The 71,889-nt window shown below is 38.9% G+C and overlaps 3 protein-coding genes and 1 pseudogene across 12 annotated transcripts; 1 reads left to right on the plus strand and 3 right to left on the minus strand.

Annotated features, from left to right (window-relative positions):
• Positions 1-25,287: 25,287 nt before the first annotated feature.
• SLC22A10 (solute carrier family 22 member 10) lies at positions 25,288-57,200 on the minus strand. Of its 10 annotated transcripts, none has more exons than XM_038564204.1 (11): positions 56,879-57,033; positions 55,937-56,757; positions 54,411-54,514; positions 36,760-36,914; positions 36,492-36,660; positions 35,191-35,314; positions 33,599-33,714; positions 29,851-30,065; positions 28,183-28,291; positions 27,273-27,363; positions 25,710-25,796 (listed from the first exon to the last, which is right to left on the minus strand). In XM_038564204.1, exons 2-10 carry the CDS (start codon positions 56,336-56,338, stop codon positions 27,321-27,323), a joined length of 1,437 nt encoding a protein of 478 aa, XP_038420132.1. In that variant the 5' UTR covers positions 56,339-56,757; positions 56,879-57,033; the 3' UTR covers positions 25,710-25,796; positions 27,273-27,320. The 10 variants fall into 10 exon arrangements, 8 of the variants coding, with proteins under 8 accessions (XP_038420131.1, XP_038420137.1, XP_038420132.1 ...); XM_038564202.1 differs by having other exon boundaries at positions 27,273-27,476; positions 56,879-57,031; XM_038564203.1 differs by lacking the exon at positions 27,273-27,363 and having other exon boundaries at positions 25,288-25,796.
• LOC119877250 (nucleolar protein of 40 kDa-like) lies at positions 30,093-32,237 on the minus strand. Its single transcript, XM_038564211.1, has one exon. It carries the CDS (start codon positions 32,205-32,207, stop codon positions 31,503-31,505), a length of 705 nt encoding a protein of 234 aa, XP_038420139.1. The 5' UTR covers positions 32,208-32,237; the 3' UTR covers positions 30,093-31,502.
• On the minus strand, positions 40,637-41,465 carry LOC102156685 (annotated as a pseudogene).
• Positions 57,201-68,722: 11,522 nt separating the features above from the next.
• On the plus strand, positions 68,723-71,771 carry LOC106559979 (solute carrier family 22 member 9-like). The gene is made up of 3 exons (XM_038564500.1): positions 68,723-68,756; positions 70,406-70,812; positions 71,664-71,771. The coding sequence occupies exons 1-3, from the start codon at positions 68,723-68,725 to the stop codon at positions 71,769-71,771; spliced, it is 549 nt and encodes a 182-aa protein (XP_038420428.1).
• The last annotated feature ends 118 nt before the right edge of the window (positions 71,772-71,889 follow it).

Raw genomic sequence — 71,889 nt, forward strand, 5'->3', positions numbered from 1 at the left:
ATTCATTCAACACAGAGAGAGAGAGAGAGAACAAGCAGGGGGAGTGGCAGGCAGAGGCAGAAGGAGAGGGAGAAGCAGGCTTCTTAATAAGCAAGGAGCCCAAAGCAGAGCTTTATCTTAAGACCCTGAGAGCAGCACCACAGCAGAAACCCAGAGTCAGTGGTTTAATGGACTGAGCCACTCAAGTGCCCCTGGGTTCATTTCTTTTTAAGTGTTTGGTGGAATTCCCCGCAGTCAAGCTCCATGGGCCTCAGCTTTTCTTTGTGAAAAGTTTTTAAATTACTATTTCAACACTTCTCCTTTTTTTTTTTTTTAAGATTTTATTTATTTATTCATGAGAGATACACAGAGAGACAGAGCCACAGGCAGAGAGAGAAGCAGGCTCCATGCAGGGAGCCCAATGCAGGACCCAATCCTGGGACCCTAGGATCTTGCCCTGGGCTGAAGGCAGATGTCCAACTGCTGCCCAGGAGTCCCAATGTCTTTTGTTTATAGGCTTATTGAAATTTTCTATTTCTTCTCTATGTCAGTTTTAGTAGATCTTCTCTTTCTAGGAATTTGCCCATTTCATCAGTGATCTTATTGCTTGGCATCCAGTTGTTCAGAGCATTTCCTCTCTCCTTACTTTTATTTATGATTTTAGATATTTGAGTCTTTTCTTGTTTTCCCTTCTATTTTATTCATCTTTTCAAAGACCTACTATGGTTTCATTGACTTTTCTCTATTGTTTCTCTATTTTGTCTTTTTTATTTTTGTATCAATATTTTTTATTTTGTTTTGTTTTTTATATGTATATTTTTTTATTGGAGTTCAATTTGCCAACAAATATTTATGTATTCTAATATTTTCTGTGCACTTTCTGTAGGACATAAAACTATATAGAGATAATAAGTGAAGAGTTTATGACCTATGCCTTAAGCTGTTTAGAATCAAGTGTGAAGGGGTGCCTGGGTGGCTCAGCAGTTGAGCATCTGCCTTCAGCTCAGCGTGTGATCCCAGTCCGGGATTGATTCCCTCATCGGGCTTCCTGCGAGGAGCTTGCTTCTCCCTGTGTCTGTGTCTCTTCCTCTCTTTGTGTGTCTGTCATGAATAAATGGATAAAATCTTGGGATTTTTTTGGTTTTTTTTTGTATATTTTTTATTGGAGTTCGATTTGCCAACATACAGCATAACACCCAGTGCTCATCCCGTCAAGTGCCCCCCTCAGTGCCCGTCACCCAGTCACACCATCCCCTTACCTACCTCCCCTTCCCCCACGCCTTGTTCGTTTCCCAGAGTCGGGAATCTCTCATGTTTTGTCACCCTCTCTGATTTTTCCCACTCGTTTTCTCTCCTTTACCCTGTAATGACTTTCACTATTTTTATTATCTTCTTTCTGGTTGCTTTGGGTTGCACTTTCTCTTTTGTTTTTTTAATTTCAAAGATTGAAGGTTAAGTTATTGATTTGCACTTTTTATTCAGCATAGTCATTCATTGCTATATATTTTCTCTGAGCACAGTTTTAGTGCATTTCATAAGTTTTAGTATGTTGTGCTCTCATTTTCATTAATTTCAAAGAATTTTCGAATTTCCTTGTTATTTCCCCTCTAGCTAATGGGTAAGCACATTTCTTAGTCTCCACGTATCTGTGAATCTCTCAAAATTTATTTTCTAATTTAATTCTGGTGGATTTCTAATTTAATTCTGTTGCAGTCAGAGAACATACTTTGTGTTATTTCAGTCCTTTACTATGTATAAAGGCTTCTTTAAATGGCTAATCTATAATCTATTCCAGAGAATGCTTCATGTGTTTTTGAGAATATTGTGATGTATCAGGGAAAGTGTTGTTATATTTGTTAGGTCTAGTGGGTTTATGGGATTAAGTTTTTTCTGTGCCCTTGCTGATATTTAGCCTAAGTGTCCTCTCTGTTACAGAAAGTGGGTTATGGAAGCTTCCAGCTATTATTGTTGCATTTTCTATTTCTCCCTTTCCATGTTGTTGATTTTTCTTCGTGTGTTTTAGGGTTCTTCATGCCTTTTAGTCTCTGATTAGTAATTATTATATCTTCCTAATGAATTGACCTGTTTATCATTCTAAAATGTCCCTCCTTTGCTTTATTTGTTGTCTTGAAGTCTATTTTTATAATATTTGTACAGTCATATCACCTTTCTTGTAGCTGCTGTTTGAATGGTATGTCGTTTTTACATCTTGTTAATTCCCATCAATCTGTATCTTTCAATCAAAAGCATATTTTCTGTAAGACAGCATGTAGCTGGGTATTGTTTTTATCCATTTTGATTAAGTTACAAATGTTATTGATATGGTTGGAATCACATCAATTACTGTCCTTTTCTTTTCTTTTTTTTTTTATGTCTCCTGACTCTTCTGTTCCTCTGATTCCTCTTTCTAAATCACCTTTTGTTTTGAGCAAATATTTCTAGTGTATCAATAAATTAATTTAAGGAGTTTGAACCATTTTTTTTTCTCAGTGGTTTCTCAGAAGTAGCTCTAGAGCTTACAGTACTTGTCATAAGCTATCAGAAATGATTTTGTGTTTCTTCCCATTGGATTCCAATATGACATAGAAACTTCACTCTGCTGTAACTCTATTTCTTCCCTTAACCATATTTATGCTATTGCTATTATTAGACATACTAATATGGTTTTTTAATGATTTTATTTGTTTGTTTATTTGAAGGGGAGGGGCAGTGAGAGAGAGAGAGAGAATCTCAAGCAGACTCCCCACTAAGCATGGATCCCAACCTGGAGCTCAATCTCACAACTCTGAGATCATGACCTGAGTTGAAATCAAGACTTGGATGCCTAACCGACTGAGCCACCCAGATGCCCCGGGGCATACTAATATATTAATAGAATACACTTTTCACAGTCTAAAATTGTTACTCTGTGCCTTCTTTCCTATTTTCAAGATACATTCAATTAAAGAGACTGGATGCAGTCCATCTCCCTCAGGATCAGAACCCTCTTCCTTTCTTAAGGAAAGCCCTGTACCAACACCCCAGCAAACTAGCAGTATCTGTAGGTGGTGTACCTATGAATGCCTTTTTAAAACTGTTTTCTCTCAGGATGCCTAGGTAGCTTAGAGGTTAAGCACCTAGCTTTTGCCCAGGTGTGATCCTAGGATTGAGTTCCACATCAGGCTCCCTGCATGAAGTCTGCTACTCTCTCTGCCTATGTCTCTGCGTCTCTCTCTGTGTGTGTCTCATGAATAAGTAAATAAAATCTAAGAAAATAAAAAAAATATTTTCTGTCAATAAATAAGTTCCATAATTTAAAATGTTTAAATATAAAGAATGGAACAGGAGGGAGAATAAGAAGCAGAGTAACTCATTGAGTTTTGCAACAAAATAGAGAAAGGTGATGAAGGGGGAGAAATTAACAGGTACTCCTGAGGGTCCAGTATTTGAATAGACGGGAGGAAGTGACACCTTTTGTGAAAATGAAGGGGTTGGCTTTGGGCAGGAGAAGATCATGCTGTGCAATAGGAAAAAAGACAGGGTTTGAGGATAAAGATAAAAGTAAGAAGTGAGGTTCTCCTCTGCTACTTTCCCCTCATTGATGTAAGTAACTGGGTTTCCGGCAGTGAGTACACACACAGAAGAGGCAGTGTTATAAGTTTGCGGAGAGAGGACTGGGTATGGAAACTGGTCCTCCTCTAAATTCAGAGTGTACCTTTATCTGGAAGGATAGTAAGATTGCCAGTGATTTTCAAGGGTTCACTTGGTATTTCTAGTTTCACATCTACTGAGAAAATGAGCAACTACATTCACAGACTTGAGTCCAAAATACAAAATGAAGAAAAGTTACTTCAAACAGCATAGCCAAGTCCCCAGAGTTGTATTAGGTGGGACATGGCAGTTTCAAAAGGCATGGATGAGGGATCCCTGGGTGGCGCAGTGGTTTGGCGCCTGCCTTTGGCCCAGGGTGCGATCCTGGAGACCCGGGATCGAATCCCACATCGGGCTTCCGGTGCATGGAGCCTGCTTCTCCCTCTGCCTATGTCTCTGCCTCTCTCTCTTTCTCTCTCTGTGACTATCATAAATAAATAAAAATTAAAAAAAAAAAAGGCATGGATGAGACAGGATTGGCGTCCTGCTCAGTGTCCTCCCTGACTCCGTGGAATTTCCAGTCTCACAGAGAAGAGCTCATACAAGTGAGGCCAGTCTATTCAGAATTTTTTTTTTTTCATTGTGGAGGGTGAGATTCAAGGAGCCTTTGAGTGATCCCTAGCCTTAGTTTTGGTATCCCCAGAGGGATACCTTGGTAGGTATGACAGCTTGATTCAAGGAGGGTTTAATGAAGGCCTGAGGCAAGATGGATCAGGGCTAGGGGTGCTCCACAAGCTGAAGTGAGAAGCCATTGGTAGGAATGGGCACCTAGCCAGTTTGGCGGGATCTCCCTATATGCTGGGGTTTGGGGGTCCCAGCTTCAGCTTTATGGAGGTGGGTAAAGTGGTAAAATGGAGGCTTTTCTAAGTCCCACAGCCCAAAGCCCCTGCCATGGGAAACTACGTCTTTCCCAAAGGTCAAGGGCATTTGCAAATACATACAAATAATCCACCCCCCCACACACACACACAGATAAATAGGGTTTTTATTTCCTTTCACTATAGAATTAAATGTTCTATACAGGAAACTTTTAAAGTATAAAAGTGTACTTCATTAAGAGCCCTCAGCAATGTAACACACGTAGATACTAATGTTATTTTGGTTAAATATCTAGACCTTTATTTTTCCCCATAAGAATAGTGTCCTATTAGTTTTGTCTTATTAGTGTCCATTTTAGTTTTGTCTTGCTTTCCTAACTTATGTTGTTTTCTCCCTCCTCTTCAATGCATACTGTCATGTTTATCCTTTCTCTTGGTAGAAGTGGAAGCAGGCTTAGTGGATATAGCCTAACTTACTCAACCTGAAAACTAAGGTAGTTTCCAGTTTTTCTGAAACTATTTTTAATGGACAGCCTAATATATGCATCTTATTGCCTTTCATTATTTATTTCTTAAAGATCAAGTTCTTTCAGGTCAGTTTCTTTTTTTAAATTTATTTTGTGTGTGTATATATATATTTATATATTTTTATTGTAGTTTTATTTGCCAACAAATAGTATAACACCCAATGCTCATCTCATCATGTGCCCTCCTCAGTGCCCATCACTCAGTAACCCCATCCCCCCATCCACCTCCCCTTCTGCAGCCCTTTGTTTGTTTGTTTCCCAGAGTTAAAAGTCTCTCATGATTTGTCTTTCTTTCTAACTTTTCCCCACTCAGTTTCCCCACTCTTCCCTTATGGTACCTTTCTCTATTTCTTATATTCCACATATGAGTGAAACCATATAATTGTCTTTCTGTGATTGACTTATTTCACTCAGTGTACTACCCTCCAGTTCCATTCACATCGATGTAAATAGTAGGTATTCATCCTTTCTGATGGCTGAGTAATATTCCATTGTGTATATATATGTACAATATATACATATATATACACATAATACATAATATATACAATATATACAAGGACATCATGGTTCCTTCTACAGTTTGGCTATTGTGGACATTGCTGCTATGAACATTGGGGAACAGATGTCCCATCATTTCACTAAATCTGTATCTTTGGGGTAAATACCCAGTGGTGTAGTTGCTGGGTCATAGGATAGCTCTATTTTTAACTTCTTGAAGAACCTCTACAATATTTTCCAGAGTGGATGCATCAGCTTGCATTCCCACCAACAGTGCAAGAGAGTTCCCCTTTTTCCATATTCCAGGTCAGTTCCTAAAGTAGAGATTATGACCACTGAATTTGTTAAATTGTTTCATGAAGATTGTGCCTGTTGATGGCACAAGAAGCTCCAGAAAGATTGTTTTTCCACATCCTCTATAATACTGCTACACTTTTGTTTACTGAACCTGTTAAGTTTTAAGCGACAAAGTTTTTAAATTTTTAATTTTTTTCTTTTTAATTTGAACATATTTTCATATTTATTGGTGTCTTGTATTTTTCTCAGTAATTGTGCAGCCATGTTCCTTGTGCACTTTCTTTAATCCAGTGTGTTATTCTTGTTGCCTTGAAAGAGCTCATGATATTGGAACATTAGTAATAGTTTCTTACAAATGTTACAAGTAGCTTTCTCATCAATTGTTGGCTTTTAATTGTTAACACTTTTATTTCACAAAATATGTGTGTTTTAAAAAGTCACACAATTAAGAAAAATTGTTCAAGGAATGTTAAAAAAAATTACCCAAATATCCATGACACATAAATTAAAACTGGTATTTTTAAATAGTTTTATTTTAAGTTTTTATTTAAATTCCAGTGACTTAACATATAGCATAATAGTTTCAGGTGTACAGAGTAGTGATTCAACACTTTCACACATCCAGTTCCAGACATCACAAGTGTCTTTCACACTTTCCACCACCTGTTTCACCCATCCTCATAGCCCCTCCCCTCTGGCAGCCATCACATTTTTCTCTGTAATCAAGAGTCTGTTTCTCAGTTTGCCTCTATCTCCTCTTTTTTGTCCCTTTGCTCATTTGTTTTGTTTCTTAAATTCCCCATATGAGTGAAATCATATGGTATTTGTCTGTTTATTCTTCCTAATTAATTTCTAAATAAGTATTTCCTCTTCAAAAATATTTAAATCTTAATGTGAGCAATTTATCTTTACATTGTTGATCACTTAAACTGCATTTATGATATGAAAACACTTCACATTCTAAAGATGTGATATTTATCTGTATTTTTATATAGTATTTTTATTACTTGCTCTTCTTTAAAATTTTAGCTCTTAAATTAATTAGAATTTATTCTGATGTAATATAAAGCTGTATTTCCTCAAAAGACTTAAATATTTTTTCTAGAACTATACTTTCCTTCTTTCTAATTTCACCAATATCATATTCATAAATTCTTCTATATATACCAGGGTTTTTTCTGAACAAAATTATTCCATTAGATTTCTTAGAAACTATTTTGATTCTGAGATTTATAGAGACTCCACTGAGTATTCAGCAAAGGGTCCCTCACAAGTACTCAGTTAAGTATTTGTGCATGTGAGAAAAATATCTAAGGATGGAGAGAGATCCACCCTAGATGATTAGAGGTAAAATTCCCTGGATTTCATACCAAGGTGGGAATAATGCCTGATCCCATCATCCAGAGTAAAAATACCTTATAGTTCACATGGAATTTTGGTAGCATTCTCAGGGTTTGATTCAGAAGTGGAAAAAATTAACCCTAAGCTAAATGCTCTTCTGGTGTCACCTAAAGATGTTTAAAAGCAAGACCCAACAAGATCAGTATTTTAAAGTAACTTAAGTATCTTTCATACAGTTCAATAATATTTTTCGGAATATAAAAATATCCAGCACCCAGCAAGATAAAGTCAGAGTGCTTGGCTTCCAATAAAGAATTACCAGGCAAGCAAAGAAATAAGAAAATAGGATCCATGGTAAGGGGGAAAAAAAAATCACTCAAAAAGAAATAAATAAATTGAATAGTCCTATATCTAGCACAAGAAATAAGTTTATAGTTTAACATTGTCCTACAAATAAAACTACAGATATCTTCACTGAAATTTTCTACCAAATATTTAGTGAAATCTTACCATTTACATCGATGTGGATGGAACTGGAGGGTATTATGCTGAGCAAAATAAGTCAATTAAAGAAAGACATATGGTTTCACTCATTCATGGAATTTAAGAAACAAAACAGAGGATCAAAGAGGAAGGGAGGGAAAAATAAAATAAGACTAAATTAAAGAGGGTGAAAAGCCATAAGAGACTCTTAACTGTAGGAAACAAACTGAGGGTTACTGGAGGGGAAATGGGGTGGAGGTGGGGTAGCTGACTGATGGACATTAAAGAGGGCACATGATGTAATGAGCACTGAGTGTTATATGAAACTGATGAATTTTTGAACTTTACATCTGAAACTAATGATACACTATATGTTAACTAAACAAATTTAAATAAGATAAGTAAAAAAAGAAAGAAAGAAAGAAAGAAAGAAAGAAAGAAAGAAAGAAAGAGAAAGAAAGAAAGAAAGAAAGAAAGAGAAAGAAAGAAAGAAAGAAAGAAAGAAAGAAAGAAAGAAGAAAGAAGAAAGAAAAGAAAGAAAAAAGGAAGAGAAAGAAAGAAAGAAAGAAAGAAAGAAAGAAAGAAAGAAAGAAAGAAAGAAAGAAAGAAAGAAAGATGGCATAATTCTAATTGTAACCAAACTCCAGGGTAGAAGAGGAGAGAATATTCCCCAACATTCTATGTAGCCAGAATTATTCCGATAGCCAAAGTTGGTGAAGATAGAAGAATAAAGCACAGACCAATAACTCTTTTTAAGATGGATACAAACTTCTCACTAACATCTTAGCAAATCAAATAAAATAGTACATTTTTCTTTAAGTTTACTACATCCTGACCAAGTAGGTTTATCTTAGTGATTAGCTTAAGATTTAAAAATGTATCAGTGTAATTCCCCACTTGAGACTAAGCAAGAAAATCCATATGTTCATCTCAATATCTTGTCTCAAAATCTACTTGGAAAGGTAAAGAGTTATAAAACTGCAAAGTGAAGCTAGACAAAGGGTGCTTTTCTGGAGACCTAGGAATCTTTTTGAACAAACGAGTGAAAATTACTGACACCTCCTCTTTGTTCTCTGGCCTATAATTTTGGAGTTATATAGGGATGCTAGAATCTTGATACCTTAGATGGAGAGGTTTTGAAGTAACCTTCAAATCACTCTGGAATCCTGCCAACTTAAAGAGCGCTAAGCCTCCAAGTTAAACTCACACATACCTGTAGAACATCATAATATAACATCCCAATTACATTTTGGACTCCCTGATATTTCTGGTTTTATGTTTTTTGTCTCATTGAATTTCTGTATCCACAGGAACAAGCCAAGTCCTTTGTAAGTTGTACATGCTCAACAAGCATTTGCTGAACTAAAAATTGAATAAAATTCTTAATATAATGCTGTTTTTAGCAGCTTTGTAGCATGTTTGTTTTGTTATTATAGCATGCTTTCACCTTTATGAATGCTCATTGCAGCATGCCCTCACTCGCAATGAGAATTATTAGCATTTTAAAATCTGCTGTCATGAAAATGAAAGCTTATATCCAAAGTGTATTTGTCTTAAATTACTATTACATTTGGACAACTTTCCATACGAGCATTTACGTCATTTGGAATATAATTTTTAATTTATAGTGATTTTATTAAATATATATTTTTTGAAAATTGCTTATCCTATTATTTACCCTTCAATTTTGATATTTTTATAATATCAAAATATCTAAACTGGCATATGGTAATTATTTAAGCTATGAAAAAGAAAAATTATAAAGAAAAAGTAATAATCACTTAAAATTCCACCATTAAAAGATCACCATGGTTTTCATTTTGATGATTGTTTTTCCAAAGGGCACAAAATCTTTCTATTTGCAGGGTTTTATGATGTCAAAAGTATCAAGACAAACACAAGTTGTCAACTCAACCCTAAATAATTTAAATGAGCTTATGTCAGAAGTAACACCAGTTTCTACTCCATAACAACAAGTATCAGGTATTAAATGCATATATATTGGTATCTGTTTCTGAATATCTTCTGATTTATGGTTGTAGATACTACATTGTTCTAATTGTTGTAGATTTATGATGGAGTTTACCCTATGCTGCTCCATATACTTTAGCCACCTACATCTTTTTTTAACTTCTTTTTTTATTAATCTCCAAAGATATAATAGCTATAGGTAATTGAATCAACAAACTTTTTTCACCTATTTCACCCATCCTCCCAACTCGCTTCCCCTCCGGTAACCATTTGTTTGTCCTCTATAGTTAAGAGTCTGTTTCCTGGTTTTTCTCTCTCTTTTTTCTTTCGCTCATTTGTTTTGTTTCTTAAATTTCACATATGAGTGAAATCATATGGTATTTGTCTTTCTCTGTATGACTTAATTCACTTAGCATTATACTCTCCAGCTCCATCTATGTTGTTGCAAATGGCAAGATTCCATTCTTTTTAGGACTGAATAATATTCCATTGTGTGTACATATATTTTTTCTAATATAAATATATATTAGATAGATACAGAGATGATAGATAATAGATGATAGATAGATAGATAGATAGATAGATAGATAGATAGATAGATATCACAGTTTCGTTATCCATTCATCTATCCATGGACACTTGGGCCGCTTCCCTAATTTGGCTATTACAAATAATGCTGCAATAAACATAAAGGAACACGTAACCCTTTGAATTAGTGTTTTTGAATTTGAGGGATAAATACCCAGTAGTGTGATTGCTGAATCATAGAACCACTGTTCTTTTTTTTAGAAAGAGAAAGAGAGAGTGTATGGTGGAGGGGGGGGAGAGAAAGAGAGAATCTTAAGCAGGCTCCATACCCAGCATGGAGTGCAATGAGGAGCTTGATCTCACAACCCTGAGATCATGGCCTAAGCCAAAATCAAGAGTCAGATGCTTCTCATCATGTATTCCACATATGAGTGAAACCATATGATAATTGTCTTTCTCCAATTGCCTTATTTCACTCAGCATAATACCCTCCATGAGCACTGGGGGTTATACTGTATGTTCGCAAATTGAATTTAAATTAAAAAATTTTTAAAGAGTCAGACGCTTAACCAACTAAGCCACCCAGGGGCTCCTCTATTTTTAATTTTTTGAGGAACTTACATACTGTTTTCCAGAGTGGCTGCACCAGTTTGCATTCCCACCAATAGTGCAAGAAGGTTCCCATTTCTCCACATCTGCACCAACACTTTTTTGTGTGTTTTTTTATTTCAGCCATTCTGACATGTGTGAGGTGTTATCTCATTGTAGTTTTGATTTGTCTTTCCCTGATGATGAATGATGCTGAGCATCTTTTTATGTGTTTATTGGACATCTGGATGTCTTCTTTGGAGAATTGTCTATTTGTCCCTTCGATAGCTCAGCTGGTAGAGCGGAGGACTGTAGCTGACCTCCTGGAGAATTGTCTATTCATGTCTTCTGCCCATTCTTTGATTAGATTATTTGGTTTTTTTGGGTGCTAACATATCACTTCTCTATGTATTTTGGATAGTAACCCTTTGTCAAATATATCAGTTGTAAATATCCTCTCACATGTAGTAGTCTTTTAGTTTTGTCTATTGTTTTCTTTGCTGTGTAGAGGCCTTTTACTTTGATGTTATTTCAATCGTTTATTTTTGTTGTTATTTCCCCTGCCTCAGGAGACATATCTAGAAAAATATTGCTGCAACTGAGGCCAGAGAAATTACTGCCTCTTCAAGGTTTTTATAGCTTCAGGTCTCATATTTAGATCCTTAATCCATTTTCACTTTATTCTTATGTATGGTGAAAGAGAATGGTCCAGTTTCATTCTTTTACATGTAATTATCCAGTCTTCCCAACATCATTTTTGAAGAAAATATCTTTTTCCCATTACATGTTCTTGCCTCCTTTGTCAAAGATTAATGAACTGTATAATTATGGGTTTACTTCTGCGTTTTCTATTGTATTCCATGGATCTACGTGTCTAGTTTTAATGCCAGTACCATAATGTTTTAATACTACTGCTTTGTAGTATAACTTGATGTCTGGAATTGTGATGTCTCCAGCTTTGTTTTTCTTTTTCAAGATTACTTTGGCTAATCAGGGCCTTTTGTGCTCCCATACAAATTTTAGGATTGTTTGTTCTAGTTCTGTGAAGAATACTATTGGTATTTTGATAGACAGTTCATTATGTCTGTAGATTGCTTTGGGTATTATGGACATTTTAATATTTGTTCTTCCAACCAATGAACATGGAATATCTTTCCATTTCTTTATGTCATCTTGAATTTCTTTCATCAGTGTTTTACAGTTTTCAGAGTACAGGTCTTTCACCTCCTTAGTTAAGTTTATTCTTCAATATTTTATTTTTGTGGGTACAATTGTAAATGGGATGGTTTTCTTAATTTTACTTCATTATTAGTGTATGCAACATATGTATGTTGTACATATGTATGTACATTGATTTTGTATCCTGTGACTTTACTAAATTCATTTATCAGTTCTAGTAGTTTTTTAGTGGAGTTTTTGGGTTTTATATATATAGAGTCATGTCATCCACAAATAGTGAGAATTTTACTCCTTCCTTGCTAATTTGGGTATCTTTTATTTCTTTTTGTTGTCTAATTGCCGTGGCGAGAACTTCAGGACTATATTGAATAAAAGTGGTGAGAGTGGACATCCTTGTCTTGTTCAGACCCTGGGAGAAAAGCTCTCAATTTTTCACCATTGAAAAATTTTCACCATTGAGTATGATGTTGGCCATAGGTTTTTCACATAAGGCCTTTATTATGTTGAGGTATGTTCCCTTTAGACCTGCTTTGCAGAGGATTTTTATATAAATGGATGTTGTACTCTGTCAAATCCTTTTTCTGCATCTTTTGAAATGATCGTATGGTTTTCATTACTTTTCTTATTGATATGGTGTATCATGTTGATTGTTTTGCAAATATTGAGCCACTTTTGCATTCTGGGAATAAATTCCACTTGATTGTGTTGTATAATTTTTAACATATTGTCAAAATTGATTTACTAATATTTTGTTCAGAATTTTTGCATCTATATTCATCAGATTAAATCTCTGGCTGTGATCTCTTCCTCTTCTTTCTTTTGGGGTGAATTCCTCCATCTTCTCATTTTGCCTAGGTCACTGAGTGTGTGTATATTAGGATAGCCTATTATATTCCTGCTCCTAGAGTAATAGCTATATTAAGAGGTTCTGTATTGTCTTAAGCCTGGTGCTTCAGTATCCAAGGGATCCTCAGACCATGCTGTCCGCTCCCAGGCCTCCGCCCTCCTTCCCCAATGGAGCACCACTAAGCCTGCCAGGCAGGATCATGGCAGTAATGTGGACTTCTAAAACTTCAGACTTTGAGCTCTGCTGCTTTTGAAGACTTCCAGTAGTCAGCTCCTTTCCTTTTTCCCATCAATGGCTTTGGGGAAGAAATTTTCTTGTACAATCCCCTGTGCATGCTCTCTCTCTCTCTCTCTCTCTCTCTCTCTCCTCATACTCCTCTCCATGATGAGGGCTCCTTCCCTCAGAGCACCCACAGTTCTTTTCCCTTCAAATCAATTCTCCAGGGCTCCTACTTCCATGATTTGGCCCTTTTTCTCTTTCTAGCTAGGCAGTTGGTTCTCTCAGTCTTCAGATTGATCTCTTGGGACATTCAGAATGATTTGGTATTTATTTGGCTGTGTTTGAGGCATGAGGCAAGCACAAGATCCCCTTTCTACTCTGGCATCTTAACTTGAAACCCAAACCTATATTCATCAGAGATATTGGCTTGTATTCCAATCTCTCTCTCTCTCTCTCTCTCTCTCTCTCCATCTCTCTCTCTGTCTCTCTGTCTCTCCCCGTTCCCCCACCCCCGTCTCCTTATCCATTTTTTAGTATCAAGGTGATACTGGCTTCACAGAATGAATTTGGAAGTTTCCCTCCCTCTTCTATTTTTTGAAATAGTTTGAGAATGGTATTAACTATTCTTTAAATGTTTGGTAGAATTCACCTGTGAAGCCATCTGGTCCTGGACTTTTGGTTTAGGGGGAGTTTTTTTTAATGACTGCTTCAATTTTATTATTGGTCATCTCTGTTCACATTTTCTATTTCTTCCTGCTTTCATTTTGGTAGATTATTTGCTTCTAGGAATTTGTCTATTTCTTCTAAATTGTTGAATTTCTTGGCATATAGGTTTTCATAATATTCTGTTAAAATTTTTTGTATTTTCATGATGTTGGTTATTTCTCCTCTTTCATTAGTGATTTTGTTTATTTGGGTCCTCTCTCTCTCTCTTTTTTTGATGAGTCTATGAGTCTGGCTAGAGGTTTATCAATTTTGTTGATCTTTTCAAGCAACCAGCTCCTGGCTTCCTTGATTTGTTCTATTGGGTTTTTTTAGTTTCTGTATCATTTGTTTTTCCTCTGATCTTTATTATTTCTTCCTTTTTCTGGGTTTTGGTTTTGTTTGTCCTTTTTCTAACTCCTTTAGGTGTAAGGTTAGGCTGTTTACTTGAGATTTTTCTTGCTTCTTGAGATAAGCTTGTATTGCTATAAATCTCTCTCTTAGAATCACTTTTGCTGCATTCCAAAGATTTTGGACCATTCTGTTTTCATTTTAGTTCTCATGTAATTTTTTATTTCTTCTTCAATTTCTTTTTTTCTTATGATTTAACATTTTTTATAAATTAATTTTTATTGGTGTTCAATTTACCAACATACAGAATAACACCCAGTGCTCATCCCGTCAAGTGCCCCCCTCAGTGCCCGTCACCCATTCACCCCCACCCCTCCTTCCCTTCCACCACCCCTAGTTCGTTTCCCAGAGTTAGGAGTCTTTATGTTCTGTCTCCCTTTCTGATATTTCCCACACATTTCTTCTCCCTTCCCTTCTATTCCCTTTCACTATTATTTATATTCCCCTAATGAATGAGAACATACACTGTTTGTCTTTCTCCGATTGACTTACTTCACTCAGCATAATACCTTCCAATTCCATCCACGTTGAAGCAGATGGTAGGCATTTGTCGTTTCTAATGGCTGAGGAATATTCCATTGTATACATAAACCACATCTTCTTTATCCATTCATCTTTCTTTTTATTTATTTATTTATTTATTTATTTATTTATTTATTTATTTATTTATGATAGTCACAGAGAGAGAGAGAGAGAGGCAGAGACACAGGCAGAGGGAGAAGCAGGCTCCATGCACCGGGAACCCGATGTGGGATTCGATCCCAGGGCTCCAGGATCGCGCCCTGGGCCAAAGGCAGGCGCTAAACCGCTGCGCCACTCAGGGATCCCCTCCATTCATCTTTCGATGGACACCGAGGCTCCTTCCACAGTTTGGCTATTGTGGACATTGCTGCTATAAACATCGGGGTGCAGGTGTCTGGCGTTTCATTGCATCTGAATCCTTGGGGTAAATCCCCATCAGTGCAATTGCTGGGTCGTAGGGCAGGTCTATTTTGAACTCTTTGAGGAACCTCCACACAGTTTTCCAGAGTGGCTGCACCAGTTCACATTCCCACCAACAGTGCAAGAGGATTCCCTTTTCTCCGCATCTTCTCCAACATTTGTTGTTTCCTGCCTTGTTAATTTTCCCCATTCTCACTGGTGTGAGGTGGGATCTCATTGTGGTTTTGATTTGTATTTCCCTGATGGCCAGTGATGCAGAGCATTTTCTCATGTGCATGTTGGCCATGTCTATGTCTTCCTCTGTGAGATTTCTGTTCACGTCTTTTGCTCATTTCATGATTGGATGGTTTGTTTCTTTGCTGTTGAGTTTAATAAGTTCTTTATAGATCTTGGAAACTAGCCCTTAATCTGGTACATCATTTGCAAATATCTTCTCCCATTCTGTAGGTTGTCTTTTAGTTTTGTTGACTGTATCCTTTGCTGTGCAAAAGCTTCTTATCTGGATGAAGTCCCAATAGTTCATTTTTGCTTTTGTTTCTTTTGCCTTCGTGGATGTATCTTGCAAGAAGTTGCTGTGGCCAAGTTCAAAAAGGGTGTTGCCTGTGTTCTCCTCTAGGATTTTGATGGAATCTTGTCTCACATTTAGATCTTTCATCCATTTTGAGTTTATCTTTGTGTATGGTGAATGAGAGTGGTCTAGTTTCATTCTTCTGCATGTGGATGTCCAATTTTCCCAGCACCATTTATTGAAGAGACTGTCTTTCTTCCAATGGATAGTCTTTCCTCCTTATCGAATATTAGTTGCCCATAAAGTTCAGGGTCCACTTCTGGGTTCTCTGTTCTGTTCCCTTGATCTATGTGTCTGTTTTTGTGCCAGTACCACACTGTCCTGATGACCACAGCTTTGTAGTACAACCTGAAATCTGGCATTGTGATGCCCCCAGCTATGGTTTTCTTTTTTTAAATTCCCCTGGCTATTTGGAGTCTTTTCTGATTCCACACAAATCTTAAAATAATTTGTTCTAACTCTCTGAAGAAAGTCCATGGTATTTTGATAGGGATTGCATTAAACGTATAAATTGCCCTGGGTAACATTGACATTTTCACAATATTAATTCTGCCAATCCATGAGCATGGAATATTTTTCCATCTCTTTGTGTCTTCCTCAATTTCTTTCAGAAGTGTTCTATAGTTTTGAGGGTATAGATCCTTTACCTCTTTGGTTAGGCTTATTCCTAGGTATCTTATGCTTTTGGGTGCAATTGTAAATGGGATTGACTCCTTAATTCCTCTTTCTTCAGTCTCATTGTTAGTGTATAGAAATTCCACTGATTTCTGGGCATTGATTTTGTATCCTGCCACGCTACCAAATTGCTGTATGAGTTCTAGCAATCTTGGGGTGGAGGCTTTTGGGTTTTCTATGTAGAGTATCATGTCATCAGCGAAGAGGGAGAGTTTGGCTTCTTCTTTGCCAATTTGAATGCCTTTAATGTCTTTTTGTTGTCTGATTGCTGAAGCTAGGACTTCCAGTACTATGTTGAATAGCAGTGGAGAGAGTGGACATCCCTGTCTTGTTCCTGATCTTAGGGGAAAGGCTCCCAGTGCTTCCCCATTGAGAATGATATTTGCTGTGGGCTTTTCGTAGATGGCTTTTAAGATGTCAAGGAAAGTTCCCTTATCCCTACACTCTGAAGAGTTTTGATCAGGAATGGATGCTGTATTTTGTCAAATGCTTTCTCTGCATCTAATGAGAGGATCATATGGTTCTTGGTTTTTCTCTTGCTGATATGATGAATCACATTGATTGTTTTACAAGTGTTGAACCAGCCTTGTGTCCCGGGGATAAATCCTACTTGGTCATGGTGAATAATTTTCTTAATGTACTGTTGGATCCTATTGGCTAGTATCTTGTTGAGAATTTTTGCATCCATGTTCATCAGGGATATTGGTCTGTAATTCTCCTTTTTGGTGAGGTCTTTGGTTTTGGAATTAAGGTGATGCTGGCCTCATAGAACGAATTTGGAGGTACTCCATCTCTTTCTATCTTTCCAAACAGCTTTAGTAGAATAGGTATGATTTCTTCTTTAAACGTTTGATAGAATTCCCTGGGAAGCCATCTGGCCCTGGACTCTTGTGCCTTGGGAGGTTTTGGATGACTGCTTCAATTTCCTCCCTGGTTATTGGCCTGTGCAGGTTTTCTATTTCTTCCTGTTCCGGTTTTGGTAGTTTGTGGCTTTCCAGGAATGCGTCCATTTCTTCTAGATTGTCTAATTTATTGGCGTATAGCTGTTCATAATATGTTTTTAAAATCGTTTGTATTTCCTTGGTGTTGGTAGTGATCTCTCCTTTCTCATTCATGATTTTATTAATTTGAGTCTTCTCTCTCTTCTTTTTAATAAGGTTGGCTAATGGTTTATCTATCTTTTTTTTTTTTTTTGGCCTCTCCACCAGTCTCTGCATCGACACCCCATCACACCTTCCTTCTCAAGGAACCATGTGGAAGGCATGGCTGGATGCACACCACCCATACCCTCCATGGGAGGCAGTTTCTCTTGGCTTCTCTTAGGGTGAATCTGATGTGTTTTTTTTTTAATTTATTTTTTATTGGTGTTCAATTTACTAACATACAGAATAACACCCAGTGCCCGTCACCCATTCACTCCCGCCCCCCGCCCTCCTCCCCTTCTACCACCCCTAGTTCGTTTCCCAGAGTTAGCAGTCTTTACGTTCTGTCTCCCTTTCTGATATTTCCCACACATTTCTTCTCCCTTCCCTTATATTCCCTTTCACTATTATTTATATTCCCCAAATGAATGAGAACATATAATGTTTGTCCTTCTCCGACTGACTTACTTCACTCAGCATAATACCCTCCAGTTCCATCCACATTGAAGCAAATGGTGGGTATTTGTCATTTCTAATAGCTGAGTAATATTCCATTGTATACATAAACCACATCTTCTTTATCCATTCATCTTTCGTTGGACACCGAGGCTCCTTCCACAGTTTGGCTATCGTGGCCATTGCTGCTATAAACATCGGGGTGCAGGTGTCCCGGCGTTTCATTGCATTTGTATCTTTGGGGTAAATCCCCAACAGTGCAATTGCTGGGTCGTAGGGCAGGTATATTTTTAACTGTTTGAGGAACCTCCACACAGTTTTCCAGAGTGGCTGCACCAGTTCACATTCCCACCAACAGTGCAAGAGGATTCCCTTTTCTCCGCATCCTCTCCAACATTTGTTGTTTCCTGCCTTGTTAATTTGCCCCATTCTCACTGGTGTGAGGTGGTATCTCATTGTAGTTTTGATTTGTATTTCCCTGATGGCAAGTGATGCAGAGCATTTTCTCATATGCATGTTGGCCATGTCTATGTCTTCCTCTGTGAGATTTCTCTTCATGTCTTTTGCCCATTTCATGATTGGATTGTTTGTTTCTTTGCTGTTGAGTTTAATAAGTTCTTTATAGATCTTGGAAACTAGCCCTTTATCTGATATGTCATTTGCAAATATCTTCTCCCATTCTGTAGGTTGTCTTTGAGTTTTGTTGACTGTATCCTTTGCTGTGCAAAAGCTTCTTATCTTGATGAAGTCCCAGTAGTTCATTTTTGCTTTTGTTTCTTTTGCCTTCGTGGATGTATCTTGCAAGAAGTTACTATGGCTGAGTTCAAAAAGGGTGTTGCCTGTGGTCTTCTCTAGGATTTTGATGGAATCTTGTCTCACATTTAGATCTTTCATCCATTTTGAGTTTATCTTTGTGTATGGTGAAAGAGAGTGGTCTAGTTTCATTCTTCTGCATGTGGATGTCCAATTTTCCCAGCACCATTTATTGAAGAGACTGTCTTTCTTCCAATGGATAGTCTTTCCTCCTTTATCGAATATTAGTTGCCCATAAAGTTCAGGGTCCACTTCTGGATTCTCTATTCTGTTCCACTGATCTATGTGTCTGTTTTTGTGCCAGTACCACACTGTCTTGATGACCACAGCTTTGTAGTACAACCTGAAATCTGGCATTGTAATGCCCCCAGATATGGTTTTCTTTTTTAAAATTCCCCTGGCTATTTGGAGTCTTTTCTGATTCCACACAAATCTTAAAATAATTTGTTCTAACTCTCTGAAGAAAGTCCATGGTATTCTGATAGGGATTGCATTAAACGTGTATATTGCCCTGGGTAGCATTGACATTTTCACAATATTAATTCTGCCAATCCATGAGTATGGAATATTTTTCCATCTCTTTGTGTCTTCCTCAATTTCTTTCAGAAGTGTTCTATAGTTTTGAGGGTATAGATCCTTTACCTCTTTGGTTAGGCTTATTCCTAGGTATCTTATGCTTTTGGGTGCAATTGTAAATGGGATTGACTCCTTAATTTCTCTTTCTTCAGTCTCATTGTTAGTGTATAGAAATGCCACTGACTTCTGGGCATTGATTTTGTATCCTGCCACGCTACCGAATTGCTGTATGAGTTCTAGCAATCTTGGGGTGGAGACTTTTGGGTTTTCTATGTAGAGTATCATGTCATCGGCGAAGAGGGAGAGTTTGACTTCTTCTTTGCCAATTTGAATGCCTTTAATGTCTTTTTGTTGTCTGATTGCTGAGGCTAGGACTTCCAGTACTATGTTGAACAGCAGTGGTGAGAGTGGACATCCGTGTCTTGTTCCTGATCTTAGGGGAAAGGCTCCTAGTGCTTCCCCATTGAGAATGATATTTGCTGTGGGCTTTTCGTAGATGGCTTTTAAGATGTCAAGGAAAGTTCCCTTATCCCTACACTCTGAAGAGTTTTGATCAGGAATGGATGCTGTATTTTGTCAAATGCTTTCTCTGCATCTAATGAGAGGATCATATGGTTCTTGGTTTTTCTCTTGCTGATATGATGAATCATATTGATTGTTTTACGAGTGTTGAACCAGCCTTGTGTCCCGGGGATAAATCCTACTTGGTCATGGTGAATAATTTTCTTAATGTACTGTTGGATCCTATTGGCTAGTATCTTGTTGAGAATTTTTGCATCCATGTTCATCAGGGATATTGGTCTGTAATTCTCCTTTTTGGTGAGGTCTTTGGTTTTGGAATTAAGGTGATGCTGGCCTCATAGAACGAATTTGGAAGTACTCCATCTCTTTCTATCTTTCCAAACAGCTTTAGTAGAATAGGTATGATTTCTTCTTTAAACGTTTGATAGAATTCCCTGGGAAGCCATCTGGCCCTGGACTCTTGTGCCTTGGGAGGTTTTGGATGACTGCTTCAATTTCCTCCCTGGTTATTGGCCTGTGCAGGTTTTCTATTTCTTCCTGTTCCGGTTTTGGTAGTTTGTGGCTTTCCAGGAATGCGTCCATTTCTTCTAGATTGCCTAATTTATTGGCGTATAGCTGTTCATAATATGTTTTTAAAATCGTTTGTATTTCCTTGGTGTTGGTAGTGATCTCTCCTTTCTCATTCATGATTTTATTAATTTGAGTCTTCTCTCTCTTCTTTTTAATAAGGTTGGCTAATGGTTTATCTATCTTATTAATTCTTTCAAAGAACCAACTCCTGGTTCTGTTGATCTGTTCCACAGTTCTTCTGGTCTCGATTTCGTTGAGTTCTGCTCGAATCTTTATTAACTCCCTTCTTCTCCTGGGTGTAGGATCTATTTGCTGTTTTTTCTCTAGCTCCTTTATGTGTAAGGTTAGCTTTTGTATTTGAGTTCTTTCCAGTTTTTGAATGGATGCTTGTATTGCGATGTATTTTCCCCTTAGGACTGCTTTTGCTGCATCCCAAAGATTTTGTACGGTTGTATCTTCATTCTCATTAGTTTCCATGAATCTTTTTAATTCTTCCTTAATTTCCTGGTTGACCCTTTCATCTTTTAGCAGGATGGTCCTTAACCTCCACATGTTTGAGGTCCTTCCAAACTTCTTGTTGTGGTTTAGTTCTAATTTCAAGGCATTATGGTCTGAGAATATGCAGGGGACGATCCCAATCTTTTGGTATCAGTTCAGACCCGATTTGTGACCCAGTATGTGGTCTATTCTGAAGGAAGTTCCATGTGCACTTGAGAAGAATGTGTATTCAGTTGAGTTTGGATGTAAAGTTCTGTAGATATCTGTGAAATCCATCTGGTCCAGTGTATCATTTAAAGCTCTCGTTTCTTTGGAGATGTTGTGCTTAGAAGACCTATTGAGGGTAGAAAGAGCTAGATTGAAGTCACCAAGTATAAGTGTATTATTATCTAAGTATGTCTTCACTCTGGCTATTAATTGATTTAAATATTTGGCAGCTCCCACAGTTGGGGCATATATATTGAGGATTGTTAAGTCCTCTTATTGGATAGATCCTTTAAGTATGAGATAGTGTCCCTCTTCATCTCTCACTACAGTCTTCGGGGTAAATTTTAGTTTATCTGATATTAGGATGGCTACCCCTGCTTTCTTTTGAGGACCATTTGAATGGTAAATGGTTCTCCAACCTTTTATTTTCAGGCGTAGGTGTCCTTCTGTCTAAAATGAGTCTCTTGTAGACAGCAAATAGATGGGTCCTGTTTTTTTATCCAGTCTGAAACCCTGCGCCTTTTGATGGGGTCATTAAGCCCGTTCACGTTCAGAGTTACTATTGACAGATATGAGTTTAGTGTCATCATGATATCTATTCAGTCCTTGTTTTTGTGGATTGTTCCATTGAACTTCTTCTTAAAGGGGAATTTTAAGAGTCCCCCTTAAAATTTCTTGCAGAGCTGGTTTGGAGGTCACATATTCTTTCAGTTCCTGCCTGTCTTGGAAGCTCTTTATCTCTCCTTCCGTTCTGAATGAGAGCCTTGCTGGATCACGTATTCTTGGTTGCATGTTCTTCTCATTTAGGACCCTGAATATATCCTGCCAGCCCTTTCTGGCCTGCCGGGTTTCTGTGGAGAGGTCTGCTGTTACCCTAATATTCCTCCCCATAAAAGTCAGGGATTTCTTGTCTCTTGCTGCTTTAAGGATCTTCTCTTTATCTTTGGAATTTGCAAGCTTCACTATTAAATGTCGAGGTGTTGAACGGTTTTAAATTATTTTAGGGGGGGATCTCTCTATTTCCTGGATCTGAATGCCTTTTTCCCTTCCCAGATTAGGAAAGTTTTCAGCTATGATTTGTTCAAATACATATTCTGGCCCTCTGGCCCTTTCGGCGCCCTTGGGAACCCCAATTAAAAGGTTTTTCTTCCTCAAGCTGTCGTTTATTTCCCTTAATCTGTCTTCATGGTCTTTTAATTGTCTGTCTCTTTTTTCCTCAGTTTCCCTCTTTGCCATCAACTTGTCTTCTATGTCACTCACTCGTTCTTCCACCTCCTTAACCCTCGTCGTTAGGACTTCTAATTTGGATTGCATCTCATTCAATTGATTTTTAATTTCTGCCTGATTGGATCTAAATTCTGCAGTCATGTAGTCTCTTGAGTCCTTTATGCTTTTTTCTAGAGCCACCAGTAGCTGTATAATAGTGCTTCTGAATTGGCTTTCTGACATTGAATTGTAATCCAGATTTTGTAACTCTGTGAGAGAGAGGACTGTTTCTGATTCCTTCTTTTGAGGTGAGGTTTTCCTTCTAGTCATTTTGCTCAGTGCAGAGTGGCCAAAAAGAAGTTGTATTGGGAAAAGGAGAAAAAGAGAGAGAAAGAAGGAAAGAAAAGAGAAAAAGAAAAAAGGAAGAAAAAAAGGAAAAAAGAGAAGAAAAAGAGAAAGAAAAAGAAAGAAAGGTGAAAAAGAAGGGTGGGGGAAGCAATCAGAAATCAAAAAGAAGAAAAAAACAAAAAACCCACGGGGAGTATCTTCTGATTCTGTATACTGTAAGTCCCTTGACTTCCCCTGGAACTTGTCCGTCTAGCTGGTCTTCTGGGGGAGGGGCCTGTTGTGCTGATTTTCAGGTGTTAGCACTTGGGGGAGCTGCTCTGCCCCCTGCCTGGTGCAGGGCTCAGTGGGGGTTGTTTACCCCATGAGGCCGCAGGAGGAACAACCCCAGTGGCTGCGGCAGCTCTGGAACCCTGGATCAGCCCCACAGGAACTCTGAAGCTCTCCGTCTGCAGGGCCTGGAGGCTCCGGGCGGGGCCGCTGATCTGCTCAGCTCGGGGCAGGAGCGTCCTTGCTGTCCTGGGCCCTCCCGGCCTCTGCCTGTCCCGGGGGAGGCCGGATCCCGGGCTGTGTCCCGGTGCCCTGTGCTCCCGGTCTGCGCTGTTGGATTCGAGCTCCCGCCCCGCAGCCCCCTCCGCGGAGCCTCTTCCTCTGCCCAAGCCCCTCCGAGCTGCTCCCGCCCCGCAGCCCCCTCCGCGGAGCCGCCCCCGAGCCCCTCCGAGCTGCTCCGGGTCCCGCCGTGCGCGCTGCAGCCCTTAGGGAGCTCGGCGCACTCTCCCGGGGCGCAGGTGTCTGTTAGTGTCCCCGGGAGCCCGAGGGCATCCCCGCCCTCCCAGGTCCTGCTCCAACTCCCTGCGAGCCCCTTTCCACCCGGGAAGGTTGGTGCAGCTCCTGCTTCTCCGGGACGGGGCACTCCTGTCCTGGGGACACTCGCCCCGGCCTCAGCCCGGCTCCTCGCGGGGCCCCTCCCCCTTGGAGGCCTTTTGTTTCTTTATTTCTTTTTCCCCGTCTTCCTACCTGGATAGAAGCGCGAACTCTTCTCACTGGAGCATTCCAGCTGGTCTCTCTTTAAATCTCAGTCCGAATTCATAGATTTTCAGGATGATTTGAAGGTTATCTAGGAAATTTGGTGGGGACAGGTGATTTGGGGACCCTACTCTTCCACCATCTTGCCCCTCCTCCTCTTCTTCAATTTCTTATTTGACCCATTCATTGTTTAGTAGAATGTTTTTTAACCTCCATATATTTGTAGTCTTTCCGGGCTTTTTCTTGTGGTTGATTTCTAGTTTCATAGCATTGTGATCAGAAAAAATGCATGGTATGACTTCAATTTTTTAAATTTGTTAAAACTTGTTCCATGTGAGCTTGAAAAGAATGTGTATTCTGCTGTTTTAGGATGGAATGTTCTGAATATGTCTGTTAAATCCACCGTTTCCTTGTTGAGTTTCCACTTAGATGATCTGTACCCTAATGTAAGTGGGGTACTAAAGTCCCCTACTGTTATTGTATTTAGTATCAACTGTCTCCTTTATGTTTGTCAATAGCTGTTTTATGTATTTGTCTGCTCCCATATTGGTAGCACATTTACAATTTTTCTATCCTCTTGTTGGATTGTTCCCTTTATTATTATATAGTCCCTTCTTTGTCTCTTATTACAGTCTTTGCTTTGAAGTCTATTTTGTCAATATAAGTATTGCTACCTTGGCATTCTTTTGATGTCCTTTGCATAATAAATGGTTCTCCATCCCCTCATTTCAGTCTTCAGGTGTCTTTCAGCCTGAAATGAGTCTCCTGTAGGCAGCATAAAGATGGGTCACTTTTTTAATCCACTCTGTTGCTCATTGTCTTTTGACTGGAGTATTTAGCCCATTTACGTTCAGAGTTAGTATTGATAGACGCATATTTATTGCCATTTGTGTTGTGTGGTTTTTTCTATAGATTTTCCCTGATCCCTTCTTCTCTTGCTCTTTTTCATGGTTTGTTGGCTTTCCTTAGTGATATACTTGAATTCCTGTCTCTTTATTCTCTTCATATCTATTATTGGTTTTGGAATGGTGGTTACCATTAGGTTGTATATAGTATCACCTGCATATAGCAGTCTATATTAAGTTGCTGGTCATTTAAATTTGAACTCATTCTTTACTTCCCCCTCCACTGACCCATGTTTTACGTATATCATGTCATATTTTACAACTTTTTATTTTATAAATCTCTTGACTGATTTTTGCAGAAATACTTTTACTGCTTTTGTGTTTTTTACTTTTCATAATATCACTTATGATCTTTCTTTTCCACTCAAAGAGTCCTCTTTAATACTTTTTGCAGGACTGGTTTAGTGGTCATGAACCCCCTTAGTTCTTGTTTGTCTGAGAAACACTTTATCTCTCCTTCTATTCTGATTGATAGCCTTGCTGGATAGAGTATTTTTGGCAGATTTTTCCCTTTCAGCACTTGGAATATATCATGCCACTTTCTTCTGACCTGCAAAGTTTCTGCTGAAAAATCTACTGATAGCCTGATGGGGTTTCCCTTGCAGGTAGTTGTCTTCTTTTGTCTTGCTGCCTTAATTTTTTTTCTTTATCCCTACTTTTTGCCACTTTAATTACTATGTGTGTTGGTATGGACATCCTTGGGTTGAATTTGGGGGGAGGGAGGAGGATCTCTGTTTCTCCTAGATCTGGATATCTTCAGATTTGAGAAGTTTTTAGCTATTATTTTTTCAAATAAATTTTCTGCCCCCTTTTCTTTTTTCTTCCATGCTTTTATTTAAATTCCAGTTGATTAACATATAATGTGATATTAATTTCAGATGTACAATATAGTGATTCAACACTTACATACAACAGCCAGTGCTCATCACAAGTTCCCTCCTTAATATCCACATTTACGTAACCCCTTTTCTCTCTCCCAGCCAGCTACATATTAATTCCATGGTTTTACTTTGTTTCTGAATTATTTTGTGTATTAATGATTTACCCATAAATTTGAAACTTTCCCAAAGATATTAGATTGTTCATAGAATTATGTGTTCCCAAAAATTATTTCTTAAACTGCAAATTAATGCAATAAATGTAAATGAGATTAATTTTCCAGTAATATTTTCTTGCTAGTTTGTAGATATAAAAGGAAATTTCTGTATTTTGTTTTTCTTTCATAGTTTTCTTTTTCCTCACCAGTCAGTTCCTGAAAATATCTTAAACTTTTGTCATTTTTACAGAGGAATTTATTTCTTTTACTTTTCTTGAGAATTCTTTGCTGGAAAAACAAAACAGAAACAACCAATCAACCAACCAGTCAACCAAAAAAACAAATATTTTTTTAAAAACAGAAAAGATAAAAAATAGGTTTGTGTGCTTTCTGTGCACAAATACAAATTGATTCTCCACCTATCAGCTTTTTATAATCCAATAACATTCATGACGCATTGATATTAATGTTGGAAAAGTCCCTGCTGCCTGTGCAGATCCAAGAAATTCCTGCAATAAGACCCAAGAAAACAGTTTTAAAAGTTGCTACTCTCACTTGGTCTTTTCAGACCTCTGATCAGTGACATCTTTGGAAACTCAAGAGGAGGATTGACAATCCTAAGGGAACTCCCCCATTTGTTTGAGTTGAATTGTGTTCCCTCCACCCAAATTCATATGTTGAAGTTTTAACTCTCAATATCTCAGAATGTGAAATTATCACATTTGGATACAGTTGTTGAAGATATAATTAATTAAGATAATGTCATACCGCAGTCAGATGGGCCTCAAATCAATATGCCTGGTATCCTTACAAAAGGGAAAATTACAACACGTAGGCATGCCTGGAAGCATGCCATATGAAGATTGGAGTTATGTTGCCACAAGCCAAAGATATACCAGAAGATGGAAGAGAGGCCTGGAACAGACTCTTCCCTAAGGCCTTCAGAGGGAGTGTAGTCCTCCTGACACTTGAGCTCAGACTCCCAGCCTCTAGAACTGTGAGGAAATAAATTTCTGCTATTTAAGTCACTTAGTTTGTGGAACTTGATTATGGAATCCCTAGGAAACTAACATACTATTTTTCTCATTTTAAATATTTTGCTAGTTTCTTACTTGAGGGTAGCCTCAATCTTTTCATTACTTGTGGCAGTGAAATTGTCTGAGTACCAAGACACCTAAACAAGATTTTTTTCTTCTATTATCAAAAAAAAAAAAAAAAAAAACAACAACTTTAACTCTATGTGATCTTCCTAACATTATTCTTTTACTAGCCAGGGCATTTCTTTCCCCTTCATATCCAAGTTTCCTATGGATCTGAGAATCATGAAATACCACCATGAATGTGTGTCTCTTATGAGGACAGGTAGTATGTGCCATCATAATAGAGATAATTTTCATCTCTTCATCATTCTAATTACCAATGAGACGTGCGCAGAGGGGATTTCTGCAATCTAGATTGGAACTCACAGGGGATAGAAGTGACCTTGCCACTAATAATGAAAGGCAGTTACTGGAGATGGAAGTATCTCAGGAAGTAACTGCAATAAATGCCAGTTAGCTGAGAGTGTCCTATTTTATAAGCCTTGGAATAACATTCATTAACTCATACCTGAGGATTGTGGGGATGAGCTCAGACAAGTGGACAGAAAAACTAGTGGCTGAACTTCCTCAGTGATCTGAGGGACTCATGTGGTGGTGTGCCTTTCTCATCCACAGACCTAAGGCGCATGGTTCCTCTGAGGACGTGGCTAGAAGGTTCACTTACTTATTTTTTACATCGTGGATGGTGTCAAGCAGAGGCATTTCCCTGGTTTCAGGTTGGAGGAGGACAGCAAGACCAGCCATGATGGGAAAGACTCCATAGATGATCCAGGGCAAAATGGAAAGATATGCCATTAAGGTCATCAGGAGGGGAGCCAGTACTGCCCCACACCTACTAGCCAGTGTGTCTAATCCTAAAGCTCTTGCCCTGAGGGGTAAACATAACAATCTGGTAAAAATCTGCACATGTAATTTGTGATACATTGTTTTGACTTGATAGAAGATGGAAGACACTAGAACACATTGTTAAATACATAGGTTTTGATGATGAGCACTCATATTTTAGATTTGCCCTATGATTTTCTAGCTATCTTTGTCAGATTCAAAGTGTATTAAGACTCATTTTTGTAATTTTACACAAAATGTTATACATTGCACCTACCCTGATGAGTCATCCAAAAGATTAATGAGATGATGCATTAAACTATTGTTCAGTACAGTGCATGGCATAAAGTCAGCTTTCAATAAACTTTGGCTAAAATGTTGTTAGCATATTATTAATGTTGTAATTACAAATTTTGCTTTTATAATAAGTCTTTCTTTTTCTGAGAGAGAGAGAGCGAGAGTGTGTGTTTGTGTGTGTGTGAGTGTGTGTGTGAAGGTGGGCAGAAGGAGGGAAAGAGCGAATCTTGAGCAGGCTCCATGCTGAGCCATAGCAGGCCTTATGTGGTGCTTGATCTCACAACCTTGAGATCATGACCTGAGACAAAATCAAGAGTCAGACACTCAACCAACTGAGCCCCCCGGACACCGCTATAATAAACAGGTCTTATTGTGTTTATTACTGCAATAAATGCCAGTTAGCTGAGAGTGTCCTGCTTTATAAACCTGGAATAACATTCATAAACTCATACCTGAGAACTGTGGGGATGAGCTCAATCAAGTGGATAGAAAAACTAGTGGAAGAAGCAGCAGCAAAGCTGATTCCCGCACTTGCCAAAGCCACACGCAGGGTCTGCATTTCTGGAGACAGAAAAACCAGTGAGACTAAGAATTCTGGGCTGAAGGAATCAGCATCCACCAAATTTAGCCAGAAAAAAAGACCTTGTAAGTATTGGTTTGTTTAAGATATACTGTAGAAAATTTTGTAGTGTCAGAGAGCACGGAGTGGTTGATAAGCTGAGAAATGTAGAATTGTCAACACAGGTGGTAATAAGCACATAAAATTATCTGGGTTAACTGCAGCGAATCTCTCAGCATATTTCAGCTTTTCTAAAGAAAGAGAAAAGAGGTATGTCTGGCAAAAATTTGCTTTTACTGATTCTGTCCCATATTATATCCCTATTATAGAAGGTGGGACAGCCATGTGGACAGTTACTGAGTCTAAGACTCAGCTCTAAAGTTGACAGCATTACAGTTGTCTAAACATTACAATTAAAGTGCAGAATTTAAAGTGACCAGTCATCCTGGTTTTCCTGTGAATTAGGGGGGTTAGCAATAGGGACTTTCACTGATAAAACCAGGAAAATCCCTGGTAAGCCTGGATGTGTCAGTCAACCTAGTATAGATATCGCATTGTCACGGGGCGGGTAAAGCATGATAGAGTAGTAAAGAACAGGACTACTCTGTTAGTGGACAGGCTGAAGAGAAGCCATATCTAGAAAAATGTTAGACATAAGAAAACAAGAATAGAAAATTCTTTTTGGGAAAAAATGTCAGAATTTGGGAACCAATAAGGAGAAGTTTCAGATAATCGATTTTCTGCCCAATATAAAAAGAAATCAAATTGTAGTTTTATGTTGGTCAAGATTCTATTATAGGGAGTAAGCCTGCATCATTAGTGATCTTCTGAGGAGTAGAGTCCACCAATCTGTAATGCTGTAAGGTACATACATTGGGACATAGCTGAAGCATAGCGCCCACTAAGGTTCTCCTGGTCATTTCATATCCATTCTATTAACTTACAAAGTCATCTAACAGGGAATGGACTAGGGTTTTAATCTGCTCAATTCCTTGTTCTTATTGTTCACTCCTTCACTACTTGAAGAAAGGGGAAATTTTTATTTCTTGTAAGCCAGGAAGACTCCCCCAGCAAGGGCTGGTCATGGTGACCTAATATCACACTCACACATGGCTACAGAGCAATCAGGAAGTAGACTAATCTTCAAAGCTGGTAATAAAGAGCCTAACCAGAGCAAGTGACCACATTGTGTCCTCATGTTGATATATAATTGCAGAGCCTAGGCCCTTCATGCATGTTACTAAAAATGTGAAAGGCCAAAGGACAAGTGATCAATTGCTATCCTAGAGAAACTGTCAGGAATAAATGGCACCAGTTTCTAGATACTTCCAGAATGTGATGAAGAGAAATATATGTCTGAGCTGCCCCTTGTGGACCTTTGGCTCTTTTCCTAACAGCTTCTTAGCAGGATTTTCTTTAAACCCTCGTTTGGGGGCATATGTGGCTCTTAAAATTGATGTATCTCATTACTCCTAGCTTCAGACAAGTGTGACCAATACAATCCCTAAAGGATGGGGAAAAGACACCTCTTTTCTCTCCTCTTTTCACACCCTTTTCTCACCTTGGGGCACAAATGTGTTGGCCAAAATAGAAAGTCCCACCAGGAACATGAAAACTGTCTGGGTTGTTCGACGGCCCATATGATTCTGTACTAAAAGAGGAAGACATCGGACTAACGCAGTGAGAGCTCCAAAGACTACCTGGAACAGGAAAATATTGCTCCCAAAATGCTGTAGATTAATTGTGATGCCATAAAAGGGTACTATGGTTGCAAATCTGAAATGAACAAAAGGAGAAAGATGCATTCCATAAGATTCAAGGCCTACATGCTGCAATTGATGACTATATTAATCCAGACAGCTAGTGGTCAGTGTTAAAGAATAAAGGTCCAGTCTGATTTGTATAATACATATTTTAAAGTGATAATTTTAAAGTTACCATAAATAATTGCCTGGCAATTTATAAAACAATACTCCTTCTGTCATTCATTCTTTCTTTTTTTTTTTAAGATTTTATTTCTTTATTCATGAGAGGCACAGAAAGAGAGGCAGAGACATGGACAGAGGGAAAAGCAGGCTCCATGCAGGGAGCCCAATGTAGGACTTGATCCCAGGACCCCGAGATCACGCCCTGAACCAAAGGCAGAGGCTCAACTACTGAGACATCCAGGCATCCCTTCTGTCATTCTGTCATTTGAGTCCCTAAGCGGAGAGTTGATAATGACTGGGAAATATAACATGACCCAATTACCAAATCGCATGATACATAGAACGATTAAAACCTGGGGGTAAGAGATGCCTGGGTATCTCAGTGGTTTGGGCATCTGCCTTTGGGTCAGGCCATGATCCCTGAATGCCTGGATCGAGTCCCACATCAGGCTTCCTTCATGGAGCCTACTTCTCCCTCTGCCTATGTTTCTGCCTCTCTTTCTGTGTGTCTCTTAGAATAAATAAATAAAATCTTTTTTTTTTCCATTTATGCCAGGAATTTAGGCAGAGACCTGCAGTGGAACCGATTGACTCACACAGTAGTAAATACAAAGTAAAGCAATGATCTTGGCTTGAGCTATGTGGTTCAGTGGTCTGGCCGAGTGTCCCACACAAGCTCAGGTGCTGCAAACAATTGTTTTCGGGCTGTCCTTGTAGCCTGGTAGAATCACGCTGGGGGAATGGAGAAAGTGAGCACCACTTCTTACCACGTTCTCCCGTTCTCCCTCCGCCTGCCGGTCTCCCTCGGCCCCTGGGGCCCCTGGGTCGGACGCCGCAGGGATCACTCACCAATCAACCCAGGGCAGACCCGACAGGGGGCCCCGTCACTGTTCTCTCAACTACAGCCAGACTCGCCTCCACAGCAGTACCTGTGGCTGCAGCCTGGACCCCCGTGCAGGAGTCCTGTGAATCTGGCTCTGGCAGTGGCAGCTGGAGAGGGTAATAGGAACTCCTGCTGAATGAAGGAAGTTGAGTGAATGAATGGGTGAGCTGCAGGGGTCACTTGCAAAGGGACCAGGAATGATAAGTTAACTCATTCAGGAAGATGCTTTGACATCTAACTCCCAAACCTGCCTGCTGCATAAGGGCAAGCCATCTCCCGCGGGTGAAATCAGTGGGGTGAGAGGCCACATTCACACTACTGAGTCTTTCCGGGAGCCAGGGCTTCAAGGCACAAGGCTCCTGGTTCCTCCTCCTCTCACCACCCCCTCTACTCTTTCCACTCTTATTCCCTGTGCTGCTTCTTCTTCTTTGCTGCCTTGCTGTCTTTTGATGTGTGCCTTGCCCTCTTGCTTGTGTCACTCTCAGAGTCTGAGCTGTCAGACTCAGACAACTTCCTGTCTCCATGGGTTTTTTTCTTCTTTTCCTTCTTTCTTTTTCTAGAAGAATTCCTTGTGGAGTCAGGCTTCTCAAACTCTGCTGACTTTGCCTCTTCCTTCTCCTCTTCCTCATCAGGTATCAGAGAATACTTGGTCCCTCCTGGTTGCATAAAACAATCCTTTGCAAAGTGGCCTTTGCAGCCACACTTCTTGCAGGTGGTGTTCAAGACAGCCTCGAGGGTGATCTTCTGCCCAGTGTAATCCTGGAAGGACTGCAGCCGCCTCTCTTCTTGCTCAATGATAACGTTGTTGGGGTCAAGGTCTTTCCCAGTTCCTTGGTTGATGACTTTCATGGATATGGATACTTTTATCCTATCATTTTTCATCTCCCGGCCAATAAGCTTCACCCATACTTTGCCTCCATCATCCACTATCTCAGAAGGCTTATCCATACGACAGGATGACATGTGAGTTCGATGGACCAGACCTTGCTTCTGACAGCCAGGGATTTTGATGAAGGCTCCATAGTCTGTAACCATAGCAATCTCTCCTTGGAAAATAATGTAGAGAGCAGGCAAGTGCTCCATGGTCTCGGGTCTTCCTGAATTCATCCTTAATGTTCTTTGGCTCCTCCATTTCTCTTCTGCCAAAGTTAATTCAAGTGTCTCTGGGTCAGCTCCGGGTCTCCCGGCTGCAGCATTGCACAAAACGCCAAAATAAATAAGTAAAATCTCAAAAAAAAAAAAAAAAACACCTGGGGGGAAAAATTTCTTTTTTGAATGTTGTCAGTATGCTGTGAGTCCTCTTCTCCTTCAACCCCAATACTGTGAAGAACTTTCCTTTCGCTCAACTAGCGTTTAAGCTTTCAAGAGACTACCTGAGTCCCCTTTATCTTCAGGCACCATATTCTGGAGTCTGACACAGTTCTAGGGAATTTAAAGCTCATATATGATTTCCTAGGGCTAAAAGAAAAATGTCAGAATTCAAGCAAACATGCACCAGCTGTACCAGAGGAAATACAATCAGTTACCTTCTTAAGTTGGCATTTGGCATATATTGTCCTATATGCTTTTTTAAATATCTTCAAAAATTCAGAATTAAATTTAAAATCCCCCTCAGCCCTACCAAAGTAAGCACTTATATGTCTCAAGAGATAAAGTACAACACCTTTAGGGAAGTCCTAGTGCTAACACCCCAAATTGGAAACAAGTACAAGTCCAGTGATATTGAAGTACATCAAGAAATGGTAGAGTGTTCATCTCATGGAATACTGAAACATTAGGGAAGATAACCACCTACTGCTACCTATGACAAAATGGATGAATCTTACATAAATAAGCTTGAGGAAAGGGGGCTGTCACGAAACCATTTTATTATTTATATTATGTGAAAGTCAAGACTAGGCAACACTCTTCTGGGGTGATAGGGAGCAGGACAGCTGGTAAGAGTTATGCAGTGTGCAAGCAAACAGTGAGGAGGGGATGAGAGTTGAGCCACTATAATAATGGTGGTTCTCACTGTAGAGGAACTATGCGAGAACCTTCCGGGGAATTAGGATTTTCTAACTTGATCTAGGTGCTGGTTACATTTTTACACATTGAAATGTTTTTCAAGCTGTATATATTCACTACCTTTTCACATTACTGTTAGTAAGATTTTATTGCACTGTCTGATGTTAACTAACTAGAACTTAAATAAAAATTTGAAAAAAATTGGAAGAAAAAAATGAAGGAAACTAAATGCCAAAATCTGTACTGTGGTGGAACCCCAACATCAATCTCCAGGAGTGAGACTATGAAGCGATATAACACAATTACGTCCTCTTCATATGGTGCATCTTTTTATAATACTTTGCCCATCTCCCAGCACAGCAACATTCAGTATGTTTTCCTCATTTTCTATCTCCAAATCAGCACCCCCACGCCCATAACACTGTTATAACCTTTGAAATAAATAGATGTCTCCACCTTTTTAACATTGTCATGCACTGTGTGAAGCCCACCTTACAAATAGCAGGAGACAGATTCTCTTACGCAGGTCAGGGGTGCAGAACAAGTCACACACAGTAGTTTTGGTCTGTGCTGCCTCCAGCTCATCCTGCATGCTGGATCTTAAACCCTTAAACAACATACATGTATCATTTGTCAACACAGTGCCAGGCATTGTGGCAAGCACCTGCACCCAATAGGACAAAATAAATGTGCTCCCTTTCTTTCCTGCATAATTTATTATACAGGTATGTATAATAAATCACAGGTGTGAAAAGGATATGAAGCTGTAAAGAGTTAAAGGAGACTCCAGGGTATTAAACAGCAAAAAATATTTTTTTATTAGGTTCATAGGTAGAATTTATGATTTGTTAGTTGCATATTACACCCAGTGTTCATTACATCAAGTGCCCTCTTTAATGTCCATCATCCAATTATCCCATCCCCTCACCCACCTCCCTTCCAGCAACTCTCAATTTGTTTCCTAGAGATCAGCATCTCTTATGGTTTGCCTCTTTCTCAATTTTCACCTTATTTTTTTCTTTCTCTTTCCCCTATGTTCGTATGTTTTGTTTCTTAAATTTCACATGTGAATAAAATCATATGTTATTTCTCTTTCTCTGACTGACTTATTTCATTTAGCATAATACCTTCTAGTACCATCCATGTCATTACAAATGGCAAGATTTCAATAAAAACAGACGTAGATCAATGGAACAGAATACAGAACCCAGAAATGGGCCCTCATCTCTATGATAAACTAATCTTTGACAATACAGGAAATAATACCTAATGGAAAAAAGACAGTCTCTTCAACAAATGGTGTTGAGAAAATTGGACAGTCACATGCAAAAGAATGAAATTGGACCATTTTCTTACACCATACACAAAAACAAGCTCAAAATGGATGAAACACCTAAATATGAGACAAGAATCCATCAAAATCCTGGAGGAGAATGAAGGCAGAAAAACCTCTTTGATCTTGACAGCACAAGTGATATTAAGGAGGGCACTTGTGTTGAGCATTGGGTGTCATATGTAAGTGATGAGTCACTAAATTGTACTCCTGAAACCAGTATTACACTATATGTTAACTAAGTAGAATATAAATAAAAATTTGAAAAAAAGCAAAAGAAAAAATAGAAAATGAGATCATGGAGAGGTGCAGGTCATCCACAAGAGTTATAGGTTATAGATTCAGATCAGGAAGTGAACTAAAGGAAGAGGTAGTTGCACAGTGCTCAAAGCTCCTTCGGTGTGAGGTGGCCATGAAAGACTAGAGAATTGAGCTTACCTTCTCTGCTGCCCTTTTTTTTTTAATTTTTATTTATTTATGATAGTCAGAGAGAGAGAGAGAGAGAGGGGCAGAGACACAGGCAGAGGGAGAAGCAGGCTCCATGCACTGGGAGCCCGATGTGGGATTCGATCCTGGGTCTCCAGGATCGCGCCCTGGGCCAAAGGCAGGCGCCAAACCGCTGCGCCACCCAGGGATCCCTCTGCTGCCCTTTTTAGGAAAACAGTTTGTCTATCTCAATAAGGAGAATGTGGAGTCAGCTTATGTCTTTCCTCCAAGTCACTAAGTAACCATCTTCCGTTTCCTGCTCACCTCCATGGTCAGGATGTCTCCAGCATTCTTCATTCCATTTATATGTGCAACTTTTCTAAGTGCCTTTAAGCCCTCCTCTGGTTTATTGTTGATAATCAGCCACCGAGCAGGTTCCACCAGCCACCTGATGGAAGAACAGCATACAAGTACAGTCAACTCTCTCTTATTTATTTGTCATATGATTATTGACTACAGACGCTTTTAGCCTTCCATCTAATATCCACCACTTACTGGGTTAGGAACAGAAACTCAAGGTTTATTTCAGAAATACTAGGAAAATATGAGAAAGACCAAATACATTGAAGTGCATCTTCATGGTCAGGAACACACAGACTTCGGAGTTAACTTCTTCTCTGCCTACTCAGCAACTTCTCAAAGAAGCTTGTGAAGCTTAAGCTTGAGAGTTCCTTATGCATAATTAAGAAGTCTTTAAAAAAAAAAAAAGAAGTCCCCAAATTATGTAAGCTTAAAGCCCAAAAAATATTAGAAGTACTCCTGCCACTACCAGCTATGTTGGTAACTTACTACATAAGTCAGTCACTTATTTACATCTGCCTCAGTTTTCTCTTCAATAAGATGGGAACAGTAGTACCATTTTCCTTGTAGGATTATTATAAGGATATAATGACATAATGGATGAGTCTGGCATAAATTATACTCTCCTCTCTCTGAACTCATCTCATTGTATTAAATCTATAGTTGTGTCTCTATGATGAGCTAAATTTGACTCTCCTTTAGACGGTTTTAAGTACAGGGATGAAGCTATCCATAAATGCTTGTTAAAAATATTTAAGGGAAAGGGAGTGCTGAATACATGATGTCAATCATTCAATCTGCATACCAATTTTTAGTATTGAATAAACCATGCTGCTCTTTTATGAATAAATTTGCTGACTCTTCCTTTTATCCTACTTCACCTACAAAAATGAAAATCTGAAAATTTTTACCAAACCTGATTCATTCCAAAGCCAAAAAAGAATTAAAAGTATTTCTTTTTTAGATATTTGCGTCTATATTTTGTATAAAAGAAAATAGTATTTGAATAACTTTGACTGCTCTGCTGGTTAAGACTTAAAACAAAACAAAACAAAACAAACAAAAACCCCCAGAACTTCCAGAAAGGTCATTACTAATTCCTGTTCTGCTTATCAAACTGCACAGACTGAATAGATGCGAAGCATGGGTTTTAGATTCAGACAATAAGAAAGGGTCCAGGAAATAAGAAAATCAATATATTCCAATTCAATCTTCATTTTCACCCCAGGTTCCCATAAAGGCAAGAGGAGAAAGAAGGCTCATACCTTGAGGAGAAAAAGATGACAAGGAAAGGTACAGAGACCACCAGCTGCAGAGTGCGCCACCCTCGAAAGAGAAATGCCAGTCCTCCCAGGATCATCTGTCCCAAACTTAAGGCACAGCTCATCAGGGTGATTGCCATGACTTTAGACGAGGGCCTTATCCACTCTATAACTGAAAGAAAACCCAACTGGGATATTAATGTCAGATAAAGGTGAAATTTCAAGGTCAAATTCAAGCTTGGAAAATGGAGAAGATCAAAATCTGACTTACTGAGCAGAGGGCCATTTATCAGGATGATTACGGAAGCACAACCTGATAAGAAGCATAGTAAGCAGTATATGAGGAAGGTGGGGGCAAAAGCTGCGCTGGTCCCAAAGATGGTAAGCTGCAGTAAACACCACCTGAGAATCAACTTTCTCCCAAACCTAAAAAAACAGAGTCAGATTAGATTATGAAAGCAATAAGAATTTGGGGGCGGGGGGGGGGGACAAAAACTTAAGAAAACCAAAAGCATACTCCGAAATTTAAAGAATATTTTAACAAGTGATTCTTTGTACCTAAAAGTTTGACAAATCAAGAACTAAAAACAACAGAAATCTCGAAAGCAATATCTGTATCTATAATGTAGACAAACAGTAACAAAACTCTATCATCCAATCACCAGTAGGCCTCTGACACCAAGTGATACCATATAAAAGAGAACAAAATATTGGAAATTGTAATATACTATGAGCATCCATTGTACTACCATATATAGTAGAGAGGCTGTAGAGTGTCTAGAATGCAGGAGAGCTATGTCCTTGGGTCTCTAGGACCTTACAGGCTAAGGTTAGACTGATGCAGGACTGATTGTTACATCAGTAAAACAATCAAAGTTGCTTAAGGGTTGTGTAATAATGTCTCTCTGTTGAATGTGGGTTTATAGGCTTCATGCAATGTGCTTTATGTAGAACAGAATGTAAGAGTGCCACAACCCAAACAGAGAAAATAATGGAAATTTCTCAGAGAAAATAATTACATAAGATGAAGAACGAAGGGAGAAAGAAGGTGAAAAACAAATAAGGAAACGGAAATTCTATGGACTATTGGACTTTAAGAATGTTTGGGGAAATATTCAAATAATTCCCCCCAAAAGATAAAAGGTGTGAAACATAGAAACAAAAGCAACAAATGATCCCAAGTCATGATCATTATCATCACCCAAGAAACAAGATAGAAAACAAAACAAAACAAAAAAAAAAAAAAATGGGAGACTAAAACAAAACCAGAGCAATAATTATAGTTAATCAAATTAATTTCTAATGGTCCAAACACTACCAAATAATAGACATAACCAGAATACATTTAAAAAAGGAACTATAGGGACACCTGGGTGGCTCAGTGGTTGAGCATCTGCATTCAGTTCAGGGTGTGATCCCGGAGTTCTGGGATCAAGACCTACATTTGGATCCCTACAGGAAACCTGCTTCTCCCTCTGCCTATGTCTCTGCCTCTCTCTTTCTGTCTGTCATGAATAAATAAATGAATGAATGAATAAATAAATAAATAAATAAATAAATAAATAAATAAATAAATATTTTTTTTAAAAAAGGAACTATATACTGTCAAGAATCATACTTAAAATAGTATAGATTGAGAGTAAAGTGACGGAAAAAAATACACAATTCATATCGCAATAAGAACAGGGCAGCCTGGGTGGCTCAGTGGTTTAGCGCCGCCTTCAGCCCAGGGTGTGATCCTGGAGACCTTGGATCGAGTCCCACATCGGGCTCCCTGCATGGAGCCTGCTTCTCCCTCTGTCTGTGTCTCTGCCTCTCTCTCTCTCTCTGTGTCTCTCATGAATAAATAAATAAAATCTTTTTTTTTTTTTAAAGAACAACACTGGAGCCTTTTTTTTTTTAAGATTTATTTATTTGGTGAGGGGGGATGGGTGGTGCAGCAGACTAGATGGGGGAGGGGCAAAAGGAGAGAGAATCTCAAGTGGACTGACTCCCTGCTGAACACAGAGCCGCTTGCGGGGCTCCACCCCGGGACCCTGAGATCATGGCCTAAGCTGAAATCAAGAGTCAGATGCTTAATTGACTGAGCCACCCAGGAACCCCAGCAATTATCTTTTTGTGTCATTCATTTAGCATAGTGTCCTCAATGTTCATATCATAGCATGTGTCAGAATCTCCTTCCTTTGTAAGACTAAATAATATTCCATTGTATGTACACACCACATTTTGCTTCTCCATTCATCCACTGCTGGACACTTGGGTTGTTTCCATCTTTTGAGTATTGTGAACAATGCTGCTGTGAACATGGATCTAGAAAGATCTCTTCAAGACCCTGCTTTCAATTATTTTGGATACATGCTGGGCACCATTTTTAAGAGTCATATTGACAGCTAGGCCATGCTCAGAAGAAGATTCGCATTTTGGACCTTTCAGCCCAGCAATTGGAGGACTTGGGAGCATCTAGTTGGAGAAGCGTGGACAGGAGGCACAGCAGCTATCTGCAGTACTGGAAAGTCTGACGCAGGTAGAAGCCAACTTGAAATGCTGCAAGCGGCAGACAAGGCTCAGTGGGTAGAGGTTACCAGGAAGTTGATTTTGACTCAGCAGGAAGACAAGCTTTGTTTTCATAAGAGCTATTTCTTAATGTCATAGGCTGCCTTGGGGATCATGAGTCCCTGCCAATGAAGGTAATCAAACAGAGCCTGCTGGGACCATGGGACAGGGGCAGGAGACAGGGAGATTCCTCATCCTGGGTGGGAGGCTGAAAAAGGTGATTTCCTAGGAGCCTCATCTCTATGAGGCCATGTCAGGATTAATGAGTAGGATGGCAATTCAGGTCTACACTACAGAGAGAATCTAGGAGTCAAAAAAAAAAAAAAGAATCTAGGAGTCAGTTTTCGACAAATGTGATGTTGATGGCACTGATTGAGGATTAGCAGAGCCTGGTGTGCGGGAGTGAGAATGGCATGGATCCATCTGCTTTCTGAACTGACTTCTCCAGTATCAATCCCACACATATTTACCAAATGGTTATGGCAAATCAGTCAAGCCTAAATGTCACAGAGTTGATCATCATGCCCCTGGCTCCTTATTATCCTGTCCCTTGCTGTTCTGATGAGTTCAGAGGACCAGCAGTGTTGGCATCACTGGGGAGCTTGATAGAAATTTGGATTCTCAGCTTGCCCCAGACCTTGTGAATCAGAATCTGCAATTTCACAGGATTCCCAGGCAATTCATATACACGATAAGGTTTAATCTATATCTAATAGAGAAACAGTCTGAGGTTAGGCAGAAGCTATCACATATTCTTTCCAGGAATGGTTGCAATACTGTATCACTGAGGAGAAGTGTTGGTTAGTTAAATCTACATTTTGGTTGTCCCATTACCAGCTCAGTGTCATAATGGGAATTCTTCACAGTTATTTATCCAAGTATATGTATATATACTGGCATATACTTTTTAAAAAAAGATTTAATTACATATTTGAAAGAGAGAGAAAGTAAGCACAAGCTGGGGGAATGAGGGGGCGAGGGAGAAGCAGACTCCCCACTGACTGGGGAGCCCAACGTGGGGCTCAATCGCAGGACCCCTGGATCTTGACCTGGGCCCAAGGCAGACTGACTAAGCCTCCTGGGCACCTCTATACTGGCATATTCTTAAAAAAAAATCAGGAGGCTTTTAGGTAAAATATGTATGTAAATAAATATCACAACCAAGGAAAATAGAACTAAAAGAAGAAGACCAAGATGAGGGAGGAAAAATAATAAATGGAGACAAGTAGGTTGAGCATAACTACTTCAACTGAGTTGAGAGTTAGATGCTGACCTCACTGACAGCCAAGCTGACCAAGAAAACACAGTCAGCTACAAGATTAACTTTGCTCCTGCAGAGCCTACAAGCTAGTCCCCCAGGTAAAGCAAAGCTTTTCCCAGCGTTTTGTTATAAAAAATATCCACATATGCATGGGTATATTGTTACAGATATTTGGAGGCCTGGGGCCTTATATATATGGAATGCTGAAAAATACAACTATTTTCTTTTTTTTTAATTCAGACTTTTAATTATGTACATAAATAGCAACATGAGAACCAGGAGTTCTAATGCTGGACATTATCTCTAGGTGAAAGGATTTCCGATTAGTTCACTGGTAGTATGGCATCACCCAAGATAACAAAGAAGCCTGGTATAGTTTTTCCTGAAGAAGAAAGCCAATTTACTACATTCAGTACTGACTTCTCTGCCATTTTTCTGTAGATAATGCGTGGAGTTTCCAATGTTTACCTATAACTGATTAAAATGGGCAGAGCATGGAGCATTCTACTTATTTCCAGGTGAATTCTTCACATTTCCTGGCTTTTGAAAGTTCTCCTTCCACAAATCTTCTACGACTATGTATCCTTGTAAACCCCAGTCATGTAATTTCTCCCCACTGACCTGGACAAATACAATGGCTTGTTGTGGATAATAAAGAGAGGCAGCTAGTCCCATGAACCCAGGTGGATACACCAGCTTCTTTATTTTTGACCCTCTAGCCAAAAGAAGTCAAACAATGCCAGCAAAACCAGTAACACCAAGTCTTGGAAAAAACCCAGGAGGTGCATTTTGGAGATATTCATAGCTGTCTAACCCCCATTGAACCAAGCTCTGCATCTTGGGCTTTGTTTGTGAGTACATTTCCTGACACCAACTTGTATATGGCTCCCAATAATGTCGGAGATGTGAAATGCTTTCTTCAAGCTGGGTCCTTGGCTCCTCCACATATTTAGATTGACCCTCAGGAACCGAGTAGAGTGAAAGTTCATTAACCTTCACAGAAGTTTTGTGAGGTGAGTCCCTTTTAGGTGACGCATAGACTTTAAAGGTGAGCAGACTCAGGCTGGCTGGCCCCACAGACCTCCGAATTACCTTGAACATGTTGCTGACAGAGGTGGCTCCAGCGGGGTCACCCTGGCCAGGCCCCTCCCACTACCTACAACTATTTTCTGAGAACGATATATGCTGGAAATTGAGGGCATGACACCAAAGCGCTGCTCAGGGAAAGCAGGGAGGGTGACAGAACATGAGAGACTCCCAACTCTGGGAAATGAACAAGGGGTAGTGGAAGGGAAGGTGGGGGGGGGTTGGGGTGACTGGATGATGGGCACTGAGGGGGGCACTTGACCGGATGAGCACTGGGTGATATGCTATATGTTGGCAAATCGAACTCCAATGAAAAATATACCAAAAAAAAAAAAAAAAAGGAAGATTAGTTAGCTCAGAAAAGCTGTGCTAAAAAGGCCCATCTTGGGTTGATCGTTGGACAGGGTAATTTGTGTGTTTTTCGAATATAAACGGTTAAATTGTTAAGAATTCATCCGTAATCATTTCTTACACATGAGAATGTACTCAGTGACTTGATAAATAGTTGCTAAGCAGTTATTTTTTTATTTTATTTTATTTTATTTTTTTAATTTTTATTTATTTATGATAGTCACAGAGAGAGAGAGGGAGAGGCAGAGACATAGGCAGAGGGAGAAGCAGGCTCCATGCACCGGGAGCCCGATGTGGGATTCGATCCCGGGTCTCCAGGATCGCGCCCTGGGCCAAAGGCAGGCGCCAAACCGCTGCGCCACCCAGGGATCCCAGCAGTTATTTTTTTAAAAAGCAAGACCAAACCCACTGTACTAGTTAGGAATCATGTTTGTTTGGGTTTTTGTTTGTTTGTTTGTTTGTTTTCTTTTTTTAGGAATCATGTTTGGATTAAGCAAACTTTCAGAAAGATGTATTCTTTCTGAATACAGGAAAGATCCCCACCCCCACCCCACTCTGCTTTCCCTGGAGTCTTTATATTAATATCAAGTAGAATAAATTTCAAAATAGAATACTTTTCCAGGAATAATGCTTAAAATGTCAAATGTATATAAACTCAACAAAATTACAAAAACACATGAAACAAAATTGACAAAATTAGATATATAATTCACAATAATAGTTGGAGACAGTTTTGAATATATTTACTGTGATAAGATATATATAATATAATACAAAATTTGCTATTTTAATCACTTGTAAATGTACAATTCATCTTAGTTAATTATATTCATCATGTTTCACGATCATCACTACTATTTCCAAAACATTTTAATCTACCCCAGACAAAAACTCTGTAACTCTGTAAGCAATAACTCCTCATTCTACCCTTCACTCTTATCCTTCTAATAATCTCTAATCTACCTTCTGTCTCCATTTATTTGCCAGATCTAGATATTTCATAGAAGGCAATGCATACATTGGTCCTTCTGTACCTGTCTTATTTCATTTAGCATAATTGTTTTGAGGTTTATTCGTGTTGTACCATGTGCCATTATTTCCTCTGGATGAATATTCCATTGGGTATATATCCATATTTTGTTTATCCATTAATCTGTTGATGGATACTTGGATTGTTTCACCTTTGGCTATTATAAGTAATGCTTTCATGAACACCAATGTACAACTACCTGTTGAAGTCCCTGTTTTCCATTTTTTAAAGTATAAACCTAGGACTGGGATTGTTGGTTCATATGGCAATTCTGTTTAGATCTTTGGGGATCTGCCAAACTGTTTTCCATAGTGGCTGCATCACTTTCTATTCTCACCATCAATGCACAAGTGCTTCAATTTCTCCACATATCTATTCAAGTCCTTTGCTGATTTTTGATGGTTTATCATCTTGTTGTTGAGTTGTAGGAGTTCTTTATATGTTCTAGATATTAAGCCCTTGTCAGATATGTGATTTTCAAATATTTTCACCCATTTATAGGTTTTCTTTCAACGTTCTTGATACTGATAATGTTCATTGTTATGAAATCTGATCTACCTATTTTTCTTTCGTTGTTTGTGGGTTTGGGGTCCAAGAATCATTGCCAAATACAAGATCATGAAAATTTACTTCTATGCTTTCTTTTAAGAGTTTTATAAATTATGATTCATTTTGAGTTAACTTTTGTGTAGAATATCAGGTAGGGGTAAACCTCATTCTATTTTGTGTGAAAATTTAGTTGTTCAACACCATTTGCTAAAAAGCCTGTTCTTTCCTACACTGAATGGTTTTTGACACTCTTGTTCAAAAGTCAGTTGGCTATAAATGAATGAGTTTACTTCTGGACTCTCAGTTCTACTACATAGGTTTGTATTTCTATCCATATGCTGATACCATAGTAATTAGTCACTGTAGCTTGAGTAATTCTGAAACCAGAGAGCATAAGTCCTCTGAATTTATACTTCTTTTTCAACATTGTTTGACTGTTTGGAGCCCCTCACAATTTCACATGAATCTGATTCAGCTTTTCTATTTCTGAAAAAAAAATGTTGGAATTTGATAGGGATTTCACTGAAATTATAGATTGCATTAAGTACTACTGAGTTATTGATAATATTACATCTTCCTACTTCATTAACATGGGATACCTTTCCATTTATTTAGGTCTTCCCTAATCCCCCCCCCTTTTTTTTTCTTTTCTCTTTAGAGAGGGAGAGAGAGAGAGAGAAACTTAAGCAGTCTCCGCGCCCAGCATGGACCATGACATGGGGCTCAACCTCACAACCCTAAGATCCTGACCTGAGCTGAAATCAAGAGACAGACACTTTAACTGACTGAGCTACTCAGGTGCCCCAACCTATCCTCATTTTTAAAAAATTATTTTGCCCTTTGGCTGTTCAGCTTGAGTCCTTTCCATTATTCTGTCTTCCAGATCACTGATATATTCTGACCCACTAATCTACTACTGATTCCCTCGAAGTGTTTTTTATTTCAATTATTGTATTATTCAGCTCTGGCTGCTTCTTTTTTTATTTTTTCTATCTCTTTGTTGAAAGTATCACTGAGTTCTTCCACTCTTCTCTCCAATCTCTATCTTTACTATCATTACTTTAAATTATTTATCAAGCATATTACTTATTTCCATTTAATTTTGTTCTTTTTCTGAGGTTTGTTTCTTGTTTTTTCTTTTAGAGCATCTATTTCTGTCCCCCTATTTTTGCTTGACTTGTTGTGTTTGTCTTTATAGATTTGGCAGAAGAGCTACTTCTCCTCAACTTGAAGGAATAACCTTGTGTGTGGTTGTCCCCAGTGTAGATTGTCACCAGATGCCTGGTGACTTTTGCTGGCTACCTGGACCTGTGGCTGGTGTGGGCTGAGGGTCCTGGGATTTTCCACATAGCAAGCACCCTTTCAAAACAGCTAAAGCTGAAGTAGATGCAACATGGGGTTCTATGTGTTGAGGGCACCCTAGTAGGACAGCTGAAGCTGAAATGGGTACAAACCAGGGTGTCTCGAGCATGCTGTGCAGGGAGTGTCTTGACAGGGTGGCTGGAGTTGATGTGGTATGTGGGCCAGGTTATCCCATGGCTCTTCACACAGAGGGCAACCTGGCAGGAGAGCTGAAGCTTAATTGGGTGCAAACCAGGGAGTCTGAAGGTGCTCAGTGCAGGGAACGCCTGGCCAGGTGACTGGAGCTGAGAACAGTGTGGGTGGGAGTGTTCTGGGGCACTCCATACAAGAGGCACCCTGGCAGGATGGCTGAAACTGATGCAAGCATGGGCCTGGGATTCCCTGGGCACTGCATGCAGGGGGCACCCCAGCAGGGCAGCTGAATCTGAAACATACATCAGCTGACAGATTCTAGAGTGCTCTGCACCAGGGATATCCTAGCAAGCCAACTGAAGCCAAGGTGGTATGGGCCTGGAGTGTTCTGGGGCACTTTGCTCCTGTGTTCCCTTGGCACAAAGGCTGGGGTTATAGTGAGCACTAACCAGGAGCGTCCCAGTGTGCACTGCCCTGTGGCCACCTTGGTGGGATTCTTGGGGCTGATGTGGGCTATGGACCCAGGTCTCACTGAGATAGCATGTCAGTTAGTGTGCCCAGACTGTACTCTCTGCTAAGGTGGAAGGGGAAGTGTGGACAGTGGAGACCATTCTAGCAGCTCCCCTCCGCTGTGTTTGGCAAAGTTCTAGGGCTGGCTCTTTGATATGCTAGTTGTTTTCTTAAACCATGGCTTTTCAAAGAGAAAAGAAGGAAAAAATAAATGAAAGTAAGAAATAAAGGAGGGAGGGAGGGTGAAAAGAATAAAAGGAGAAAGAAAACAAAAAACAAAAACCTGCAGCTCATTTTCTTTACCCTAGCTCCATCAGCTCATTTTCTGTACCCCAACTCCACCCCAGCATGGGCCTGTGGACCCAGGGCTTTCTGAGGCAGCAAGCCAGCAAGTCAGTGATGGCATCCAGACCCTGCACTGGTCTGGGCTTTTAAGGTGGATGGGCAGCACTAAACCATGTCACTCTCCAGTCCCTCTGACCTGGAAAGTGTTCCTGGAGCTCCTCCTCCATTTAGCTGGTGAAAGTCTACTGCTGTCTCTCTCTCTCTCTTTTTTTTATGCTAGCTGCTCTTTTATTTTTTAAATTATTTTTTCAAGTTTTTCTTTAAATTCCAGTTGGTTACCATACAGCGTAATATTAGTTGCCTTTTTTTTCCTTCTGTGCTGGAGGATAGAGAAAGCTCTTCCCTGTCCTTCAGCACTATTCTTTCTGTCAGTGTGGGGCTGGAGGTTCCCTTTGTTACCATGTCTCTATCTCTCTTGTTCTCTGCTGCTTTCTCTGTCTTCTTCAGTGGCCTTCAGTTCTTCAGGAGATATTGTTCTGTATATAGGTGCACTTTGGTGTGTTCCAATGGGGTGAATTCAAGGTCTTCCTATGTCACCATCCTGGACCAGAACCCCCCCCCCAACCCTTTTATAAACTTTAGACTGTTGTTTAATGCCCTTTTGTTTCAACTTGAAGAAATCCCTTCTTGTTAGGCAATTCTAGTGGTGATGACGAATTCCCTCAGTTTTTGTCTACAAAAGTCTTTATTTCTCTCTCATTCTTTTTTTCCCAGATTTTATTTGTTTTATCTCTCATTCATTCATTCATTTATTCATTTTTAACTTTTTTAATTCCAATATATTTGTGTCAGTTATAGAGTGTTATGTTAGCTTCAGGTGTACAATAGAGTCATTCACCAATTCTATACATTAGTCAGTGCTCATCATAACAAGTGTAGTCCTTCATCCCCATCACCTATTTCATCCATCCCTGCACCCATCCCCCATTCTGGTAACCATCAGTTTGTTCTCTACCAATAAGAGTGTGATTTTTGGTTTATCTCTTTTTTTTCCCCTTTGTTCATTTGTTTTGTTTCCTAAATTCTACATTTGAGTGAAATCATATGTTATAAAGAGACAATTTTGCCAGAGAAACTCTTCTTGGTTGGCAGGTTTTTCTTTCAATATCTTGAATACATCATCCCACTCTTTTCTGGACTGTGGGGTTTCTGAGAAATCTACTAAAAGTGTTCTGGGAGCTCCTTTGTATTTGACAAATGACTTTCTTCTTGCTGTTTTACAAATTCTCTCTTTAAGTTTTGATTATTTGATTATTTGGTTCTACAGGACTTGGCATAGACCCTTTTGGGTTCTACCTATTTGGGAACTGTATGGCTTCACAAATCGAGATGTCCATTTCTCAACCAAGATTTGGGGAGTTCTCAGATATTTCTTTAAATAAGCTTTCTGCTCTTTTCTTTCTCTTTCTTTCTTTTTCTTCTTCTTTTTCTTCTTTTTCCTCTCCTTCTCCTTCTCCTTCTCCTTCTCCTTCTCCTTCTCCTTCTTCTTTCTTCTTCTTTTAGGGCACCCATAATACATACATTATCTCACTGGATTTTGTCCCATAAGTCTCATATGCTTTCTGAACTTTTTCAATTTTGTTTTCTTTCTGTTCCTCTAACTGGATAATTTCACAATACCTCTCCTGGAGTTCACTTATTTTTTGTTCTGTGTGATCAAGTCTGATGTTGAAGCTCTCTATTGAATTTTCAGTTCAGTTACTGTATTCTTCAGTTCCAGGATTTCTATTTGGTTCTTTTTTCATGTTTTTTTTTGTTTCTTTATTACACTTCTCCTTTTGTCCATGTACTGTTTTTCCTGGTTTCATTTAGTTGTCCATCTGTGCTTTTTTGTATTTCACTGAGCTTCTTTAAGATAATTATTTTGAATTCTTTCTCAAGAAGTTGATGGATCTCCATTTCTTCAAGGGCAGTTACTGGGGCTTTATTAGTTTCCTTTGGCAGTGTCATGTTTGCCTGATTCTTCATGATCTTATAGCCTTGCATTGGTGTCTCTGCATTTGAAGGAGCAGACACTTCTTGACTCTATAGACTGGTTTTGGCAGGAAAAGACCTTCTCCTCCTGAGTCTCCAGACTGATGGGACTGCCTCTGGGATCATGGTTGGGTGAGGCTGGAGCTGGGCCATGTGGCCACTGTGGGGTCCAAGGTCAGGCCCAGTTAGTGGACCTTCTACTGGTGGTATGGGCTGGTGTGGCTCCTGCAAGGTCTCTGGACTGGCAATATCCCTGAACCTTGGTGTACAGGGTCACAGGGCTGCTTCAAGGTTTACAGTAAGGCCTGGATCAGTGGGTCTATAATCAGGGTCACCAATGAGAATGGCAGTTCCTGGATCCTTTGATGAATGGGGCTTGTGGCAGGGTCACAGAAAAGTTTGGGTTGGAACTGGATCTGTAGGAGGCAGGCTCCTTTCAGGTCCACAGCCAAGACTATGATCAGTGGGCCTGCTACTAGAATGTAGGTCTGCTTTCTTAAGGCTGCCTTTCTCAAATCTGGCCTCCACCAAGCTTTTGAAACCTCTGATCTAAATCCCCAGATTCCCACAGAGGCATTTTTGTCTGTGGATGACTGCTAAATCATTGTTTCTATATGGGGATAAGGCTGCGGATCTCCTATTCTGTCCTCATGCTGACATGTTACCCATATTTTTCTCTTTAATGTAGGTATTTATAGCTATAAGTTTCCCACTGAGCATTGACTTTACTATATCCCATATGTTTTGCCATGTTGAATTTTTTAAATTAAATTTATCTCTGAGTGTTTTCTAATTCCCTTTGTGATTTCTTTGATCCATTGGTTGTCTGTAAGTGTGCTGTTTAATTTCCATGCATTTGTAAATTTTCCAGTTTTGCTTCTCCTATTGATTTCTAGTTTCACTCTATTGTAATCAGAGAAAATATTTTGTATAATTTTGATCTTTTGAAATCCATTGATTCCTTGTTTTGAGCCTTAATAATGCAGTCGGGTCTAAAAATGCCATGTACACCTGAAAAATGTGTGTCTTCTGCTGTTGTCGGGTAAAGGGTTCTGCACATGTCTGTTAACCCTGCTAGTTTATGTTCAAGTCCTCTATCTCCTTACTGTTCTTCTGCTTAGATGTTTACTCCATTATTAAAACCGAGAAACTGGAGGGTATTATGCTGAGTGAAATAAATCAATCAGAGAAGGACAATCATCATATGGTTTCACTCATACGTGGAATATAAGAAATAGTGAAAGGGACTATAAGGGAAAGGAGGGGAACTGAGCGGGAAAACTTAGAGAGGAAGACAAACCATAAGAAACTCCTAACTCCGAGAAACAAAGAGTTGCAGAAGGGGAGGTGGGTGGGGGGTTGTGGTAACTGGGTGATGGGCGTTGAGGAGGGCACTTGATGGGATGAGCACTGGGTGTTATACTATATATTGGCGAATTGAATTTAAATTTTAAAAATTTTTAATAAAATAAAAATATAGGTACACAAATATAGGGCATGGAAAGTAAAATCCTTTGGTATTTCTCTCTTTCTATGACAACTGGTATTAAAGTTATAATGCAGTTCTTGTTTTTTGTCTGTGCATTTTTTAGTACATGTTATGTATTAATTATTCTTTTTAAAAAGATGTCACAATATACATAATATTCAATCTGCTTTGTTTAATTAAAATTAGAATACACAAAAAAAAATAAAACTGAGGCATTGAAGTTTTCAACTACTACTAGAGAATTAATTTGCCCTCCAATTATGCCAATGATCGTTACATATATGGGGGGGTTCTTTGATGCATATATGGTTATAATTGTTATAGCTTGATGAACTGACCCTTGTATCAGTATATAATGTCCTTGTCTCTTGCAACAACTTTTGATTAGTCTATCTTGTCTATTATTATAACCAACCAAGTTCTCTTCTGATTACTATTTTTTAAGGAATATCTCTTTGCATCCTTTCACTCTGAATCTATATGTGTAGATCTAAAATGAGTCTCTTGTACAAAGCATATGGTTGCACCATGTTTTATTGTGTCTGGATCATGTTTTGTTTTTCCATTGTGCTAATCTGCCTTTTGTTAGGATTTTATCTATTCTTATTTAAATTAGTTTTTTATAAGGAACTACTTCCGCCATTTTGCTGGGGGTTTTGTATGTCTTACACCCTTTCCATCATTCATTTCTTCCATTGCTGCCTTCATTTACATTTGGCTGATTTTTTGTTATGAACCACTTTGAGGCTCTTCTTGTTTCCTTTTGTGTATATTGTGAGATATGCTCTTTGTGGTTACCATGGTGATGACATTTAATATTCCAAATTTAAAACAATATGGTTTGAATTGATGCCAACATCAATAGCATTCTAGATGATTTTTTGAAATGTGTAAAATATATGAGACTAAAGAAACTACACATAAGCCCTATAATCTAGTTGATAAAGTTGTTTCCCAAGGAGGATACAGGTTAACAATTTTGATGCTGATGCACATGTATACTAAAATTGAGCAAATGACTATGTGGATGGTGCTTGGTGGAACACAGGTTTTTCACTTTTGGAGAAGGAATTCACAGATAAGCAAGGGAAGGAGGCTAGAATGGACATTATAGTAATGAATTAGAATTGGAAACATCAGCATCAACTCGTGTATATTAATATACACACGGATGGTTCCATGTAGAAATATTTATACACATGTTTATATACATGGGATAGAATACACACATGCATTTCCTTGTTCTGTCAGCTAAGAGGACTTAGAAACAATGGCACTCCAGATCAAAGAGCAGACTTAGTGCCTATAAATTATTTAATTTTTTGCTTTTCTGTTATAGCATACAAAATCTGTACATAATTAATGTTTACAACTAGAATTTGGAAATAAGTATATACCTGTTAAATCATCACTACAACCTATGCCATATAGATTAACTGCCAAAGGTTTCTTTCATTATCTTATATATTACTTTTTATAAGAACACTTAACAATTGGGGCAGCCCGGTGGCTCAGCAGTTTAGCACCGCCTTTGGCCCAGGGCGTGATCCCACATCCAGGATGTGTAATTATTTACACAGGATGTGTAATTATTTACACACTCGACCCAGGATCGAGTCCCACATCCAGCTCCCTGCATGGAGCCTGCTTCTCCCTCTGCCTGTGTTTCTGCCTCTCTCTCTCTGTGTCTCTCATAAATAAATAAATAAAATATATTTTTAAAAAAAGAACTCTTAACAACAAAAACATAGATGAGAGGAAGTAAAAGGTAGAGTTTTTGTATGTGAATGAACTTAAGGTGTTATAAGTATAAAATAAACTGTTATATCTGTATTTTTGTAACCCCCAAAGTAGCCACAAACAAAAAGCTACATTAGATTCACAAAGGATAGAGAAGGGAATCAAAGTATACCACTAAGGAATATGATCAATTCACAAAGGAAGACAGCAAAAGAGGAAGAAAGGAATAAGGAATAACAAAACAGCCAGAAAATAATTAATAAGATGGAATTAGTAAGTTTTACCCATCAATAATTACTCTAAATACAAATGAATTGAATTCTCGAATTAAAAAAAAACAAGAGACAGGGGCACCTGATTGGTTCAGTCACTTAAGTGTCTGCCTTCAGCTCAGGTCATGATCCCAGGATCCTGGGATCAAGCCCCTCATATGGCTCTCTGCTCATGGGGATTCTACTTCTCCCTCTTCCTCTGCCTACTGCCCACCCCCACTTGTGCTCTCTCTTTCTGTTAAATAAATAAATAAAATCTTTAAAAAAAAGAAGATACACAGAATGTTATTATATTAATTATAAAGGGCTCATCGCCAACAAGAAATATCAATCATAAATAAACATGTACCTAACATAAGAGCACCTAAATATATTAAGCAAATACTAACAGATCTGAAGGGAGAAACAGACAAAAACACAAAACTAGTAACCTCGTTTTCAACAATTAAAAAATCGAGACTGTAGTCAATAAGGGAACACTGGACTTGAACTGTACTTTAGAAAAAAATGACTACAAAAAAAAGACTACAATAAATACACATAGAACATTCATCCAACAACAGAATACACATTTTCCTCAAGTGCACATGGAAACTCTCAAGACAGTTAGGTCAAGAAAATACCTTAGCAAATTTAAGAAGATTGAAATTATATCAAGTGTCTTTTGTAACCACAATGGAATGAAACTAGAAATAATTACAAAAAAAAAAAAGGGAAAATTCACAAATTTATGGAAATTAAACAACTGGAAAGCCAATGAGTCAAAGAAGAAATCAAGAGAAAAATAAACAAAATCTTGAAACAAATAAAAATGGTAACACAACATACCAAAACCTATTAAATAAATAAAAGCTATATATGGCAACTCCATAGCTAACATTATACTCAATAGCAAAAGGCTGAAAAATTCTCCTTTAAGTTCAGGACGAGGGTACCCACTTGCACCACTCCTATTCAACATAGCACTGGAAGTCCCAGCCTGAGCAATTAGGCAAGAAAAAAAATCAATAAAAGATATAAAATTGGAAATGTAGAATTGTCTGTTTGCAGATGATATGATCTTATAGAGTGAAAATCCTTAATACTCAACAAAAAAAAATTGTTAAAACGAATCTAAAAATTCAGTAATATGGTCAACTAATATTTGATAAAGGAGGCAGTAATACAAAATGGGATAATATATTCTCTTCAATAGTGATACTGGGTAAACTGGATAATTACATGCACAAGAAAGAAATTCAACCCCTATCTATACCACTTACAAAAATTAACTCAAAATGGATTAAAGACCTAAGCATTAGACTTGAAATCATAAAACTCTTAGTGGGGGAAAAACAACAGGGAAAAAGCTCTTGACATTGACTGGTCTTGGCAACAAATTTTTGGATATAATAACCATTCAAACGGTTATAAGTTTATTAGTTCCGTTTCCCTGATGGTCAGCAATATTAAGCACCTTTTCATTAGGCACCTGTTGCCTATTTCCATGTCTTCTTTGGAGAAATAGCTGTTGAGTTCCTTTGCCCATTTTTTAAATCAAGTTATTTGTTTTGTTTTTGTTTTTGCTCTTGATTGTAGTGGTTTCCTAGATATTCTGGATATTAACCCTTTATCAAATATATGGATTGCAGATATTTTTCCCATTCTGTAGATTTTCTTTTTACTTTACTGATTGCTTCCATTGTTATTCAGAAGCTTTTTAGTTTGGTGTAGTCTCAACAGTCTATTTTTGCTTTCATTGCCTGTGCTTTTGGTGCCAATACCATTGTTCAGAAGCTTTTTATCTATGTTTAGCTGTAAGGCTCAGTCCTCTGTCAAATTTTGTACTCTCTTATCGTGTCAAGCACTTCCCCTCCACACACACACACACACACACACACACACACACACACACCTACTACCCTATGCACATATAAACTCATCAACCAGCATTTTATGGTGAATCATCAAAAAGGACTCAGTCAAAAGTTTGGTCAATATCAACTTTATTTTTTAAAGTTTTTATTTATTTATTCATGAGAGACACACAGAGAGAGGCAGAGACAAAGGCAGAGGCAGAAGGAGGCTCCCTGCAAGGAGCCCGAGGCAGGACTCGACTCCAGAATCCTGGGATCAGGCCCTGAGCCAAAGGCAGATACTCAACCACGGAGCCATCCAGGTGTCCCCAATATCAACACTTTGACCTTGTAATATTTTATGAATTACATTTAAAGCTCTCAATATCCAGCTGAAATATTAGATGAAGTTAGGCTAATAAATAATAAGGGATACTCTAAGTCTCCCATTTCCTCCATGGGAGACCTAAGTGTGTGCCTGCCATGGTTGTCTGCCTACTTCAGGATGGGCATTGTCAGGCACAGGATACCCCAAACTTCTCACAGTACAAATTATGACACCTGAGGTCTTTACATTACTTTATATGCTTGCAAAAATTTACCTCTAAAAAACCTCACTACCCACCTCCGCCTTTTTTTTTTTTTTTTTACAAAATCAGCCATATTTAGCCACAATTATTTCTTCATGTAACTTCAATACCACCTCATTATGTACCCAGGTTTTACACAAATGTCTACTAATTACAGTGGGGAAACCACAGTATGATGATCAGTCTGAAAACTAACAAGCACTTAACTCACTGGGTCCATAGGGACTTAACACAGAAGCCCTGGTGAAGGCTTTCAATGTTATTCTCTATATCTGTGTCTTTAAACAAGCTGAACCCCCTGTCCTGGAGTATCTTTCTCTCCCTGCCCATAGGTAACTCCTTATCTCTCTAAATGAAGTATTATGGTACCTCCTGATAAATACTGTTCTGAAATGTCCACAGGTCTTATGGAGATGTCATTTCTGTGTCCTGTACAGAGATATGTGTGGCACTAAAGTGGCATTTTAATCATACAGACTAATTTTCCACTTCCATCTCTAGCTCCATGGGAACCAAGGAAACCCACAACAGTATAAATTTCATATTGGAACTCAATAAAGACTTCTTCATGGGGGATCCCTGGGTGGCTTAGTGGTTTAACGCCTGCCTTCAGCCCGGGGCATGGTCCTGGAGTTCTGGGATCGAGTCCCACATCGGGCTTCCTGCCTGGAGCTTGCTTCTTCCTCTGCCTGTGTCTCTGCCTCTCTCTCTGTCTCTCATGAATAAACAAAATCTTAAAAAAAAAAAAAAACTTCTTCATGAAAGACTTAATCATAAGCTATGAAAACACCATAGAATAAGGGCAGCAGTGATCTGGTCTGCTGTCTCTGTCTGAGCACTCACCTGTCTGAGAGATGACCACCTATGAGTCCTCCCACCAGCATTCCAGTCATGAATAGGAATTGAACAACTGATTTCTGTGACTGATAACTACATACTAGGTCCCACTGGAAGAGAAGAAAACCAGCACAGAGGAATTTTACAGCAGCTTAAAATCCTTCAGTGTCACATACTGTAAAAGCCATCAGTGGACAGCCTCCCCTTTCCTACATTTACTTACCTTTATCACTCAAGTCTCAATTTAAGCATGACTTTCTTTAGAAATCCTCAACTAAATCTTCTAGGTTATTTTAGGGCCAATCTTATATTCACTTAGCACTTCATACCTCAGTGGTTCTCAATCTTTGCCACACACTAAAAACACTGAAGAGATTTTCTAAAATACTGATGCCTGCATTTCCTACCTGGATCAAAACACCTGATTTTCTTCTCTGAGAAGTAGTCAGGGCATGGAGATTTTTCTTTTTAATTAATACAGGCATTTCCAATTTGCAACTAGATTGAGAACAAGTGACCAAAAAATAACTTTGCACACATTATATCAAGTACTTACTTGTCTAATCATCAGCATTCACATTATATTTAGTGGAATTCATGTCTAGTTAGTTGATTTCACTAGCCTCCAATTCAATGTAAGTGCTTAGAAGTTATGAAGGCAAATACCATATGATCTCACTTATATATGTAATTTAAGAAACAAAACAGATGAACATATGGGAAAGGTAGAAAGAAAAAAGAGAGCTAGGGAAACGAGCCATAAGTGACAACTATAGAAAACAAACTGAGGGTTGATAGAGGGAGGTGGATGGGGGATGGGCTAGAAGGAAGATGAGGGTTAAGGAGGGCACTTGTGATGAGCACTGGGTACTGTATGTAAGTGATAAATCACTGAATTCTACTCCAGAAACCAATATTACACTATATGTTAACTAACTAAAATTTAAATTAAAAAAAAGATAAAGCAATCACTATTTGCTGAAAGAATGAAAGAGAGCTAACTACAGAATCTACACAATAACTGAAGACTTGAGACACCTGGGTGGCTCAGCAGTTGAGCGTCTGACTTTGGCTCAGGGCATGATCCTGGATCCAGGGATCAAGTCCCACATCGGGCTCCCTATGGGGCGCCTGCTTCCCCAGCTGTCTATGTCTCTGCCTCTCTCTGTGTCTCTCATGAATAAATAAATAAAATCTAAAAAACAAAAAACAAAAAAACGAAGACTTGAACTATGTTTATCCTGTTATTCTACACACCTGAGTGCCTGAGTGGCTCAGTTGGTTAGGCATCTGCCTTCAGCTCAGGTCATGATCTCCAGGTTCTGGGATCAAGCCCCATGTCAGGCTCCCTGCTCAATAGGGAGCCTGTTTCTCCTTCTCCCCCTGTTGTTTCCCCTGCTTTTGATGGCCCACTTGCTCTGCTCTCTCTGTCAAATAAATAAGTAAAATATTTTAAAAGAAAAGAAAATAAATTCCATATATAAATAAACGCCCACACCTAGTACTCACAAGAGGTAAATGAGGCCTCTTACCTCAGTAATGATGGTGGAGGGGAAGGAACTTTGGTCATACACCCAGCCATCCAGACAGGTCTCTTTGTCTGGCTCAGTCATGTTGGTGAAGGTTCCATTCACATGAAGAAGCTGCCACTGGGGATGGATAAAGCGGTGACATTTATCCGGCCTCAAGTCTGAGTCCATTGGGATGGAGATTCTCAGGAGGGCATCAGGACTGAGGATCTCAGTATCATTGTCAGAAACTGTGTCATTGTCAAGGATGTTCACCCAGCAGCGATGACCAGGAATGGCTGCAGTGAAGTTCTCCAAAAATATTTGACATAATAGCATCATCAAAGTGGGAAAAATTAAAACCATCTGAAGGATCTGGTATTTCCCCAGGTCACCAACTTGATCTAGGAGCTCCTGAAAGGCCATTGAGTACAAACAGGTGATCCTCAAGAGGAGACTTTATGGAGATAAGTTCAAAGGGAGAAAATTGTTTCCTTCTATTAATTCACAATAAGTCAAGCTGACCTCATGCCAGTTTCTTATCAATCATTCCTGCAACAGAGCAGTGGAAGCAGTATTCCCAGTCCTACTGGAATCAGGAGGTGTTAATTTTTTAGTAAAGTCAGAGAGAAAATTATTTACCAGAAATACTTCTGTTGACAAAGAAATCTGTTTAAAATTTTAATCTCCAAATGTGCTTGTCCTAAGTGATCTTCTGAAAGAGCACTGGACTTTGGCATGTACATAACTCTCCAAATAAACTAAAATAAACTTGCCATGCAGTCTTCAATCATTTCCAGGATATGGACTTTGAGAGACAAAAAGTGAATGGCTGTGTGATTTTTCTGTGGAAAGAACAAAAAGCAAGTGTTTATCTTGTTTGGTGCTGAATTTAGATTAAAATAATTAAGAAATACAACCTTTTATTTTTAATTAGAACAAAGTAGAAAGTGGTGCAATTACTACCTTTTGGTGACTGATATTGCACTTCTGTTTAAATCACACCAGGAGCTTGTGATGACTTTAGATTTCCTTGCAATGTGAATTGGATGTGGTAAGAGGAAGGATGTAGTAAGCCCATGCAAGAGTTTATTTTCTCAGGTTTATTTATTCAGTTACCTAATATATTTGAGGATCTTTTCTGTGCTCATGTTTAGAGTCCTTAATTGGTGATATCATCATTATGAACAAGGCCTCTTGTTCTGTCTCTGATAGTGTTCCTTGCCAAACATGTCTTTCTCATGCTGATATAGCAATTCCAAGTTTCTTGCGCCTACAATTTTTGTGGTATAAACTTCTAATCATTTAGGTATTTTTTAACTGAAATGTTTATTGAGGGGTGTCTGGGTGGCTCAGTTGTTTAAGCGTCTGCCTTCAGCTCAGGTCATGATCTCAGGGTCCTGGGATCAAGCAGGAAGCCTGCTTCTCTCCTTCCCTTTGCCGTTTCCCTTGCTTGTGCTCTCTGGCTTTTTCTTTCTCTGTCAAATAAATACATAAAACATTTTTTAAAAAGAACTATTTATTGAGATTATTGTAGAGTCACATGCAGTTTTAAGAAATAAGGAGGATCCCTGTGCAATTCTCCTCATTTCCCCCAATAGTAATAGTAATAGTAATAGTTCCCCCAAACTATAGCACAATATCATAATTGGGATATTGATACTTATAAAATCCACTGGTCTGGGATGCCTGGGTGGCTCAGTGGTTGGGCATCTGCCTTTGGCTCAGGGCATGATCCCAGGGTCCTGGGATCAAGTCTTGCATCAGGCTCCCTGAGAAGGGCCTGCTTCTCCCTCTGCCTACATATCTGCCTCTCTCTGTGTGTCTCTCATGAATAAATAAATAAAAATAAATCCACTGATCTTATTAGGTTTCCTCAGTCATACCTGTACTTGTGTGTGTGTCTCTCTCTATTTAGTACTATATGGTTTTTATCATATGTGCAGCTTAGTGTCCCCACCACCTCAATCAAAATACCAAACAGTTCTATCTCCACTGGCGTCCCTCGTGTACTATTATAAGTATACTCACCTCCCTCCTGCTCCTGTCATTTTCTTTTCTACCTTTGACAACTTCTGAACTACTTTTTTTCAATTTCTGCTAATTAAAAACTGTTGTATACAAAGAATAACATGGGGAAGTGATATCATCAAGATGGTAATGTAGGTTGTTCCTACCTTCAGTTCACCTCAAAAGAAGACCAGCTCTAACAACTGTCCATAGAAAGACAACATTGTGAAAATCCCAGAACCAGAGGTGAGGCTGAAGCATGGGGACTGACAGGATCACATTACAAGAGCAAGAGGAGTGGCTACACTCTGGTCATATTGCCCCTCCTCCACGCAAGCACAACACCACACAGAGAAGCCTCCATCCTGAGCCTACAGTGTCTCCAGTGAAAAAAAAAGAGAACTCAAGCTAGACATCAGTTCCCTCAGCAATGGGAGTTGCTTCCCAGAAGGCCCAGTCAGATCTCACCTAATGGAGATTACTGGGGAAAACTGCAGGGCTCAACCACTGGGAATCAGATGGAGATGATGAAGGGGCAGCACTTACATTAACCAGTGCTTAGATCTTTTATTTTTTTTTTCTAAATTTTTATTTAAATTCTAGTTAGTAGTGATCCCTGGGTGGCTCAGTGGTTTAACGCCTGCCTTCAGCCTGGGGCGTGATCCTGGAGTCCCGGAATCAAGTCCCATGTCGGGCTTCCTGCATGAAGTCTGCTTCTCCTTCTGCCTGTGTCTCTGCCTCTGTGTGTGTGTGTGTCTATCATGAATAAATAAATAAAATTTTGGGGGATCCCTGGGTGGCGCAGTGGTTTAGCGCCTGCCTTTGGCCCAGGGCGTGATCCTGGAGACCCGGGATCGAGTCCCACGTCGGGCTCCCGGTGCATGGAGCCTGCTTCTCCCTCTGCTTGTGTCTCTGCCTCTCTCTCTCTCTCTGTGACTATCATAAATAAATAAAAATTAAAAAAAATTTTAAAAATAAATAAATAAATAAATAAATAAAATTTTAAAAAATTCTAGTTAGTTAACATATGTAGTATTGGTTTCAGGAGTACAATTTAATAATATCCGATGTTCATTACATCAAATGCCCTCCTTAACACCCAACACCCATTTAACCCCTGCCCACCTCCCTCCATTAACCCTCAGTTTTCTCTCTATAGTTAAGAATCTCTAATGGTTTGCTTCTCTCTCTCTCTCTCTCTCTCTCTCCTTTCCATACATTCATCTTTTTTGTTTCTTAAATTCCACATGTGAGTGAGATCGTATGAGATTTGTCTTACTCTGGTTGGCTTATTTTGCTTAGCATAATACATTCTAGCTCCATCCACATCATTGCAAATAGCAAGATTTCATTCTACTTTATTGCTGAGTAATATTATATATATATAATATTACTTTTTCTTTTTCTTTTAAGATTTTTTTAAATTTATTTACTAGAGAGAGGTGGGAGCGAGAGCAGAGGAAGAGGAAGAAGCAGACTCCCCACTGAACTGGAAGCCCAATGCAGGACTCAATCCCAGGACCCTAGGATCATGACTTGATCCAAAGGCAACCATTTGACCAACTAAACCATCCAGGCACCCCATACCACATCTTCTTTATCCATTCATCAGTCAATGGACATTTGGGCTCTTTCCATAGCTTGGCATTATTGATAATGCTGCTATAAACATTGGGGTGCATGTGCCCCTTTGAATCTGTATCTTTGTATCCTTTGAGTAAATACTTAATGGTGCATATATCTTGACAGAACACATTCCTACTTGCATACTTGCAGCAGCACCAAGAAGAGAACCCACTCAGGGACTCTACCCATCTGCAGAGTTGAGCTGGTGGTTCCATCTTGACAGGGAGATCAGTTGGCAGTTCTGCCTGATTTGGGTTCCAGCTAACAAACTATACCAGCTATGGAGCTGATTATGTGGCCCTTCCCAGGCAGGGAAGCAAATTCACAGTTCTGCCCAACTGCTGGGTGTAGCCTCCATTCCCATCAACCAGGAAGCCTTGCAAGGGAACCCAGATAGCCATGGACCCCATCCATTTGAACAGGGATAAAAGACCAAGTTTTTCTCAACTGCTAAGAATAACCTCTGGCCTGAGGTAACCAGGGACTCTAGGCAACTTCAAAGCCCTAACTATGGTACCACAGGGCACAGACAAACACTCCATACAACAGCAGAGCCAGCCTATGGCTTTGCCTCATGTAGGCCTTATCTAGTGACCCCACCCAATTGTGGAGCATAGCCCTTAGCCTCACTCACCAAGGAGGCCCAGACTTCAAACCTGCCCAACCATGGCACACAGCCTCTAATCCCATCCAACTATGGGATACACCTAGCGACCCTTCCCCAACCAGAGACTTAGCCAGCAACCTTGCCTAGCAGTAGACCAAACAAAGTCAATGGCCTGTTTGATCATGAATTCTAGCCTCCAAACCCAATCAACTTTGGGCACAGCCTACAGCAGTGCTTAATCATAGAGCACAGCCTGAGGCCTCATCCAACTGTGAAGCTCTGCCTGTGGTCCACTTGAATAGAGTCCACCCAACAACACCATCCAGTTGCAGAGGACTGCCTAAGATCCCAACAATCAGGAGCAATTGTGCAACTCATCTTGGAGCCCTGCTCAAACATAAAGTCTAATGAGTGGCACCATCCTGCCAAAGAACAGTCTGTGACCTCAGTCAACCAGAGATGATTGCAGAACCCAGCCAGTGACCTCACCTGATCACAGTAAATCCAGCTACCTCACCAAATAGGGAGGCCATACAGCATCTCCACTTATAGGTGGAGTCCAACAAGCAGGCCAGCCCAACTGTGGAACCCAACCAGAAGAAGCCCTGTCCCAACCTCAGAGAATAGTCAGTGGTCTTGTCAACTAGAGATCCCAATAACAGGCCCCACCTGCCCACGTGTGCTATCAACTGACCCATCCAGTACCACAAGCTGAGCTGATTGGCAGAGTAAACTTGCCAAAGTAAACCTATAAATCTGGAAGAGAAGAAATTCAATGAAGAAATAGGAACCAGGGATCCCTGGGTGGCGCAGCGGTTTGGCGCCTGCCTTTGGCCCAGGGCGCGATCCTGGAGACCCGGGGTCGAATCCCACGTCGGGCTCCCGGTGCCTGGAGCCTGCTTCTCCCTCTGCCTGTGTCTCTGCCTCTCTCTCTCTCTCTCTGTGACTATCATAAAAAAAAAAAAAGAAATAGGAACCACCAAAGAAACCAAACAGAAATCCTAGAGCCAAAAAATATAATGAGTAAACTAAAGAATTAAATAGAAAATTTCAGTAGAAGGCTCAACCATGCAGAAGAATCAATGAACTAGAAAGTGAGTCCAGTCAAAAAAGAAAAAAGAATGGAAAAGGGTAAAGAAAGCCTATGAGACTTACGGTAAACAATCAAGGAAGTAATATATATGTATGGGAAACCAAGAAGGGGAAGAGAAAAGGGAAAAAGTTAATTTAAAGAAATAATTATGAAAATGTCCCAAACCTGAGGAGAGAAATGAATGTCAGATTCATGAGATCCAGAAGACCCCAGATAGGTTAAACCTAAAAAAAAAGCTTCATTGAGACACATTATAATGAAATTGTTGAAAGTAAACAAACAAAGGGTTGCAGAAACGGGGGGCGGATGGGTGACTGGGTGACAGGCACTAAGGAGGGCACTTGATAGGATGAGCACGGGGTGTTATACTATATGTTGGCAAACTGAATTTAAATAAATAATAAGTAAATAAAATTAAAAATTAAAAACCAAGAAGAAATTGTTGAGAGTCAAACACAGAGAATTTTGAAAGCAAGAGAAAAGTGACTAATCACATACAATGGAGCTGTCATAGCACTATGACCAGAAACCTAAACTGAAACCCTGCAGGCCAGAGAGTAAGATGATATACTCAAAATAATGAAAGAAAAGTATTACCCAGGACACCTGAGTGGCTCAGTAGGTTAAGCATCTGCCTTCAGGTCAGGTCATGATCTCAAGGTTATGGGATGGAGCCCTGCACCTGGCTTCCTGCTCAGCCGAGAGTCTGCTTCTCCCTCTCCCTCTGCTCCTCTCCTTGCTTGTGCTTTCTCCATATCTTTCTCTGTCTCTCAAATAAATAAAATCTTTTAAATAAATAAAAAATAAGAAAAATATTTACCAAGAACACTGTACTCAGAAAAACCGTCCTTCAGAAATTAAAGAGATAAAGACTTTCCAAAAATAACAAAAGCTGAGAGGTGTCAACATCACTAAACCTGCCTTACAAGAAATGCTATGTATATCAGCACTGGCTTCTTTTTAATGCTAAATACATAGAATGTATATACAAAATTTGGTTTAACCATTTACCTGGTGAAGGTCATCTGGATTGTTTCTAGTTTTTATTTATTTATTTGTCTTTTATTGATATGTAATTGACATATAATACTGTATAAGTTTAAGATGTAGATCATGTTGATTTGATACATTTATATATTGCAAAATGATTACCATCTCATTCATGTCATAAAATTATGATTACTTATTCATGTTGGGAACATTTAAAATCCAGCTTCTTCTGTCTACCAACAGATGAATGGATAAAGAAGATATTTTATATATATATGGAATATCACTCAGCCATCAGAAAGGATGAATATTTACTATTTACATTGACATGGATGGAACTGGAGGATATTATACTGAGCAAAATAAGTCAATCAGAGAAAGAAAATTATCATATGGTTTCACTCATATGTGGAATATAAGAAACAGCATAGAGGATCATAGGGCAAGGGAGGGAAAACTGAATGAGAAGTCATGAGAGAGGGAGACAAACCTCTAGAAAACAGAGGGTTGCTGGAGGGGAGGTGGCTGGGGGGATGGGATAACTAAGTGATGGCCATTAAAGAGACCACATGATGTGAGGAGCACTGGGTGTTACATGCAACTGATAAATTACTGCACTCTATTTTTGAAACTAATGATGTTTGGCTAACTGAATTTAAATATTAGCTAATTGAATTTAAATTTAAAAAATTTATAACACAGTATTTGCTATAATCACTTGAATGTACATTAGAGCTCCAGAACTTATCTACTACTTGCAAGTTTGTACCCTTAAACAACATCTCTCCAATTCCTCCATCACCCAACCCCTGATAATCACCATTTCAGTCTCGGTTTCTAAGAGTTTGGCTGTTTTAGATTTAACGTACAAGTTATACACAACAGCTACCCATTCTCTGAAATATCACTTAGCATAATGTCCTCAAAATTCATCCATATTGTCAAATGGTAGAATTTTCTTCTTTCTCATATTCCATTGATATATATACCACATCTGTTTATTCATTCATCCATTGATGAATAATTAGGTTTTCCTATATCTTGGCTGTTTGAATCATGCTGCAATAAACATAGGAGTGCAGACATCTTTTCAATATCCTGATCTCATTTCTTCTGGATATACGCCCAGAAGTGGGATTGCTGGATATGGTAGTTTTATTTTTAACTTTCTGAGGAACTTCCATATTGTTTTCCATTGTAGCTGCACCAATTTACATTGCTACCAACAGTGTACAAGGGTTCCCTTTTCTCTCCCACCTCACCAGCGTTTATAGCTTGTCGTCTTGATCATTGCCATTCTAGCAAGTGTGAGATGATATCCCATAGTAGTTTCAATTTGCATTTCTCTGATGATTAGTGATGTAGAACATCTTTTCAGTACTTGTTGGGCATTTGAGTATCTTTTTAAAATATCTGCTTTGGGCAGCCCTGGTGGCTCAGCGGTTTAGCGCCACCTTCCGCCCAGGGCGTGATCCTGAAGACCAGGGATTGAGTCCCAGGTCGGGCTCCCTGCATGGCGCCTGCTTGTCCCTCTGCTTGTGTCTCTGCCTTTCTCTCTCTCTCTCTCATGAATAAATAAATAAAATCTTTTTAAAAAATAAAAATGTCCGCTTAGTACTTGTGCCTATTTTCAATTTTTTTTTGTTATTGAGCTATATGAGTTCGTTACATATTTTGGATATTAATGTTTTATCCAATATATTTTCTCCTATTCCATATGTTGCCTTTTCATCTTGTTTAATGTTTCTTTTGCTGTGAAGAAAATTGTTAGAGTAGTCCTACTTGTTTATTTTTGCTTATGCGTTTGTACTTTTGTTGTCATATCCGAATAATCATTGCCAAAGATCTTTGTCAAGGAGATTCCTCTCTATGATCTCTTCTAAAAGTATTAAATTATCAGGTCTTATATTTAAATCTCTGCCCCATTTTAAGTTAATTTTTGTGAGTGGCATATGGGTCCATTCATTTTTCTGCACTTGGTTATTTAGCACCATTTGTTGAAGAGACTATCTTCCACCATTGAGTATTCTCGGTTTCCTTGTCAAGTATTAGTTGACCGTGTGTGTAAGAGAGCTTGTTTCTGGGGACTTTATTCTATTCCACGGTCACTATGTGTCCGTTTTTGTGCCAGTACCATACTAATTTAATTACCCTCTCTTTGTAGTATAGTTTGATATTAGGAAGTGTGATGCCACCAGCTTTGTTCTTCCTCAGCATTTCTTTGGCTATTTAGGGTCCTTTTGGTTCCATATGAATTATAAGATTGTATTTTCTATTTCTGTGGAAAATGCCATTGGAATTTAATTGGGATTGCATTCAGTTTTATTATTTAGTTGCTCTGATGTTGGGTGCATATATATTTACAATTATTATATTTTCTTGATGAGCTTGACCCCTATATCATCATATATATTTGTCTCTTGTTACCCTTTTTGGTTCAAAGTCTGTTTTGCCTGAAATAAGTATAGCTATATTTCTTTCTTTTGGTTTCCATTTGCATGGAATATCTTTTTTCCATTTCTTCATTTTGAACTGAAGTAAGTGTCTGGTAGGTAAAATATAGTTAGGTCTTGGTTTTTATCCATGCCTTTTAATTGATGAATCTATTCCACTTATATTTAGTGTAATTGCTGGTATTAGGACTTATTAATTCAATTTTATTAATTATTTTCTGGCTATTTTGTATTTCCACAGTTGGTTTTTTTTAGCCTCTCTTTCTTCCTTCTTTCCTATCATTTTCCATGGTAGTAATCTCTGATTCCCCTCTCTTTATCTTTTGTGATTATACTATAGTTTTTGATTTGTGGCTACCATGAGGCTTACATAAAATATCTTATGGATAAAGCAGTCCATTTTAAATGGATAACAGCTTTGTATGTTTCCATGTTGCTAAAAGCATCTTCTCATTTCTGCTTGAAAAATTCCTTTCAGTATTCCTTTGAAGGTAGGTCTAGTGATAATAGATTGCCTCAGCCTTTGTTTCTCTGTATAAGTCTCTATTTCTTTTTCACATCTGAAGGTCAACTTTGCCAGATAGAATATCCTTATTTGGCTTTCTTTCCTTTCAACACTTTGACTATATCATTCTACTTTATCCTGTCCTGTAAGGTTTATGCTGAAAAATCTGTTGATAGCCTAAAGAAGGTTTCTTTGTAAGTTAAAATCTTCTTTTTTCTCTCTTAATACTTTTAGAATTCACTTTTATCTTTGATTGCTGACAACTTCATTATAACACATCTTGAGAAGGTAGTTTGAATTGAAATGTTTGAGTGATCTATTAGCTTCGTGAACCTGGATGTCCAAGTCTCTCCTAAGATTTAGAAAGTTCTCAGCTACCAATTATTTAAATAGGCTTCTGCCTCTTTTTCTCCCTCTACTCTTTCTGGAACTCCAATTATTCTAGTATTTGTACATTTGATGGTGCCCTATAGATCATATAGTCTTCCTGTATGAAAGACTTTTTCATTCTTCTATTGTTCTCCTCTGCCTGGGTTTTCAAGGTTCCTATCTTTTGTCTCACTAATTCTGTCTTCTGTTTGATCTATTCTGCTGCAGTTGCTCTCTATTGCAGTTTTCATTTTATCCATTGAATATTTCAGCTTCAGAATTTCTGTATTGTTCTTTTTAAATCATTCCTGTCTCTTTGTTACATTTCTCATTTTGTTCATGTATTGTTTTACTGATTTTGTTGAATTGTCTTTCTGTGTTTGCTTTCAGCTCATTGAATTTCCTCAAAACAGCTACTTTGAGTTCTTCATAAGGAAACTTGCAAAATTTTGCCTTTGAATTCTAGTACTGGAGAATCATTCTGATCTTCTGGTGATAACATGTTTCTTGACTCTTCAAGTTCATTGAAGTTTTGCACTGCTATTTTCAAATTTCAATTAGTAGACACCTCAAATCTTTATTTATTATCTCTTGGTGGGAGATATTTCCATTGGTCCTGCTTATATCTCCCACCTTATATGGATACATCTGTCACACATTTCTTGCTTCTTTCTGTGGCAGAATTCTTAAGCTCATTATGTCTTCTCTGGTTTTTCAAACATACCAGGTTGGCTGCTGGAAACCTCTATTTTGTTTTCCTGAAAGTGACACTACAGCTGAATTTTATGGATTCTCTCTTGCTTGTTGCCCTGGCCTATTTTCTGAGGGTACTCCCATTTACCAGAGCTTACTCTTCTGCCACACAAGCAGTTGGCATCATAATTGAGGAGATATGGGTTTAGTACTTGGGGCACTGGGAGGTAGCCAAGGCCAAGAGGGAGATCCTTGGGTGATGTTCTCCCAGTGGCTTATGGGGCAGGATTCCCCTGGAGCTGAAAGCAGCTAGTAGGAACTGTATCCTTTTAATGCCCTTTGATATTCTTATCTACCTCTTCCTGATCTCCCTCACCCTCTTCATGAAATTCATGCCTCAATATTCTGGATGCTGTGTGAGAGAAGCAGCTTCATTAGCAGAGTTCTGCACAGTTCCTCTTACATTCTCCACTGCATCCAAACTCATATATTTTGTTTTGTTTTGTTTTGTTTGCATTAGAATTTCCCTTTGGGAAGACTGGACTTCTACAAAGGCTCTCTCATCTATGGATATCTGCCCAAATCAGCACTCTCCTGGTTTTCCTCAACCAGATCTAAGAGGAATTGTTGCCAGTTCACAAGTTCCTACAGATCTCACACTTCATACTAAGGCATATCTGTCTGCCTATTATCTGATGCTAACTCCTGTTTCTAATTTTTGACTGATAAATAAAGCTGCTATTAACAGGCATGTGTAGGTTTCAGGGTGGAAATAATTTTTCATTTCTCTGGAGCAAATTCCCCAAAGTGCTATTGCTAAGTCACATATTAAGTGTATATTATTTCTTTTTTTTATTGAAGTTCAATTTGCCAACATATAGTATAACACCCAGTGCTCCCATCAAGTGCCCTCCTCAGTGCCTGTCACCCAGTTACCCCATTCCCCCCACCTGCCTCCCCTTCCACTACCCTTTGTTCATTTCCCAGAGTTAGGAGTCTCTCATGTTTTGTTGCCCTCTCTAGTTTTTCCTACTCATTTCCCCTCCTTTCCCTTATAATCTCTTTCACTATTTCTTATATTCCCCGTATGAGTGAAACCATATGATGATTGTCCTTCTCTGATTGACATACCTGACAGATAAAGAAGATGTGATATATATATATATATATATGAATATTACTCAGCCATTAGAAAAAGCAAATACCCACCATTTGCTTCGACATGGATGGAACTGGAGGGTGTATATTATTTCTTAAAGTGAAATTGTTGGGGAATAGTAACCACATGTTTAGTTTTATAAAAAACTACCAAACTGCTCTCCAGCATGTCTGTCCAATTTTACACTCCTACAAGCAGTATATGAATGTTCCAGTTTTTCTGCATCCTTAATACCATTTGATGTTCTCATTATGTTTTATTTTAGTTCTTCTGATAGATATGTAGTGATATCTCTATCCCACTTCCCCTCTGGCAAATAACACATGGTTCTGTATATTCAAGAGTATTTGTTTGTTTCTTTTTTCCTTAATCCCCATCACTCAATTACCCATCCCCCACCCCCCCACCCCCGCCACCTCCTCTCCAGCAACCCTCAGTTTGTTTTTTAGAGTTAAGAGTCTCTCATGGTTTGTCTCCCTCTCTCATGACTTCCCATTCAGTTTTCCCTCTCTTCCCCTAGGATCCTCTGTGCTCTTTCTTATATTCCACATATGAGTGAAACCATATGATAGTGGTCTTTAATTGTCTTTCTCTTGATTGACTTATTTCACTCAGACTATTACTCTCCAGTTCCATCCATATCGATGTAAATGGTAAATATTCATCCTTCCTGATTGCTGAGTAATTTAAACGGTAGTAGAGTTACTGGATCATATGGTAGTCCAATTTTAATTTTTTGAGGAATCTCTACACTGTTTTCTAGGGCAGCTGCACCAGTTTGCATTCCCACTAACAGTGCATGAGCATTCCTTTTTCTCCACATCCTCATCAATACTTGTTACTTCTTGTGTTTTATTTTAACCATTCTAGCAAGTGTTGAAATGATATCTCATTGTGGTTTTGATTTGCATTTCCCTGGTGATTAGTGATGTTGTGCAACTTTTCATACACCTGCTATCTACTTCTATGTCTTCTTTGAAGAAATGTTTATTCAGGTTTTTGCTCATTTTTAAATTGGGTTATTTGCGGGGGGTTGCTATTGAGTTGTCTAAGTTCCTTATATATTTTGATTATTAGCCCATTATCAGATACATGATTTGCAAGTATTTTCCCATCCACACTATATAATACTATTCAGCAAAAAAAGAAATAAAATACTGATACAAACAAAAATATACATGAATCTCACATATACTATTTCCAGCAACAAACAAACAAAATTAATTCTTAACAAAATTTATAGTGGAGAAGTGAAGGCTAGGGGATACCTCGACTGAAGAATGAAAACAAAACAATTCTGAGATGATGGAACTGTTGGTAGGATTGTGGCTTCACACTAGTATGTGAATTTATCCAAATATATTGAATTTCAAACTTGACCTCAGAGTCATGAGTTCAAGCTCCACACCCAGCATGGAACCTATTTAAATAAATAAACAAACAAACAAACAAACCTACCTTCTCCCATTATTTCCCTGTATTTCTTTAGCTTCTAACTTTTAAATATCTTGTAAGGGCACAAATATTACTTACTTCTTGCTATAATTGTGAGCTTATTATTCCCTTGGTTAGAAACTTTTTTCCAAACATTCACCCACTGCTTTATTGTCTCAAGAATCTTCCTTCAAGAGTAGTTAAAAGTTCACTTCCATAAAGATCATTTCCTTGGCCCATGGAACCTCCCTGGGAATCATTAAACATTGTTTTTTTTAACTCTTCCACAGCACATTGTGTGTGTTCCTTATAATTATCTTATGACATTGCAGTGTACTTATGTACCTGTCTCTTATTAACTGGACTATGAGAACTTGAAACATTGACCTCATGTTTCATTTATAAGCATAAATAAATATATAATATACATATAAACACATGACATTGTTTTATTTATTTAAGGAAAGTTGGTCCCAAATGGTATATGTTGTGTTTTTTTTCCAAAAAAAAATATTTTATTTATTTATTCATGAGAGACACATAGAGAGGCAGAGACATAGGCACACAGAGAAGCAGGCTCCAGGTGGGGAGCCTGATGCGGAACTCAATCCCAGGACCCCAGATCACCACCTGAGCTGAAGGCAGATGCTCAACCACTGAGTCACCCAAGCGTCCCCCAAATGGTATTTGGATGACTCAATAAATCTAGTAAAATAAACTGTTACAGAAAAATATTATTTCCTTCCTCTATTTTGAAATTTTCTTATTTTGAAAAGCTTAAAATCACTGTTATGGTATGATCTTAGCTAAAGCAGAACTTCAGTTACCAAAAGTTAGCATTTATTCACAACATTCCAGTTTGCTTTACTTTAACTAAGGTTGGTTCTAAATTAACCTTTAACCAAAATTCAGTCTTTTTTTTTTTTTTTAAGAATTTATTTATCTATTCATGAGAGACACACAGAGAGAGCCAGAAACACAGGCAGGAGAAGAAGCAGGCTCCATGCAGGAAGCCCAATGTGGGACTCGATCCCGGGACTCCAGGACCACTCCCTAAGCCAAAGGCAGACGCTCAACCACTGAGCCACCCAGGCATCCCTAAAATTCAGTCTTAATGAAGAAAAATGCTTTCTCTGTACTCTCTTTGCACAGAAACATCACAAAGCAGTTCACCTTTGAATCTCCATACATTCCTTCCTTTTCTGAAAATAGTAGCAGCTTATTGAACAGGTGTATTTCCACCTAAAGTCTACTGACTTCTCAGGAGCCTATGAGGTCATGGGCATTCACTGAGCAGTATTTTAAGCAAATTTAGTAGTCAAAGTGTTTTGCCCAATAATTATATTTGTGACTTTATTGAATCTAGCTGCCTCAAAAGATTTGAGGACAAGTCCTCCTGCTGCTTTTCTGTTTTGGTCAGTCAGGACCCACTAAGGAGAAAGTGGGGTCAGGATCAGGATGCACTTAGTGTGATGTAATGAAAGGAAATATTTTCTTCCTTTGGACTTATTTCAGTAAAGTCATTGTGCCTTCTCTTGGTGATCAACTCTTCAGCCTCAGTGGCCTTTCAGGACATCCTGGATCAAGTTGGAGGCCTGGGAAGATTCCAGATCCTTCTGATGGTTTTCCTTTGTATCTCCAACCTCATAGTGTACCCTCATGTTCTATTAGAGAACTTCACTGCAGCTATCTCTGGTCACTGCTGCTGGGTCCACATCCTTGACAATGACACTGTCACTGCTAACAGCACTAGGATCCATAGCCAAGATGCCCTCTTGAGAATCTCCATCCCACTGGACTCAAACTTGAGGCCAGAGAAATGTAGTCGCTTCATCCGTCCCCAGTGGCAGCTCCTTCTCCTGAATGGGACCTTCCCCAACATAAGTGAACCAGACACAGAGCCCTGTGTGGACAGTTGGGTATACAACGAAAGCTCCTTCTCCTTCACCATCATGATTGGGGTAAGAGGTCCTGTTTACATTTTCCACTTATATGATAGAAGTGTTCAGAGTCAACACAAAAGGTAGACTTGCCTTATGTGTTTAGTTCCCACATAGACCCTGCAGTGCACCTTTTCTTCATTCCTTCAGCAGACAGTAATTGCTTATCTACACTATGACATCCAAGAGTATGGGTATCAAGGTTAACAAGCAAAAAACAAAACAAAACAACAACAACAACAACAATAACCCATCTATAACCTGCTATTACATCATTCAAGATAGTGAAAGAGACCTATAATTTAAAAAGCAACGCTACACCAGGTCAGTGGTTCTCAATACTCACTGAAAACTGGTTTCCAGAGTAAAGCAAATCAGAATTTCTGGGTGAAGGGTCCAGGCATCAGTATTTTTGAAGCTTTTCAAGTGATTTGATGTGTGGCCAAAGTTAAGAGTTACTGTAGTAGTTGAATACGGACTGCTAAGTGAAGTCAAAGGCAGAGCCTCTGTATTACCTATAGAAGGAGGGTAGGTTTCCTGAAAAAATAGTTTGAGGCAGTACTGGAAGAATGCATGTAAGTTAATGCAACAAAGGGAATTGGTGGTGTAAGAGGAAAATGAATAAAGATATACAGACATATGGATGCAGATCATTCTGAGGATACGAGGCACAAGAGAATGAACCAGCCTCCTTGAAGTATTAAAGTAAGCTCAGTATTTTAGCTGTGAGACACCAGGGAAGAATGGTTGGAGAGGAAGGCAGGACCATATGGGAAAGGATCACATTCATTACATGTAGGAGTTTGGAGTCGAGGTCAACTAAAAAGTTTAAGCTCTTCTATAACTGCTGTGCTGCTTTCCTTCTCTTCCAGTGGGACCTGGCATGTGAATCTCAGTTACTAAAGTCAGTGACTCAATTCCTATTTATGGAGAGGGTGCTGCTGGGAAGTCTGATATATGACCATTTTTCAGACAGGTGAGTGTTACCTAACTTTTTTTCTTATCAGCTGTTGTATTCACTCTTTTATTTTAGAAATGTTTACTGAGCTCTAACTATAGGTTCTGCATTGTGCTATGTGCTAACCTCTGTCTCTGACT

Source organism: Canis lupus, chromosome 18 (assembly GCF_011100685.1).
Source record: "Canis lupus familiaris isolate Mischka breed German Shepherd chromosome 18, alternate assembly UU_Cfam_GSD_1.0, whole genome shotgun sequence".
Classification (NCBI taxonomy): Eukaryota; Metazoa; Chordata; class Mammalia; order Carnivora; family Canidae; genus Canis; species Canis lupus.

Coding starts and splice junctions, on each gene's coding strand:
- LOC119877250 (XM_038564211.1), bottom strand. CDS start 32,207: ATGAATTCAGGAAGACCCGAGACCATGGAGCACTTGCCTGCTCTCTAC.
- SLC22A10 (XM_038564202.1), bottom strand. CDS start 56,338: ATGGCCTTTCAGGAGCTCCTAGATCAAGTTGGTGACCTGGGGAAATAC. Junction 36,915..54,410: donor GGTGGTCATCTCTCAGACAG/GTGAGTGCTCAG, acceptor CTGTTTTTTTAG/GTTTGGGAGAAAGTTGATTC. Junction 35,315..36,491: donor GTCATCTTTTTCTCCTCAAG/GTATGAGCCTTC, acceptor TTCTTCCATCAG/GTGGCTGGTGGAACCTGCTC.
- LOC106559979 (XM_038564500.1), top strand. CDS start 68,723: ATGGAACTGTTGGTAGGATTGTGGCTTCACACTA. Junction 68,757..70,405: donor AGGATTGTGGCTTCACACTA/GTATGTGAATTT, acceptor TCAACTCTTCAG/CCTCAGTGGCCTTTCAGGAC. Junction 70,813..71,663: donor CCTTCACCATCATGATTGGG/GTAAGAGGTCCT, acceptor CTTCTCTTCCAG/TGGGACCTGGCATGTGAATC.